At 41.2% G+C, this 72,089-nt stretch overlaps 1 protein-coding gene across 1 annotated transcript; it reads right to left on the bottom strand.

The window, feature by feature from the left end:
- Window positions 1–18,565: 18,565 nt before the first annotated feature.
- On the bottom strand, window positions 18,566–49,327 carry EEF1E1 (eukaryotic translation elongation factor 1 epsilon 1). Its single transcript, XM_048839811.2, has 4 exons — window positions 49,093–49,327; window positions 43,244–43,444; window positions 29,683–29,778; window positions 18,566–19,253 (listed from the first exon to the last, which is right to left on the bottom strand). The coding sequence occupies exons 1-4, from the start codon at window positions 49,192–49,194 to the stop codon at window positions 19,113–19,115; spliced, it is 540 nt and encodes a 179-aa protein (XP_048695768.1). The 5' UTR covers window positions 49,195–49,327; the 3' UTR covers window positions 18,566–19,112.
- Between the last annotated feature and the right edge of the window lie 22,762 nt (window positions 49,328–72,089).

Here is a 72,089-nt window from a genome sequence, read left to right as displayed (position 1 = left end):
ATTGTTCTTAAGATCCAAGGGTCTGGGTCTGTAGTCACGTAGGCAAATTGGTGAGGCTTTTTACCAAACCTTGTCCAGGAAGTGGGGTGCAAGGTTTTGGGAAGTATTTTGGGGGGAAAGACGCGTCCAAACAGCTCTTCCCCAGTAACCAGTATTAGTTTGGTGGTGGTAGAGGCCAATCCAAGGACAACGGGTGGAATATTTTGTACCTTGGGGAAGTTTTGACCTAAGCTGGTAAAGATAAGCTTAGGAGGTTTTTCATGCAGGTCCCCACATCTGTACCCTAGAGTTCAGAGTGGGGGAGGAACCTTGACAGGCTCCAGGGGAAAGAAGCAAGAAAACTTCTTGGAGTTGTAGGTCCTAGGAGATGGGTCCTTGAAGAGGCTTGGGGAATGGTGGTGGGATTTGGCACAGTGTTATACTGGATAGAATATCCCACAGTAATTGTGTCCATAACACAATGGTCTGAGGGGGGAGGACATTGGAGGACGATGTGTGCCGGAAGAAAGTCAAATGGTCCCTAAAAGGAAGGGTTGAGGTTTCTGAATCCCTGGAAATGCCTTGACATTTCAACTGTCACATCAAAATGAGTGTTTTGGTCCAGACGTAGATTGCAAAGAACGAGCAACAGAAGCAATCAGTCTTTTCCTGTGGAAATGTTGCCTGGTTTTGGGATGGGGGTTGATCAGTCTCTGGTGAAAGAAGACCGTAAATAGTACCACTGTAGTACCAAAGCTTTGGTACCATGCTGAGGTCAAACTTCAGAAGTAACCATACTAGACCATGATGTCTTACAGTGGTGTGCAGAAGCCACCCTTGTCTTCAAGGAGATCATAGTCAGGGACCTACTCTGGACTCTCCCTTGCTCTGTGTCTCTCTTGCAGAGTTTCTTGTTGACCTGACAGATTTTGAAGCAGGAGATGATCCTGAGGAGGCCTGGGAAGTTACAGACCCAATATTAGCATTTTTAGGAACATTAACCCCCCCAAACAAACAAACACGTACCTATGGTCACATGACCCAGGATCCAAAGCTGGTCTCATTGATTTGTGCATTAAGTAGATCTGGAGATGATCTTCCCTATTTTGTGGATCAGATGAGTTAGGACTTTCCAATGGAACATTTTCCAGGGACGTGCTACTGTCCCAAACAAAGCAAACATTTTAAGTGCTCATAAGGGGATTTTGAAGAAGTCATCCTAATACCAGAAACAAATAGCTATTTCTGGTAAAATTAAACCCATTTGTAATAAAAATTAACAAAATGCCAGTGGGCAACAACTAACTATACTATTCACAAATTGAAGAAAGAGCCAGCAGTTTGTTGAACAATGGATAGCAAACAGGTCCATCTTGAAGCCAGGAAGCAGTGAGAGGAACTGAATGGTAGTTAGTCCACTCTGCCCTTTTATGCCCTTGTACGGGGCACAAGTAAACTCAAGATCCATGTGTGTGACTGCCACAGACACTGCAGGCTAAAAGACTCTGAATTTATGAGTGTGGGGTGCAGTACAAATGGAATGTGCATATGGACAATCATTCAGAGATTGTTATGGTTGCAAAGTCAAGCTCTCAACAGTTAGATGCCAGAATTAAGGATGCCTGTATTACCTTAATTCAGCCCCCTTGTGTGTATGCATCATGATATACAGTCTTTAATTACATGATCACTTACCATGCCTCATTCTGTGGCCAGGGTGGCCAGTGCTCATTTAATGAGCAGCTATGCAATATTTTGTTTTCTCCTCATTGTTCCATGCAATGCTTCACGCCTTATTTACTGTACAGTGATCAAATCCTACTCTGTATACAGAATTGTAACTGCAACTTTCCAGAGACTTGGAACTTGGTCAGATTTGTGTAGTTTTTCACAGGAACAACAGAAGGCACATTCCTGACACAAAAGTCACCCTGCCAAATGTCATGTCCTTGCATCAAAGCATGGGGGTGTTAGAGCTTCCCAGTGGAATGCTTTTAAGAATTTTTTTTGTAAATGTGGGCACAATAACATTTTTTTTCTGTGTTTTGTTCTCAGAAATAGCTGAAATATTTTTGCTGAAACTTCAAAAAAAATTGACAGTTGACAATTGACAGCATGGGAAGTTTCATTCAGAATGGTTAGTTTGGCAAAGTTATAAGCATCTAAAAACAAGGTCTTATAATTGGAAAGGTCAGGCAACCTTAAGGATAGGTGGTGCTCACCTATAATATGTGCAATTTAAAAGCTCTCCTATAATGTGCAATTTAAAAATGTTGTTCTTTATTCTCTAAGTATTGCATGCTCCATAAATATTATATTCCAAAGGCTATTGCCGGATTATTCTTGCCAGAGATAAAATATTATAAGCAAAAAAATCTCTCATCACTTAAAGTCCTTGGAAGTTACAGGGGATTCACAAGTAATAATAACCACTGCTACTTTGCACTTTCATCCAAAGATCCCAAAGCACATTACAATCATTAATTGATTAAATTATTATTGTGAGTGCATTATTAACATCGACAGGATATTCTATTTGTTCTACTGATAATGGACAAAGCTGCTCAACTATTTTCTCCCTGCTCAACCCTAGCAGAAATCATCTCAAGGTTCCACATTCTTTACATCTCTACTACAAAAAAGACCCAGGGCAGCAAGTCTCAGAGTCCAGGTCAAGTGACTCGGGCTCACACTACTGGGCTAAAAATAGCAGTGTTGACATTCCTGCCCAGTCTGGAGCCCAGGCTCTGAGACCCTCTCCCCTCCCACGGTTTCAAAGCCTGGGGTCAGTGGTCAGCCCAAACAGGAATAAAAATTTTATTAAGATAATGTTGAAGTGAAAAGAAAACGGTACAGAGTTTAAGCATAGAAGTTTCTGGTTATCAGGAAATAAGGTACAGATTATCAAGGGGTGCAAAATTCGGTTTAGGAACGGGTGGCGTAAGGAATACATAATCTGCAATCTCCCCGATTGGGGGTAAAAGTTTATCGGGTCAAAGTACAGACATTGAGATATGGGGGTATGTTGTCCATATAATAGCTATGTTCAGGTGTGGAGTATAGTGAGTGGATACGATGATGAGGATGGATCTACCCTCATTTGGTGGGATTTAATGTTCAGTGAGTTTATGGTTCCAGTTCATATTGTCCAATGGAAAAAGTCTCTCAGTCCCTTTCCCATAGTTGATGCATGATGTCCTACCGGCTCACACCTCCTGGTACTGTCGGTGGCCAGTGATGTGTTCGATGTAGATGTCCCTGGACCACTGGATGGTGTCCAAGACCATGAGGTGCCGCATGAGCCATGCGTAACATCAACCGATCCCACAGGTCCGCAGCACACGCTCGTTGCAGGGGTCCCAAGTGCCCAGGGCTCCGACGATCAGGGCATCCATCTGCACCTTATAGCCCTTTGCTCTCAGGGTGTCGGCCGTTTACAAGCTCGGGCTTCGCAGAAGGCTGGGGTCCTGTTCTCGAAGGAGACTGTGATGTCGACAAGGATGATCTTTTTCTGGATGTCATCGGTAACTACCACGTCACGTCGCAACTGGCTGTCAGTACCATGGATGGCGCAGTTCACGGCGACCTCCCCCAGGCGCGGTGCGATGGCTTTCACCAGGCGGTTCTGGATGGCGTTATGGCACAGCTGCCAGGCTCTGGAGTGGGGCTTGCAGCTGCACAGGACGTGGGGCAGGGTCTCGTTGGAGTAGCCGCACTTCCTGCAATGCTTGTCTCAGTTCCTGTGGCGGACGGTTCCGTTGAGCGGGACGCAGTTGAGCCAGGCGCAGTGGATGAACCGCCAGTCTGCAAAACGGGTGAAGCCACCCCTGGCAGGGAAGTGGTTGCTGGCATCCCACTTGCTGGTCAGTTAGAAGGCTTTACCCTGGTCCGGTTTACACTTCAGGGTTTCTATGTACAGTGAGTCGATGGCTGCGTTCAGGGTCCTCTACAGCATGGCCCAGGCACTCGGGGTGACAGTGGTGTTGTCGTCGGACCTGATCTGTGGCCCCAGGACTCCCAGCTCCTGGCGCTCCTCGCACCACTCCCAGCGGCAGCCGATGCGCTTCCCCAGACGACGCGTGGCATTGCAAGCGCAGGACCACAGTGAAGCGATGTTGCGCCCGTCCCGTCCGAATTCGCCATCCAGGGAACCGCTCAGGAAGCTGGTGGTGTCTTGGTTGGAGGGGGCTCTGCCGATCCGCTTCTTTGTTGCATCATGAAGGGCGTTTGCTGCGATGTTCCTTACCATGGCGTCGGGACACGTCAGCAGGCGGAAGGCGTGGGTGATCAACGTGATGTCACACAGGTCACCCATGCGGGGGACATTGGCACCGCCATGCCTGTGGGCGATATACACCAGCTCATTGCTGGCTCTCTGGGGAAGGAACAGTCACTTCTTCACCAGCTGCCGGACGATCTTGTCTGCCTTGTTGAGGGGTACCTTCGCCACGGCAGATCTCCTTAGGACGAACGAGATGCGGGGGATCAGAAAGGTGTTCAGGGCGTTTATCTTCTGCCACGGTGCTAGCAGGGAGGCGTCGATCTTGGCGGCATCCTGCAAGATCTCCTGGATGGTGTCCTCGGGTGTCTGCCGGACACAGAAACTTGTCAGCATGCAGAGGTGCTGGTACACCTGCCCCTCTGCCAGGGGGATGACGGGCTCGCCCTGGATCTGGAACCTTGTCGTCTGCACCGAGTCCCTTTTGCTGCCGTTGATGTGGAGAGTTGCGCACATCTTTGCATTGAAGCGGAGCCCCATCCAATCGGCAGCTCGACTGGTGGCATCTAGCATACGTTGGAGGTTCTCTGGGTTGTCCACGGTCAGGACCAGGTCATCCGCATAAGCCAGGACGCTCACCCTCTCACCGTGGAGGTTGAAGCCATCTGTGCTATTGGAGATCACTCGCAGCAACGGCTCCATGGCGAGCTTAAAGATGATGGGGCTGAGGAGACAGCCCTGCTTAACTCTGCTCCGGATCGGGATCTCGGCGGTCTCCCCTTCGACCGAGCGAATGGTGGTGCTGCATCCCTCGTACACCTCTCGGATCACACGGAGGAAATTCCCTGGCATCCCAAACTCCTGGAGTGTGGCAAAGATGTGGTGGTGGGGCATGGACCCAAAGGCGTTAGCCAGGTCAAGCCATGCTACCGTGTTCTGCCTCCGCGCCCTTCTGGCCGTTTCGATGGTGATTTGGAGGATAAAGTTGTGTTTATAGCAGCCCTCGCAGGACATGAAGCCTTTCTGGATGGAGCTGATGGCTTCCCCACTCATCAACCACTCCGTGATCCTCGACGCCAGGCAGCTGGCATAGAGTTTGTACATCGTGGAGCAGAGGGAGATGGGCCTCCAGTTGCTGGGGTCATCCCGCTCACCCTTCTTGTATTTACACTGCTACTTTTAGCCCCATAGCCCAAGCCCCATGAGCTCAAGTCAGTTGACCCAGGCTCTGAGACTCGCTTTTCCAGGATTTTTTGGTTTGTTTTTTTTTTGTTTTCAGTGTACATGTACTCTGTGCGTCCCAGGCAAATTCTGCCCCTCCTTGCTTCCAAGCATTAGAATCCAGCTTTCCCCTTATTTGCTAATGGGAAAATCCTGTAGTTGAAAGACCAAGAGTTTAGAACCATTTAATTTCTAGGACAGAATTTTTGTATCATGAACAATGTCAGGTTCTGAATTATAGGATTGAACCAAGGGCAAATATGGTGACAGATAAGTGCGTAAGTCTTCAGAGCTACGATCCTGAAATTTTCCCTGTTCTTTGTTTTGCTTTTTTCTTAAAAAATGCTTTAGTTGCTGCTCCAGGTTCCTCCTCCCCCTTTCCCGGCTTGCTCAGACAGCCTTGTCTAACTTATTCGCAAAGCATATTTAAAAAAATTAAGGGAGACTGCGGAAGGTGATTACTATAAAAAGACAATATTTGTGGAGCCATTACCTGTCAGTTTATAAGAAGTAGTCATCAAGTCTTAAAAATATGGAAATATCTATGGCTCAGAGCATGAAAATCAACATATGTAGTCATCATGTATTTTTTGGAAGATTTACTATACAAACTCTGTCACTTTTGCCTTGCAATAGAACCCGCATTCTCTTTTAGGGATCATTGTGCCATTTGCTATTAGTGTTAGCAGCATTCTGGATTACAAAATCTTCAGATTAACATGCTGAATCCTGTCATTTTTCCCACAGGCTGTCTAGCAATAATAATGCACTAAAGGATTGTTTCATCCAAGTGGCGGTGTCCAAGTCAAATGCTGGCAACAGGCAGGGAAACCCAAACCTGTTGAGGCAGACTTCTCCTGAGATACAAGGAATTGAAATGACATCCCTTAAGAGAAGGGGGTGGGGGACATACTGTATATGAGCAGAATAAGTCCATGGGCTGCATCTGTGATGGAAGACTGAGACTGCAGTCATGATAGTTGGAAGTTTGTGGGCCGTGATGCTGATCCTGGTCAAAGCAGGCCCGAGGCTGTACTGTTTGGAGTAGTGCCTTGTCAGATTAGCTGTATGGCTACTGTATTTGATGCTCAACCTGGACAGACAGGCCTGCCAGGCAGAAACTGCTCAGGCAGATGATGTTAGGGAGGACAAAAATTATCCCCTGCAAGACTAAGAAGACAGATGACACCCAGCAGGAACAGCAAGCCAAATCTGTAGAATCCATAATACAGCTGGCTAGCCTTAGGCTGCCTGCCTCTTTGAAGTGGAATAGACATCACCGACGAGCTGTCAAATTAGATCACCAGGCTGGAAACGCTGAAAAAGATTAGTTCTTCCAATAGAGAAGAGAAAGTTTAATAGATCAAAATCTTCCTAAAGGGGCCAAGGTAATGTGGGAGGGGAAAGGGGAATCCTTAAGATGTAACAATAAAAAAATACTAACCTCCCTCCTCCCTGCACAGTAAAGATGAGCCTGGCTGTGTTCTGCAACAACAGGAAATATTATAGTCACTACCAGTACATGAAATAAAGGCAAAGTCTGCAGGAATGTGAGCACAGAAGCAACAAGTAATTTTCACTGCACAATCAAATTCTCTTTGTTAGCTATGATACCCCTGTTTATTACACTAGAGGTGGGACCCACAGTGTTATAAATCCAGTACACAAGACATGAAGCCCCTGTGCAGATCCAAAAACTTTGTTCAGCCAAGAAATACATGATGCAACTTTACGCCCATTGCAATAAAATTCACCCTGAGCTCAAAGAAGGGAAAGGAGTATAATTCAGTTTCAATAAATCAAGAATAAAATGAAGATTGCCTAATACATAGAAGTGTGCTCAGATGTATGGAGAATATGAAACTTAGATCTCCAGTAACAGAAGCAGTAAGATGAGCTAAACGTGGGTGCTAAGAAATATTGGTCTTTGGGGGCAAAAGACGAGTGTACTAATTTATCAAACAGGCACATCTCCACAACTTTTATATTGTCGATAAAGACCATGAAATATACCTGAGTTTAAAATAAATAAATAAATGATGAAATGGAAAAGTAGAAGGGAAAATGAATAGGTATATACATTATGTCTCATTTTAACAGTATCAATAAAATAGCACAATTTTATTTACTTATTAGTTTACGTACACACATGTATAAGAACAAATTATGGCCAGACTAGTACACATGTAGTTGTGGGAAGGGCATAGCAAGCCCTCTCCTCCCAGTAGCACATCCATGCAGCAAATAACCATAATTCAGCTGCAGGAAACTGGAAAGCACAGGGAAGAGAAAAGATGCTAATGACCCCAGAGACCTGTATAGGTAGAGACATAACTTGACCCCTTCGAACTGGGATGGCTGACCTAGGTGAAGTCTTTGATGCATCTGAAGATTTTCCTATCAATCATTATTATCTATGGGACTACTTCCAACTTTCTCTGGTAGTTCTCTCTGCTAACACTCTTGTGAGTTACTTGCCTTATTTTTTTGCAATTCGCAGCTGTGGGGAGCAGACCCTTTCGACAAAGACAAGGGGGAGTGACCCAGTTCCAGAACCCTCTTCCTTACATGCCCCTTTTGTGCATGTTGTTCCTTTCAGAGGCCAGGTCTACACGAGGAAATTAGGTTGGTATAGCTCAGGGTGGGGCAAACTTTTTAGCCCAAGGTCCACATCGGGGTGCGAAACTGTATGGAGGGCCAGGTAGGGAAGGCTGTGCACCCCAAACAGCCTGGCCACCACCCCCTATCTGCCCCCTCCCACTTCCCGCCTCCTGACTGGCCCCCTCAGAACCCCTGACCCACCCAATCCTCCCTGCTCCTTGTCCCCTGACCGCCCCCCCCCCCGGATCCCACCCCCTATCCAACCCCCCCCCATCTCTCTGTCCCCTGACTGCCTCCCGGCCCCTATCCACCCCCCCGCCCCCTGACGGCCCCCCCCCAGGACTCCCATCCAACCCCCCGTTCTCCGTCCTCAACCGCCCCAGAATCTCTGCCCCATCCAACTGCTCCCTGTCCCCTGACTGCCCCCCGGGACCCTATACCCAACCCCCTAACTGCTGTGCACGCGCCTCCGCCCCCCACTTACCATGCTGCTCAGAGTGGCAGGAGCTCACAGCCCTGCTGCCCATGCGGTGGCATAACTGCGGGGGAGGGGGGACAGCAGGGGAGTGGCCAGGGGCTAGCCTCCCCGGCCAGGAGCTCAAGCACCGGGCAGGATGGTCCCACAGGCCGGATGTGGCCCGTGGCCCGTAGTTTGCCCACCTCTGGTATAGCTTCATCGCTCAGAGATGTGAAAAATGCACACTCCTGACTGATGCAGTTAAACCCATCTAATCCCCAATGTAGACAGCGCTAGATTGATGGGAGAACTCCCCCATTGACATAGCTACTGGCTCTTGGGAGGTGGAACACGACAGAAAGAAAATGGAGAATGATGAAGGAAGGAAGGAAATCATGAAAAGTGAGCATGTTATACCACTACTGTGACTTAATGCTTGAGATTATGTGCCCCTCTAGTTGCTGCCCCAGTGACTATGACAGTTTATTATTTACACACAGCAACTGAGTTCTTCTTAGCTCATGCTTTGGTGCCAAAGAACCCATATTTTGATCCCTGTTGATGACCATTGTGTCTGTGTGAATGTGGTCATGACTGTTAGACGATGCTGTTTCCTGAACAAAAAACCTACACTGGTTTCATAATTATGTGGAGTCCTCCATCCTCTCACATCTCTCCTTCCCACTCATCTCCTCAAGTCTCTTCTTTCCTTCCCTACACACATTACACATTCACATGTTTAATTTGGTTTGGCCTATAGATTGGAATGAAGAAACTCCTCACTCAGAGGTTTCGAGACTCCCAAAAGTAGGATCTGGTCTGACTACCCCTACAAAAATTAAATTACATGTAAAGACTAAGGAAGTAAATCTTATATAATTATGTATTTCTAATATACCAATGGGGTATCTGGTTACCAATTTCAACTTTGTCGGAAAGTGGTGATCATCAGCCTGATTTTGGTCCACTGGGAATCAGAAGTACAGTAAGTCAAGTCAGCATGATAAACGGAGGTTTAAGTGCACACTAACAATGATCACATTTATTCTTCTACTGAATTATTCAATTATTGAAAGGTTTTCGTGCAGTGCTATCACATCATATGGCAGCAACCTTAAATCCCAGAGGCACATACTTAAAAGACCATAACATGTCAGGCCCTTGACTAAATTGGATCAAACAATTATGCAATAATAATAATAATAATAATAAGCAATGATGAGATGCATTAAACAAGAGCGTCATTGTTCATGAAATGCTATGAAAATAAATTCATCACATCATTATGGTCATCATCATAATCATCAGTTTGTGAAGCAACAAAACAAAGTAAAATACCATCACACTATTTATTGCACCCTTAAGTGAACAGAAGTTTAAGAAAGGGAAAGGGGAGGGGAAAAGGAAAAAACTACAGCACTTTTATTGAGGTTTAGTGAGTGTATAATGAACTATTACAAAACAGAAGCAGAAGGACAAGGAGTAACTGTCTTTAAAGAGAGGAGCATTTATCCGTCTGCATTCTTTACAGAATTATCAGAATGTCAACTTCACAGAGATCATCTACATTAATAAATAAGCATCAGTTGTACATCATGTGAAGGTTAATTTTATCTTTAAAAATGCACCCCAAACAACCTTAAAGCCAAGCTGCACTATTCATCATGTTTTCTCAACATTCTCTTATAAGCTTAATTACCTCTAACAATCTAAAATATAAAAAAATATAGAAAATAAATCAATATGATCTAATTCTATCAGCTTTTTCTTAAGGCAAAAAGTACTACTAACCCATCCTTTTTCACTCCATTCTGAAAAAAATCCTAAGTGGAGAATAAAATTAATCAAGTATTTTAACAGTGCTTGTAATGTTGAAGTTAGAATATACGCTGCTTGAGCAAATGCCTTTCCAGCCATTGGGAATAACGTTCACTTTACTAAATCCCTTCTAATTCCACATTTCTAGGCACATTTTTAAGACAGAGTGGCAATAATATGATACATAATCACCTTTATTTACTGTATTAGTTTTCTGGTAATATTTGTGATATTTTTAATCTTTTATTCAGTATGATGGTTGAACCTTCTCCATTTCTATTAGCTGAGAGGAACTAAAACTGACAACACATGTTGGAAGGCGTAGGATGGTGGGAGAGTGCTGGATCCATGCGATGCAGTCGAGATGTTCTAGGTGATGTGGAAACCTCTTTGGGGATCCAGGGAAATTTCAGAATAAGAGTGGATGGAGATGGAAAAGAGCCACAATTCTGTAGCATGTTCTCCTCCAAATATCTGAATGGGCATTAATATTGCTCCAAACAGCATTAACTCCTCTGGTTTGTTTCTGCAGCTGCTACTAGACAGTCATAGGTAGGGCCCTACCAAATTCATGGCCGTGAAAAACGCATCACAGACTGTGAAATCTGATCTTTTGTGTACTTTTACCCTATACTATATAGATTTCACGGGGGAGATCAGCCTTTCCTGACCCAAAAGGGAGTTGTGAGGGGGAGGAAGGGTGGTCACAAAGTTATTGTAGGGGATTGCGGTATTGCCATCCTTACTTCTGCGCTGCCTTCAAAGTTGGGTGGCCAGAAAGCAGCAGCTGCTGGCCAGGTGCTCAGCTCTGAAGGCAGCACCCTGCCAGCCGCAGCACAGAAGTAAGGGTGGCAATACCATACCACTCCATGTTTACTTCTGCATTGCTGCTTTCTGAGCTGGGCAGCTGGAGAGTGGCAGCTGCTGACTGAGGGCCCAGCTCTGAAGGCAGCAGCGCAGAAGTAAGGGTGGCAATAGCATACCATGCCATCCTTACGTCTGCGCTGCAGCTGGTGGCAGCTCCGCCTTCAGAGCTGGGCTCCCAGCCAGCTACCGCCGCTTTCCAGCCACCTAATTCTGAAGGCAGAGCTGCTGCCAGCAGCCGCTCAGAAACAAGGGTGGCAGTACCGCGACCCTCCCAGACCTGCCTTTTGGGTCAGGTCCCTTACAGTTACAACACTGTGAAATTTCAGATTTAAATATTTGAAATCATGAAATTTACAATTTTAAAAATCCTATGACTGTGAAAGTGACCAAAATGGCCCCTGAATTTGGCAGGGCTCTAGTCATAGGGTGAGCTGGGAGAAGGGGCTCCAGCACAAAATGCGGTGTGGTGGAGAGCAGGCTAGAGGTTCTGTAATTTGGAGGGTCAGGTTTTTGCGGAAACCTGGAATCCATGGGTTAAGGCCTACACCCACATCTCCTTTGCAGTATAAACCCCTCCCACATCTGATGGGAGCATATTAAGGAAAGTCTACATGGGGAAACTCAGACTTTCCTGGATCCTAACCCACAGTGTTGATTTTTCTAGCTTGGTTTTTAAAAAGCACCCTACTTTGGCAACACGCTCCTGTGCCCGCAAGGGCTGGGGGGGAAGATACCGGCGAAGGGAGGACACTTAGGCCAAAGAATAATAAGCTATGCTTTACTGAAGGAAGGACGAACTTACGCTTCAATTTGCACGGGGAGCCCCTAGGACGTGCGGAGAGGCTGCAGGGAACTGTGGCCGTTCGGGACAGCTGACCAGGCAGGACTTTGCCGGGGGGGAGTCCTCTGCGGCACTATATTCTCCGCGCTTATTTTGGGGTTACATGGGATTAACAGCCAGTTACATTTTTACATGTATGATTTATGTTTATTACATAAACTGACTTGTTTACAGGCAAAAATATGCTGAGCTATGCTACAATATTTTTTGGCAGGGTTTGTTGGACAAAGTTTATTGAAATTGCTTGCATTTTTCACTTACATTTAGTTACATACTCAGTCCACCACTTAGCTTTTTGCTAATCTTCTGCAACCTTGCCCCTACAGCTCCCATGACTGACCATTTTTCATTCTTATCTCACTGATATTTGCTCTTATCCCTACATGAATGATAAAGAAAGAATGCCACTTAGCCAAATGGTTTGGGTGACAAATATATTAGGATAATCGGGAATTAACAGATGTAGATTATGGAAGAGAAATGTACTAGGGAGACACTAGCAATTCAATAGAAAAAGCAATCTGGTATGTAGGCTTTCAACCAAAGGTAACTATACTATATCTGTTCTATTTTTATTTATATAAAATTAGAGTTAGGGCCCAATACTGCACTTCTGAAATAGGTAAAACTCCTTTAAAGACTTCAATGGGAATTTTGCCTGAGTAAGAAGATTCTTGTGGCAGGAATTTGTTTTAGGGTTCTAAAAATATAAATAAATACTGTGCACACTAGTGCTTTATAATAAATTACATTAAAATACCAAAGAACATCCAAATTGCAAAGTCAAGCACTGAAAAGTTTAGAAATGACAGAATTGCCCATGCAACCTTATTTCAGCCCCCTTTTGTGCATGCAATATGATACATGATCACATACTATTCTTTTTCACAGGACCCTTGCCTCATTTAGTGCTGAGGAGGGACAGTGCTCACTGAATGGATAGTTATTCAATATTGTGTTTTAGTCTCTGCATTCAATGTGGTCCTCTGCATTATTTACACCATATCATCCAAACTCTGCACTGAATACAAAGTTATTTCTTTTCCTCGTGAGCTTTTCTATAATGCTTTCATCATAGTCTCAGTTCTGAGGTGAGGTGGCATTATTATCCTCATTTTACATTTGGGAAACAGGCACCGAAATGGTGAAGAGTCAACTAATTGTGCTTCCAGTTTGAAACACAGAGGGCTTGATTCTTCAGAGTACTTAGCATTTGATGGCATTTTGTTTAGAGCAGAACTCCCACTGACCTCAGTGGCGGTTGTGCATGCTCAGCACTTCTACAATCAGACCCTAGGTGTCTCAAGCTGAGTACTACAAAATGGGGACAACAGTACATCCCTACCTCACAAAGGCGTTGTGAAGATATACACAAAGATTGTGAGGTGCTCAGATACTATGGTAATGGGGAGCATATATATAGATTGAGGAAAACTGTGTCCACCTGTGAAAATGTTGGTGTAAGTCACTCCCCCAGCGTAATGTAGGACTGTGGCAGAGGCAGAGATAAAATCCAACTCTTAAGGGTGGCATTCAACTGCTTTAACTATGAGACTCTCTCTTCTCCCCTGCCTTATTCACTATACCTCTTCCAACTTCTGCAACAAATGAAATGAGTCCTACAGACAACAGTCTTCACTACACAACTCTGATTCATTCCCCACAGCAGGTCGGTCCCATGCACTGAGCAAGGCAGGGGTCCTGTGGAAAAAAATGTGGTCATGTAATTAAAGACTGTGATAATGCATGTATACAAAGGGGCTCAGTTAAGGTCACAGGGGCATCTTTACATCTGGCATTTCCTAACTTTTGAATGCTTGACTTTTTGCAACCTTTCTTTTTTTTTTAAATAATTTTTTAAGTTTGTAAACATTTCCATCATGTGGAATCACACTGACTCCCTAAATGGGTTATTAGGAGGGTTGGGCTCTTTAGATCCACCACACAGTTGTCTACCACTTTAGCTAACAGAATAACTGGTAGCAGTAGAACACGGATTTCTTTGTGGACCACCCACTAGAAGGGTTTCTCAGCTATTTGCGAGACAGTAAAAGAATGTTGAGACTCAGGAATAATGGGTTCCAGTCCAGGTTTTACAGGAGAATGTGCTCCAGTAGTTAGACCTTTCTAATCCAGTTCCTCCCAGCCTCTCCCTGACCCTTTTGTTCATATTCTTCTCCCCATACCTCAGCTTCTACACCCATTTCCCATTTTTTGTTCTCTTCCACAGTGGCAACCCCACTCAGTCCCCCTCCCTGCTCCTACTTCTGTCCTGTTTCTCCCTATCCCCACCCCAGCTTCTGACCTCATCCCCCCACCTGTTCCTATGTTCTATGGGTCCTGCTCCTTCCTCCCCAATCCCATCTTGTTCCTGTTTCCACCCTGTAATTTTTTCCACATCACCCCCATATTGGTGCACATAAAATTAATGTGGTAAGGGTGGGGCCAAGAGCTTCGGAGTGTGGGAGGGGGCTCAGGGCTGGGGCAGAGGGTTGGGGTGCAGAGGGGCTGAGGGCTCTGGCTGGAGCTGGGGGCTCTGGGGCGGGGCCAGGGATGGGGATGAGGGGTTTGGGGTGCAGGCTGCCCTGGGGCTATGGCAGGGAGAGAGGACTCCCCCAGCTCTCTGCCCCCACAGCAGCACCTGGGCTGGCAGGGAGAGGTGCTTCTCCCCCAGCTCCGAAAGGTCAGGGCTGGCTCTTCCAGGGCTGCGGCAGGTCCGGGGCGAGAGGCATCTCTCCCCGCCACAGCCTGAGCACCTGTGCGGCACTTAATAGGCTGCTATGCCTCTGCACAGCTTAGAGGAATTTAGCTCCCATCACATCTTCTGTCTGTCCCCTCTTCCGCAGTTCTTTCAGATATAGCAAAAGACAGGCACATCCCTGACAGCAGGAAGAACACTGCCGAATTCCATGTTCCTGATCCAAACCATAGGAGTGCTAAATGTTTCCCAATTAAACTGTTGGAAGAATTATTTTTCTTAAAAGAGCAAATACAATGTATTTTTCCCTAACTCTATTCTTGGAAATGGATGAACCATTTTACCTGAAACTTTCCTAAAACAAATTAGCCAGAGGCAGACATCCAAACATGGATAATTTCAGCCCAAACAGTTTGAATTTGGCAAAGCTCTGAGCAATTGAAAACAGGGTCCTATACTGGGAAGTGCTGTGTAATCTTTGTTATCGATGTTGCAAACTATGCCACCTATAATTAATAATGAGCTTCAACATCCTGTTCTGTGATAAAATCAGCAAGAGGAGGAATTTTCGAAATCCCTGTAAGGATCTCTCAGTTCACCCCACATCATTCTGTAGGAGTCCGCTTCCTCCCACTTCGAAAAGGCCACAGGGGCCCACTGCTGATCCTAGGGGATCCACAGGATGCCAGACATTCACTTGGGACCCTGTTCCTCAGGCCTCCCCTCATCCTGCATTCTTGGTAGTTTTGCTCCACTGGGATTGCACCAGGGAGACTCTTGACTATAACTGGTCTCAAATTCCTTAGGGAGGTGAGGGTTAGAAGATGTGTAGAAAAGATAATAGTGCATGTGATTCTGACAGACAAGGTGCCAGCTCATATCAAGGCCCCTGGGTCTCAAGTGAACACTGACATACATAGGTGGAACCAGTCTGGCTCACATATGTTAGTATTGTTAAAATTGGTATCAAAGTTCTACAAATGCATTTAGACTTTATAGAATGCTTGTAAGTTGATACATACATTAATCTCACTTAAAATATTTGTATCCCATGTTACTAGGTAATATGTAAGTGTTTGCTCTGTAACAGTAAATCACCAGTCAGGAGAGAAGCATTACAAGCGTGAAATACTAATTTGACATAGGTTTTTCTCCCCTGCCCAACAAAAGGCAGCCCATCAACACCAGACAACCCACTGTGGAACAGAGGACAAAAGACTGTTCATTGTTTCTCCCCCACTCCCACCCCCTCATGAAGAAGAGAGGTGCAACTGAATTCCTCCCAACAGCTGAACTTGCATCTTGAAGCAGAAGGGAGGAAGGAATAAAAGGCCCTAACAAAGATTAACTATCTTTGTGTTTCTTGGACTCTGGGGGGCAAGGATTACTAAGCATAAGGAAGAGATCCTCAGTACTTGGCCTGAGTAAACCCTAAAGGACATATAGTGCTAGCTTATTATAGAAGCTTCTATTACCTTTTGAAACTTAAAACTGGAACTCATTTCTGTGTATGTGTTTACTTGCTTTAACCTTGTAAATAACTTATTCCCTTTTCCCCAATTAATAAATCTTTAGACAGTTTATTATAGTATTAGCTGCAAGCATTATATCTGGTGGGAGATCTAAGGTGCAACTGACCTGAGGTAAGTGACTGGCCCTTTGGGAGTGGGAGTTATTGTCAGATGTTCAGCTGCCCGTGTGTTCTCCGTGTGCTGCCCCAGCTCTGCGCAGACAGCTGGCACAACAGACCTTGAGCGAACCGCCCAATGACCATAAAATCTGTTAAGGTGCGAAGGTGATTGTTCAGGTTTATTATCAGCAAAGCATGGTCCTAGCTCCCTGGATCAATGTTTACAATTACACTAGCACATGTATGCCCGTAACAAAGGATGCAGCTCAGTCAGTGGCAGGACTTTCCACTACCCCTTCAGCTGGACAAAGACACTCCCTCTGAGATACATCTTTATACACCAATACAAACAAGTTACGTATCACCCTTGACGTATCAGGGTACTACCCTCGGACATATTAGGGTGCCACCCATTGTCTTATATCTGTAGGTAAGATCAAAACATCTCTATCCATCATACTGACATCCTGACCTTATCCTTAAGAGGGCAGCATGTTCCTGTTATCTTTGGGGAATGTGTTTATCGGGGTGTTCTGATACCCCCCTCCTGGAATGTGCTTGCGTAAGTGTTTTGTGCCTAGCATCTCATAGGAATGTGTGTTTTTGCAATATCAATCTTATGCTTGCCAAATTCTGCGAGCAGGGCCTGCCTCTTGCTCACAACTTAACTCAGCTTGATATCAACAAGGTTTTGACTACTTTAGCCCAGGCCTCAGGCCTCTGATACATGGGCTTATGTTTCAGGCCCTCTTCCTACTACAGGAGTAACCTGAATATTGCTGTGATCTTCGGTGTAAGAGACCATCTAACACAAAGGCAAGTTTAGTTGGGTAGCAAGACAGATCGGAATCAGGGCCGGATTTCCAATTAGGCACTATAGGGGCACCTAAAAGTTAAAACTGGGTTAAAAGTAATTTTTTATGGGAAACACAAACGTCAGCTATAGGCAGGGGGGGGACACTGAAGATGCTGTGCCTAGGGACGTGCAAGATGTAAATCCAGCCCTGATCAGACTTCTCCATGTTAAAGCTGTTAATAGTGCTTGAGGAGCTCACACTTGATAACAGATTGGTGAAATCTAAGTACAGAACGCTCAACCAATTTTAGGTTTGTGCCCTGCTTCTTAACAGTCTTAACAGGTTGGTACTCATGCTCCTGAGCCACTACAGGATAGCATGGGACCAGAGTATCCCTCTAGTTTTATCCTGAGCCCAGCATTGCTCCCGTATTAACCAAGCCATAATTATTTCAAAACTCAAAAACTGCACTCCATGAGGCAGTACCGAGAGGGAGAGTGAGCGAGTGTGTGTGTGTAGTTTGAAAGTATTTTTCTATCTAGCATAATTTTAAGAGATTCCATATAAAAAGCTATATTAAAAACATACGTTACAAAATGAAGGAGCACTAAAGTTAAGAAATGCTAGTATTAGTGTTTCCACATAATGCAGGATATGCATTCCACAACTTCCACATAAAGGATATGCATTCTGGTCCAGATTCAGTCAGAACTGTAGAAACTAAATTATACAAACTAAACAATTGTTTCAGTACCTATTTATAGAAAAAAAGGACAATTGCCTGAAAGTATGCAGAAGGTAATGTTAGGCAATTAAATTATGCAACTCAGTGCATTAATAGTGCTAGGTATTTCCATTTTAGATCACTAATTTCCAAAGACTTGGAAGAGCCACATATTCACTAACCCAAACTATTCAATAGCAGTTCAAATCAAAAAGATTTTAATCCTACTTAAAAAAAACAAACCACGCAGAACATTTTTTTCCCTCTCCATTTTTTTAACCCACAGAAATTAAATCAATGCGAATCAAAAAATGACTTTAGTAAAGTACCCCATTATTGCCTTAGGAAAGTTGAATACATTTTTAAAAATCATGTTTTTAGAGTTTTCAAACTTGTATTTCTTTTTGGATGGAAATGTGCAAACATTCTGAAAAAATGCACAGGGTTGCTTACGCAGATTTTACACTTCTGTAACTTTTTCAAATGAAAATTGTCAGGATTCATTTTTGGGAAATAATGTCAAACTTAACATGAAAACCAAAAATTAGCTATTGTTTCTACCTGGTCAGAGTCTAAATTCCTTTGTAGCCCAAGTCACAATAACCAATGCAAGTGATTTTTTTAAAAAGCTTATTTGAGTTCAGTTATTTTAACTTTTAATTTTCTACCAAAGAATATTTTAAGAAATAAAAATATCACAACCAAATTAAGACTAGACTTTTTAAATAAATTTATTACATAAATATTGTTTGCAACTGACACATTTATCTGTTCCCTTTTTCACATCCTTGGCACACAATATAGCTCTTACCATAATATTTACAAAACAGGTGTAAACATCCATGGAAAATAAAATGAAAATAATGAAGTGCTAAGTATGTAAAAGGTCAATAAATAGCAAAATATTGAAGGACAAGTTGTTCATTTGTCTGATATTAAAGATTCAGCTATTACATGGGTAAAAAAATAGTCCCCTTAAAAAAAAAAAAAAAAGGTTAAAACTTGATTCTTGATTCCCATTTTCCACTACTGTTGCATTTTAACAAATAAACTATACTATTCTTTTACTAAGTCCAAATCTTAAATGATAGTTACTCAACGCAATTTCATTACTTTAGGCATCAGCTGTTCTGGTTCACATAAGGAAGGTTATACATCTATGCTTACAAGTTAGTGATTTTGAAATATGCAGTTTTGAAATCCAGACATTTCCCATTTTTTCAGTTCCCAATCACCCTTCCAATATGGCACTGAAGACCCCTAATGGGCATTAGTATAGAGTCTGTTCTTCATGAAGACGACATTAGACAGATGTTGCCTGATACCTGGATAATGTTGAATGTGATTAAACCAGCGAGACACATTAAGGTATTTCTCCTTCTCTTGCACTGTAAGCTCAGCCTAAACAAGGGAAGAAATAAAAGATGTTAAATAATCATATCCCTATTAACGCAGAAACATAAATTACAGGAATAAAAAATAGTTTTATAAAGTCAGTTCTTAAATAGGATGAAAAATTATGACAGTCTAGCAGTGCTGTACATTGATTTTATATTTTTTGGTTGTGGACTTTTAAAACCATATGTTAACTTTATGGAAATCTGAAGATTTTCAACTATAATTTGCATAATTCAACATAAAACAGAACTGGAGGCTCAACTGTACGGGATTAAAGGAAAGATTACAAAGCATACAGGCCTGGTTCTTGTTCCAGTACCTCTAGGAAAGTGAAGAAAGGCTGGAATTTAGCATGTTTAGCAAGGGATTACTGTATAGTATCCTTAGGAAAAGTTCTGAAAGACATACAAGTAATCCTCACTGTTGAGCTCTTGTCTAGGAAGCTGTCTGTTGAACTGCAGTCTTGCATCTCAGGCCAATGCCTAGTTTACATTTTTAAAAAGCAGTACTGAAGAGATGGATGGACTGTTTCCAAGCATATTCAAGACAGAAAGCAATTAAAGGTATGCTTCTAATTTTTTTTTTTTTTTTTACCGTTTGATCTAAGAGTGTCAGCAATAGTTGCTGGGTGTATTTCAACAATGCTGGAAAAATGCATAAATGCAACAATAATTTATTTTCTTTAGATGTACTCAGATTACTAGTATCTAGGACAAGTGGCATCATTCAAATCACGACAACCAAAAGCTATAGATTGAGGATCTGTCCACATTAGAAATATAACCATGAATTAGCAGGGTTGTCTGCCATGGTTAGAGGTGCGAATATGTAGCAATCTGCACCCTGGCACTAGCACCTAGTGCAGCTGTGATGAAGCAGCACAGAACAATGTCCTGGGGAGAGAGTTAGCAAGTAAGAGGGAGCTCAGAATCCACGTGACGGGTAGAGCCCAGCGCAGACACAAAGTTATATCTGCGGGTAGAAACTGGTATCCACTGAATCGCAGGGCTCTCTCGGGAACCGCAGTGGTGAAAGCAGCAGAACATGGGTCTGCCACTCCCAGGACTCAGTGCCCCATGCCGGCAGCTCCTTTTGCGAGGCTGTACAACCCCCAGCCCCATCCTCTGACGCAGCTGTACAGACTCCAGACAGGAGACGCAGTTATGCAGACATCTGTGGGGAAGGGATGGGGCAGTACAGCCACACGGGAGGAACTGCCAGCGCGGGCCCCTGGGAGTGGCAGCTGCACGTTCTGCTCCTTTCACCGCTGCGTTTCCCAGAAGAGCCCTTCAGTTCAGTGATTTCCGATTTGCATCCATGGATATAAATTTGTATCCATGCACGGCTCTACTGACAGGGAACTGGGAAAAAGCTATTGGAGGAGGAGAAGAATGGAGATATGAGCTAGCGGATGAACTGAAGCCCGGGTAAGAGGGGAGGTGATAAAATAAAAGAAGAACAGGAGAATAAAAGTAAGGGATTGGGAAGTGAGAAGGAAAACTGGGAAGTTTTCATGTCAGAACCAGGGGAAAAAAGGATCTGGGTATGTGAGCAGGCAGACACTGTTAGAGAAAGGGAAGTAGAAGGAAATACTCTCTCTGGTACATCTGCAGATTTTATCAAGGGGAAAAAAAACTGAAAGGAAATATAATTGGTGGGGGAAAAAAAGATCAAAAAGCTGTGTTTGATTAAAACAGATCCTGAAAACAGTAAACAAGAAGCCCACCCACAAAAGATCTAAAGCAGGGGTCTCAAACTCCTAGCCCACGGGACATCTGCGGCTGGCGAGCCTCCCCAGTGTGGCCCACAGGACTCCAGCAGTTTTCGGGCTGGGTCTCTCCCTTGGCCCCTCCTGGGCGCTCCTCCCCCAGGGGCCCCGGCAGCGCAACAGAGCAGAGCGGCGTCTGCCTGCTCACTCCAGTGGCTGCCAGCCCCTCCCTGCAGTCCCGGGGCAAGGCTGTGCCTCCGTACTCTGCCCCCACCGCCAATGTGAGGCTGCGGGGGTGGTGCCTGGGGGCAACAGCGCACGGAGGCCCCCCGGCCCACCCCGCCATGGAACCGCAGGTAAGCACCGCACCCCCCTACCCCAGCCCAGAGCCTGCACCCCCTCCCCCTTCCCACACACCCCTCCCGCAGCCCGCACCCCAGACCTCCTCCCCCACCCAAACTCCCTCCCAGAGCCCAACCTCTCACCCCTACTCCCTCCCAGAGCCTGCACCCCAATCCCCTACCCCAGATGACCTCCTCCACCCAAACTCCCTCCTAGAGCCTTAGGCAGAGGGGGCAGAGTTTTGGGGGGCGGGTTCTGGGCAGCATGAGTGACATTATTGGCCCGCTGGGAGGATTTGAGGTCTGGCATTGGCCCTAAGGTAAACTGAGTATGAAACCTCTGATCTAAAGTAGATGAACAGAGCGAATGACTGTTTGAAAATCTATTGAAGGAATTCAGTTCAAAGGTGCCTAATGGACAAGTGAGGGTCACTAGGGCCTGCTTGTGGATAAACTCAGTGAAAACAGGTACAGCCACAGGAACATCAAATCTAAGGAACACTTCAAGTCAAAGAGAAGCAAAGAACAGGACTGCAAGAGTGGAGCTAGACTTACCACCAAGGAAAGGAGAAATTGATTCTTCTCTGAAGTGACACAGTATATTGCTCTCTTTTTCTTAACAACAATGCATTTGGTACTAACTGCACAGTGTGTACAAGCTCACAAAGGTTAATGAGTTGGTAACCTATAGTTTATTATTATAAGTAGCAAGTCATTAGTAAAGTTCTATATTATTTTTGCTCCTGGTAAAATTTTTGGGGTTTCCCTTATAAAGTTCTAAAGATTTAAGATTATCCCTTTTGTCTTGGTTTGCGCTTCTGCCATGCCTTACAATTAGGATAACCTTGCCTAGCCAGGTCACCACATATGCTCTACATTTTTAAAGAGTTTTCAAGTTTTAAAGACCTTAGGGTTATTGGAAGAATCTAGTTGTGAACGTAAATTAACTGGCCATGGGAAGATGAAACTAGAAGGAGCTTCCAGGGGGTAAACAGCCATTATGCTGACTTTATATCCTCCCTCCTTGATGCTCGTGTAGTAGTTGTGAACATGATTTATTTACGATCAGCCCATCAGTAACCATCTTAATAAACAGCTTTAAAAGCTGCCTCAATGTATGTCTGAAGACTGGAGTAGACACACAGCCAATCCAGAAGAAGGACTAGAGAGGTGAGCTTTACTCCACTTTTGCATTCGTTTACATTGCAAAATTCTTGGTTGCAGTCAAGAAATTGGCCCAAGATTCTCAATGAAATCTAATTACCACTACATTTTCTTTGAAGTCAAAGGCATGGGAGACGCACTGAAATTCTGACCGTGAAGAACCAGCAGTACAGTCTATTCTCCTTTCAGCAGGATTAGGATTTCACTACAATCATCCCACTACTATGTTGGGTTTTTTTATTTTTAATTACCCTTCCTAGATCCTCCATTGTCAGCCTAATTTCCAACATGCTTTACAAATGCTCTGTTCCCTCTCCACATCCTTCCATATTAACTGACCTAGTAGTGAGGGACTCAAAAATTGATTAAGCCCAGAAAGGTAGACAGCAATCTACTATGAAGGGACCAAAGATGATCTTCAGTTGAACCTGCCATATCAGACTACATATGCAGGTGCAGATAGAAGCTTGTTTTCTTCTTCCAATCTATGGATAAAAATTAGGTGTGCAAGAATGACATCTATTCATTCTAAAAATCTTTAAAAATATAGTGACCAGAATAATCAGTTCAATTCACTAACTACACATAATGTTTCCTTTGTTTATGGAGTTTTAAAACCACAACATATTGTGATAAACTTTTTTCAACCTGTGTCCAGCAAATTTACGGTAGTTTATTTAACACAAAAATTAAAGTGTTTTTGTGCATTTTCAATTGAATTTCCATCCAAAAAGCACTTTATACAAATCAAAAGTAACAAATTAGTCATCTCGTAAATAAAGAATGTTTCATTCACCATTTTCTAACATAATAGAAAATTGAAAATTAAGTATGTGAATAAATGTAGATTAAGCTATATAACTGCTAACAAATGTTTATTGAGCTAGTGTATCCTCCTGGTTAGCAAACAAAAAGACAATTTTAGTATGAAGGCCATACTTTAATTGCAAAACAACATGTTTTAATGGTTACCAACCAATAAAAAAAAAATAAAAAAAAATAATATCAACCTCTCTCAAGAAGATAACTAAAAAATATAATTAAAGTTGATGATTTAAATCAATCCATGCTGGTCAGAGCAAATGTGAGTATTGTGCTAGAAGAATGTTCCAGCAGGATACTACTGTATCCAAAGATATGCCCTCACAGCATCTGAAGACTGATTGTTCCAAGTTTAGTTTGGAGCTGGAAGCCACACAGAAGATATGTCAGCTCCAACTTGCTGGATAATAGGAGCAAAGAGGGGAAAAGATGGAATAATTCTAAATATTTTCAGTAGCTAGAGTCTCAAGCTGAGCTTCATCTTGTAATAGTCAACTTTTGGGACTGCAAGAGTTGGCTGTAACAGGCATAGAACTGGAGTAAGAGATGCAAAGATAAGAGGGCATGGCGATAATAAGATTGAATGGGGTGGGATAGGAGTGGGGAAGAAGAGCAGAAAAAAAGAGAACATTTCCTCTTCATAATATTGATTTAGCAGAGCTGCCTTTGCTGAATTATTGTAACTAAACTGAGCCAAGCAAATCTAAGAGCCCAATAGTCCTTTCAGCAGCTTGAAAACAAGTAGATTTTGCAGCATCACTTACAGCAGACACCACACATCCCTAGATAAAGGAACTCACGTGCCAGAATGCAAACATATTACTGACACTATATTTCTGCAAAAAATTCAGAAATTCAAACTATAATCTCCTTTTCTGGTCCATTCCACTTTTGTTGAAACTTAATAAGCAAGCTTGCCTCCTACTGGTGCAGAAAGGTGAAGTCATATTTCTACCCTCTGCATACTGCAACTGACATCACTGATAGAAGTACACAAACACTTAAATCAGAACCCATTTTTTCTGTTGCACTAGAAACACAATTAAATCAGCATTATCCAAGTAGAAAGGAACAAAATTGGTAGGAGAAAAATTTCAGCTTTTTAGAGACCTGACAAACCAAAAAGTGAAAGCTATTAAAAGCAGCACAGAATAGTCTTTTAATTAAAATACCCTGTAAAACTGCCTGAAGTTCCCATATATTGGGCACTCAATGACATGCATAGAAAAGACACCTCAGATCACGTATAAAAATGTCCTAAATATTTACTGTAGTTTGACACTGGTACCCAATATAAAGCAGCAGCGCAATTTACAAAGCAATGAAGAGTATGGCAAGAGCAATGTGTATACTCTGAGGCCTTACAAAATTCAGTATTTAAAATATAAAACATGCTAAAAATACTAGAACATTCTGGAGCAAACTATGGTATTTTAGTAGCAGCACTGCAGTTAAATAGGTCCTTTTTTGGTAAAAACCTATTTTTAATGGGGAAGACACTGGGCCATAAAATATGGAATTACACTGAAATTTAGCAGACAAAGGGCCCAAGATTCCTCTCACACTAGTAGCTCCCAGACTTCAATAGTTATTTCTGATTTACAAAAGTGAAAAAGCAGAAGGATTCGTTCTACTAGGGGCTGTTTAGCAGAGTGAAAAAACAGAGGGCAAAAATATCTATTCTGAAAACAAAACCTCTTGGGGAAAACAAAAGGGCACGATATTTTACCTTATTTACATAATGTACTCTGCTGGTGCAGTATATTAAAAAAGCACTTTGTAGCATGCTCTAGTTTTTACTCAGATCGTAACTTTTAGGTTAATTGTTTAGAGATCATCTCCATGGCATTTTTACAACATTTTGTTATAGATGGATATTTTCTGTTCTTCCTCATTAAATTAGATAATTCCCCCAAGTTAAGAAAAGCTGCTGTTCTGCTATTAAAATAATTATCTGCTATTAAAGCAATTTTAATAGCAAACAAACAGCCACTTAATTTAAAGATTTTTTTAAAGGAGGAAAATCTTTGATATTTCTATGCAGAGGTGATGAAGGCTCACCAAAGTAGTCATTATACAATGAGCCTAGAACGGAGTTTCTAAAAGGACTATACATTGCATTCTTCAAAAGGTATATAATTTCCAATGGCACAGTGGTTACAAAGTCTCACCATCTAAATTCTGTGGGCAAGAGTCTCATCAAGTTGTTTAATGTACCAAACCCATGAGAATAAGGGTATCATGAGAGCTCAAACACTTGTACAAATTGAAAAGTGCTTAGAAAAAACATGGAGGGAAGGGGAGGGCAGGAGGGGAGAAACAGTAATAGCGACTGGATAGTATCTCACGGATGACTTGATAAGACACCTGACAAATTTAGCAATACTTTGATTAAAAAAAATGTGATATCGACTTCAAGTCAGATCCTGCGGCAAAGTCAGCAAGACTGTGCTTCATAGAGAGCCACTACATGCAATAGTAAGGATTTATAGGCTCTGACCCCTAGCTTTAAATAGTATTAGTTATAAGAGACTACAGAAGTAAAGGAAAAATGGTAACTCTTTGTTATGGGTGCTTTATCTCTTTTTCTATTTTAATTAAAAAAGTCAGAGTCATCATAGGCAAAGCCATGGCGATCAGTAAAACATCCCAAGAATCATTAACATTGTTTTGTACCCACAAATAACATTTATTTCCCATTTTGTGTAAATAGATGTTAAAGAGTATTAGCAAATAATTTCAGCTCAGTATTAAGACAACATGGAAGTTTATTAATGGACATTAACCAAAATATTACTGGATTAGGAACATAATGCTGCTGGATAAGTAGTTCAAATATTAGTGAACTTGAATTGGGAACTGATTTTTCCTTTTCATACTAAGTTTTTCAGCCAGTTTTAAGTTGGGAACCTGCATGTGAGCAGAAGGCCACCTTCCCAGGTTATTAGATAGAATTCATATTAGAATAATTTATTTATTTGATCTTAACTTGTTTATTTGATATGAACTTGATAGTCTGATTGAAGCTTTTATAGTTTTATTTTTGGTTAGACAGAAAATTCTATGTTAAGTTCAGAGGTCGTTTATTGTGTGGTGTATTTTCTTATTTTTAACGTTATGGGTGATTAATACAGTGCATAAACTGGGAGAGTAATCTTAAGTCTATTTCTTTATCTCTGGCAACAACACTGAGATGTTAAATAAAACTAATCAGACTTTTTACTGATTAGTCCCCAAATGTCCTCATACAGCATAAGCACAGTTCTAACTTACAGTGTACAAATATAAACGTTGTTTCCATATCAGAGACAATTTTAGTAAAACTAAACTAATAACCCACGGAGGAATTAAAGTTCTTCCTGAAAGCTTGACTGTCCTTTTTGTCCCCTAGCAGTACTGCTAAATTTCTGTTTTCTCTGGAACCCATGATTTAACTTGTCAGCTCTACTCTATTTTTCACCATATTCATCTACCCCCACAAAATGTACTCAAGAAAATGTCTAACGACATGGAACTCATCACTCCTATGTCAAAAATGTAGTCATACATAGGTTTGGAAGAGGCTTCTTGGCTCATATAGTGAGGTGATATCAAACACTTCACATGGTATATTTATGTAGCCTATTTTATAAACTCAGATTCTGCAGAACCCAAGATTTTATTTATAGGTCAGTTTCTAAACTTCCTGGTTGCAAAGATAATTTGTAACACGTGAAATCAACGGGAAAAAGATGTTGTATAGTTTTCACTAGTTTGCTAACCGCCTGAAAATGATGCGAACACCACTTTCTTCATTCACCTCATTGTAGTGTTACCACTACAATAGTTTGAACACTAATATGAAACTGTTTAATTACTGACTGTTAGCAAATAGGGAGATGGAAGGAATTGGAAGTTATTGCCCACAGGGAATAGAAAAGTGAAGGAAAAAAAGGAAAAACAAAACAGGCACATGGAAAGGGAAGAGATACTGAGAAGGGAGAATAATGAAGCAAAAGCAAAAAGAGTTGAAGCATCAACAGTGCTAAAAACAAGCACATTTTCCCAATGAATGAGGCTGAATGCAACAAAAAGTGTTTTTAGTTTTCCTTATTTATTAAAAAGTTTGATTTCTTCACAATGGTCATACTCTGTCCTTGATCTTTGTACTAACCTACCACTGACAGTGGGAGATCAAGTGTTTACTGGTAGTATGTAATCTGAGGCAGTACTGTGTAATCTGATTCTTTTAACAAATTTCTGGGTGGAGGGAGGGAGAAGGGCAACTCCTTTGTCCTCCTCCCATCCTTATTCCTGCAGCCAAGATTAAAGGGAAAGAGCTGGGAACTGTTCTCTCTTTGGGGGGAGAGGAGGAAGGGCATGCAGATCAGCTACCTTCCCAACAGGAAGAAGGGGCTGGAAATGGGAAGAAAGAAAATCTTCAAAATTGCTCACAGGATACTAGCCAATACAGATCCCAAAAGGTGGCCCACAAGACAGGTCCCAGGAGCAGTACTGCATTAAGAAGCCCAGCACCTACCTCCCTGAAGTTTGAGTAGGGCAATGTCATTACAGGTACTCTCCCACTTCAAATAACAAACACCTCCCCCCACATAAAGTTTTAAAGTTCTTATCTGTCATTTTAAATTTAAGTACTGACATATAGCTATGTCCGTAATGCTACAATATTCAAAACAATTTGTTCTTGTTGCACCTAGATTTCCTCCCTATTTGTATCAGGTCTGGGATAACTACTCCACTATTTGCACTTTCTACCTTTTGAGACAGGAAATATTTTCCATGAAATTTAAAAACATTTTTAGACATCAATATTATTCTACATACTTTTCCCAACCAATAAATGGATGGTTGAAGTTACAGTCCAGGAGAACCAACTCATTTGTTTTTACCATATGTTCTATTTCCTTAAGCAATAACTTGTATCTTTTCCTCTTGATTAAATGGTCAACTCTGGAGCAAACTCTGAATTATATATGCTTGATTTTCTTCATCTAATTTTTAACTGTACTATCTCACTTGTATTCTTATATCTGCTATTACTTTTATAGGCAGTACATAAATTCTTAATATGATACATAAAAGGTAACCAATCGTAATGACATAATCATACAATAGAATATTCTATGAGATCACCTTTTTCACACAGTTAATTCCAAATCAACTGATTATCTACACTAATATTTTTATAAAATCATCCAATCCCTTTCATTTGCTTGCCTAATCCTTTTATTTTCATTCCTGGACATTTCTCCAGATTGCAATTAAATTTACTCTGAATCAGGACAAGATTTTTTTCTAAAAGCAGCACATTTTATAGTGGTACTGGCTAATCTAGCTTGTTGAACTATCCCTTTTCCTCATGTTTTTTGTGAAAATAATTATCTGTACTTTCTACTTTAGAACTTTGACTAATCCGATCCAGATTTTTTCCCAGGAAGCTAGAACCCATTTTCTGTACCAACATTAATTCTTTATAGCATAAGAAGTATAAAAAACCACCACCTCAGACACTGATTTACCTCCATGATACTACTCCTTCCTTCCTGTCACTACCAGAAGGATCTTGTTCTTGCCCTATTAATATCTTCATGCCTTCTGACTCTGAAGTGAGCTACAACTCTTCCTAACATTGTACTTCTAGCTACATAACATGACCTAACCAAAACAAAAAACAAAAAAAAACAAAAAAAAGGGGGGGGGGGTTCTCGCCTGCATTTCATGGACTCTGTGCAACAATTCTTGCTTCTTGTAAGCAGCAGTTCTCCATCCTAAATTCATTGTTTTGTTTATCATAATGTATTATCAAGTCTTATCAAATCCTGAAGCCTCAGCACCCTTTTCTTCAATAAATAAATAAATAAATCTTGTCACCACCACCTTTCTACATCCTTCTAGCATTTAGCTTATCTTCACCTGCACCTTCTCAGATCAGGTAACATTTCACCAACGTTATCAAGATCAAGGTTTTGTCTTAATTTTTTGTCACTAAGTTCTTCCAGTTTTATCCATTTGTTTCCTCCTCCAATTCTGTGAATGGTAATGGTACACACTTTTGCCACCAAGCTAGAATAGTCAGGGAATAAAAGTCACATATAGTGTCCTTATATCACATTATATAAAGGACAGTTTTAAATCTATTTATCCAAAAACTACAGATATGACACTCCCTTTGCCCATTCCACAGCTAAATACTACTTTAAACAGAGGGCCACATTTAAAGGTAAATTAAATCTGAAACACTTCCACAAAACTCTGCCCTTTTATGAATGTTAATTACAGAATGGAAAAAGTAGTATTTCTACTTAGCTAGCAATCTTCTAAAACAAGAAATGTTTATTACTCACATGCATTAATGATTATGATGGTTATAATAGAAAAGTAATTAAATATTACTTACTATGATGTGATGTAGCCCATAATACATTAAAATATCTGCTAAGGTAAAGTTGTTTCTGGCAAGGTAGACTTTGTCTTCAAGGTATAAGTTAAGATCCTAAAAGAAAATAAAAGAATTACAAAGTCAATACAATACCAGTTGGACAGAACATTCATGCAATTAATGATATACCCTCCTAAGAATTAGAATTCTTGAAAAATTACCTCTTAAGTCAATTTGTATCAGTAATAAATTGTTAGCTAATCACAATAGCTGAGAATAATTAAGACCATTTCAAACAGAAAAGACTTTAAGAAGAACTGAAGTTGAAAAGCAATTCAGTGAAGCCCAGCTAACCCCAAAAATAAATTAAAAAAACCTTAAAAAAACCTCTAAATGACAGTCTGTAAAAGTACAGTTAAAGGATCCAGCTAGTTCCCCCACAGAATATAATCCTTCTTATTACTAATAACTCACTCCACTTGCATCATCCATCCAATTTTAACTTTCTTTGTTCTGTAATGGAAATATGTCACTGGCTGTATATTTTAATTGATTTTATAGCTATTGTTTGTAAGATGTGCAAAGACTGTGAAAGAAATAGCTCCGAAGTACAATCAATCATGTAAGAATTCTGTAAATTCTCAAAGTCATGTATTGGTATAGAAGAATATTTTAAGATTATAATTTGGAATTCTTAATCCACCTATTTATTATTAAATGAACTGATTACTTGATGTAGGTTTATGGAACTACTGATAGATAGATATATCTATATATACAGAGAGAGAGAGAGAGACCTTGTTATGTTTTTAACTTTACAAATACATTGAGTAGGCTCTTTGCAGTGAGTAATGAATAATATGGCAATGTAGAAATGGCTGGATCCTTTAAAGTTCATTTACAGACTAACATTTGGGTTTATTTTAAAGGTGCAAAAATTTTGTAAAGACAATATAGGTTTTTTTGGATGTATGTTAGACTCCACTGAAACACACCTTCAAATTTAATTCAGTTTTTTTTTGTTTGGGAATCTCCCAGATTATTAATGATTGTTAACATTTTAAATGGAGTTGATACACAGAATCCATAACAGGAGAGCTCTGCTCCAATATTTTATGAAGCTCACAAAAGTGTTTCCCCTCTCCCACAGATTTTAGCAAGTCCATATGAGGGGTTGTGAGAATGGGTACTGAGTGGGAGAGTTATACCTGGTTGAGATTTGGGGATAGTGAATAAAGGATGGGGAAATTTATTCACAGTGAAAAAAAGTTCTATATCTAGAGAATTCTAAGTATCCAAAGCTTAATACACATAAAACACCTTGTTTTTCTTTGTCCTTTTCCATATCTCCCAGCGCCCTGCACCTCACCCCTTTCATGCCTCTCTTGTATCCCATCCTGTTCTCTGCATTCTTCCCATGTCTCACCAGTCTTCTGCTCCCCTCCAAGGCTCCTATCCTCCCCTGTATCCAATTTCCCACCCCACTAAACAAGACAAGAAAAGCAAAATAGCAAACAAGAGATGGGTCAGGAGTGGAGGAACAAACTGAACAATCTTTAAAATACTATGTGTCTCTTCTAAACACTATAGTAAAATGCTCAGTTTTGCAGTTCCTCTTGAGTCTGGTAGCTTTCTGATCTTATTCCTCTGCTAGGTTGAGGCAGGGAGAGAGTGAAGGCGTGTACACTTCTTCCTCTCCTCAATATATTTCTTTCAGTCTTCCTGTGCCACCTCCCTCTAGACCTACTCTAAAGAGAAAATTCAAGACCCCATACTCTCATTCTAAGATAGGCAGGATGTTCACCCAATCACTTACTTATTACACATTTTTTCAATATCCTGGGTACCCACCTCACCAAAAACAGGAAGGCTCTTCTCCTTTATAAAGCCAACAAAACAACAACATTTTAAAAAAGTCAAAGACTTTTTTAAAACACAACTTTACAATACCCTTTCTGATGTTTCCAAGTTTCCCTAAAAATGTATATCCTGGAATGATATCTGGAATATTCCTTTTCAAGCAGACTGGCTTCTTTTTGAGGAAATTTGGGGCAAGGGGAATAGGGCTGATAATCAGCTTTGTAATTAGAAACTAGCTTCAGCATTAACTATGGAGCAGCTCATAATCCATTTTTGGTGCACACTACAGCACAAAAACTACTACAATGGTGAGAATTTACAAGCCATTTGATATCACATTTGAAGAATTTGGCAAATTTTGACTCCTTTATGCCAGTTTACTATTTGTATCCTTTTCTTGACTGTCTTCTGCACTTTTGCAATTGCTGCATGTTCTCTGTGTTGATTTCTATTTATATAGTAAATCAGGGAAAACGTTAACCCCTACACAGTGTAATCTGTATAAGGTCACTTGCTGCTAGCTATATAGCTTTCTTTTTTAATTTAGATTTGCTGCCTTGTTCGTATTATTTAGGTCTCATATTACTTTAAATATCAAGGGGGACAACAAAGGTATTATAGAAATTGTTTAGTCACACAAAAATGCAAAGGCTAATGCAGTGTTAAAGGAAAAAGCTTGCAGACCTAATCTGTAAATCAATTTACTGAAAGGCTACATATCACCTTGCATAAAAATATATTAATAACCAGTCTCCGGACAACTTTTTTTGTTGTGTCACTTACTAAATGCAGCTTTATAGTCATAACAAAATAACTGTAAACCTACGTTGAATTCAATCAGAATATCAGAGATCCAGTCCTAGTTGTCTCCCCCCAATATTTTTCCACATCCTGCATAAAATTATAAAATCTTCATTGTGAAAATTAGAAGCTAAATATCTAATACCATCCATGATAATATCACAGCTTTTACTTGTACTTCAGTGAACAAAATTTCTTCAGAAAAGTTACTGGATACTGATTGCATTGTTTTTGGCATTGGAAATCTTTCTAAAAGGTAGATGCTATTAGTTTCTGCAAAAAACAGTTATGCACACGCAGTACTGCTTACATGTTAGGAACGGTAAGATAAGATCATAAAAAAAGTTTGCTCCTTAGTTACATTACTGAGCAAGTTTGCTTAATGTTATACATCCAAATATTCATAACATTTCAAAAATACTCCACTTCTTTTATAAAATCTAAAAATCGACACACTAAGTTCTACTTTGAAAAATTCTAGAATATGGGACACCAGATGGAATCAAAATGATGAGTTAACTTATTGGATCGGTGTGCTTTATTTTCAGAGGAATAAGGGTTAAGTTTTCTCCCCTGTGCTTTGGCTATCATTTGACAGGATTCCTACTTGGTAATATAATATTTAAGTTTATATTATGAAGCAGCAGCTTATGCTATTTCTATAATGCTGCAGTATAGGATGAGATTGTTTGTTATTTTCTGAATACTTTGGGAGTGTTTGGTTCATTTCCTGCATCATGGGCTACTAAAAGGATTCCCATGGAGGAGTTCACTTACACTCCTACCCAATAGTCTGCAGGGGCACACTAATTCTAAAGTTTCTAGATTGAAATTTCTAGAAAGTGATGCATTCTTAAACGGCAGCGATACTGAACTGGACTCTTCCTCAGGTCCTGGGGATCTTAGTCAAATCAATAACCTAAAAGATATGACAGACGATCTCCTAGAGTGGACTGGTTTACATAAAAAAAGATTTAAATCAAATTATTTAAAATCAGCAAGCAGAAAAAACAGATTTAAGCCAAGGTTAATGGATTGGTTTGCAATTAAAATATAGCCTTTACACTAAATTTGCTGCTTTTTAATAATCAGGATATACTACATTTACACACATTTAAGTATACAGCTTAACTCACATTTTTATTATGTTAGAAAATGGAGAATGATGCATTTCTTATTTACTAGATGGTTGACTATTTACTTGTGTTATTTTTCAGAGTACCAGCCGTGTTAGTCTGTATCTGCAAAAAGAACAGGAGTACTTGTAGCACCTTAGAGACTAACACATTTATTAGAGCATAAGCTTTCGTGGGCTACAGCCCACTTCATCAGATGCATAGAATGGAACATATAGTAAGAACATATATATACACATATATATATACACACACACACACACACAGATAAGTTGGAAGTTGCCATACAAACTGTGAGAGGCTAATTAGTTAAGATGAGCTATTATCAGCAGGAGAAAAAATACTTTTGTAGTGATAATCAAGATGGCCCATTTAGACAGTTGACAAGAAAGCGTGCGGATACTTAACTTAGGGAAATAGATTCAATATGTGTAATGACCCAGCCACTCCCAGTCTCTATTCAAATCCAAGTTAATGGTATCTAGTTTGGATATTAATTCAAGCTCAGCAGTTTCTCGTTGGGAGTCTAGTTTTGAAGCTTTTCTGTTGAAAAACTGCCACCCTTAAATCTTTTACTGAGTGGCCAGAGAGGCTGAAGTGTTCTCCTACCGGTTTTTGAATGTTATGATTCCTGATGTCAGATGTGTCCATTTACTGTTTTGCATAGAGACTGTCCGGTTTGGCTGATGTACACAGCAGAGGGGCATTGCTGGCACATGATGGCATATATCACATTGGTAGATGTGCAGGTGAACGAGCCCCCGACGGCATGGCTAATGTGATTAGGTCCTAGGATGGTGTCACTTGAATAAATATGTGGACAGAGTTGGCATCGGGCTTTGTTGCAAGGATAGGTTCCTGGGTTAGTGTTTTTGTTGTGTGGTTGCTGGCGAGTATTTGCTTCAGGTTGGGCGGCTGTCTGTAAGCGAGGACTGGTCTGTCTCCCAAGATCTGAGAGAGTGAAGGATCATTTTTCAGGATAGGTTGTAAATCTTTGATGATGCGCTTTAGTTGGGGGCTGAGGTTTTAGTTGGGGGCTGAAGGTGACAGCTAATGGTGTTCTGTTATTTTCTTTGTTGGGCCTGTCCTGTAGTAGGTGACTTCTGGGTTCTCTTCTGGCTCTGTCAATCTGTTTTTTCACTTCAGCAGGTGGGTATTGTAGTTTTAAGAATGCTTGACAGAGATCTTGTAGGCGTTTGTCTTTGTCTGAGGGGTTGGACCAAAAGCGGTTGTATCATAGAGTTTGGCTGTAGACAATGGATCGTGTGGTGTGTGCTGGATGGAAGCTGGAGGCATGTAGGTAAGTATAACAGTCAGTAGGTTTCTGGTATAGGGTGGTGGTTATGTGACCATCGCTTATTAGCACAGTAGTGTTCAGGAAATGGACCGCTTCTGTGGATTGGTCTAGGCTGAGGCTGATGGTGGGATGGAAATTGTTGAAATCATAGTGGAATTCCTCAAGGGCTTCTTTTCCATGGGTCCAGATGATGAAGATGTCATCAATGTAGCGCAAGTAGAGTTAGGGGACAAGAGCTAAGGAAGCGTTGTTCTAAGTCAGCCATAAAAATGTTAGCATACTGTGGGGCTATGTGGGTACCCATAGCAGTGCCGCTGAATTGAAGGTATATATTGTCCCCAAATGTGAAATAGTTGTGGGTGAGGACAAAGTCACAAAGGTCAGCCACCAGGTTTGCTGTGACATTATCGGGGATATTGTTCCTGATAGCTTATAGTCCATCTTTGTGTGGAATGTTGGTGTAGAGGGCTTCTACATCCATCAACTAGTCATTGAACTAGCTGAATATTTTCTTCATTTCAGTTTATTCTCTATATCTGCAAGAGAGGGCTACTGATGTCAAAAGCTGTGTGGAACTTCAGTAAATCCCTGTTCCCAGTGCTTAGCCAGTGATTTTCACCAGTACAGGGATCTGACTTTCTTTAAAGCTTGGTAAGAAGCACGTACTGTTTAGTATTTTATTTATTTATTTAATTGAAATGATTTGAACAGATAGTAAGGTTAGGCTGTGACAGAGGTTGTCATAATTTCAAATTTAATGTTAAATACAGGTTTAAATAAAATTTTAAAAATCCATTAAAAACAATAATTGATTTTTAGCCAACCTGTATACTTCCCCGTAACTCTTCTTTTAGGGTTATCCTTCACAGAAATGTTAGTTGCCATATGGTTCCCTTTCTCCCCATGAATGTGTTAATACTGCACATTGGTTACACATCCATCCAAGTATTTAGACTACATATCAATTGTCTTGGGATTAGTTTTTTTTATTTTAAGTAGCTGGACTCATTGCGGCAGAGTCTCTAAAATGTTACTGAGATTTTAGTAAAGAATCTTGCCACAGCATGGCTCTGGATAAGAGGATGATGTGCAATTATGGTTGGACCCATATAGAACAGAAAGTTCTGAATGTTTCAGAGCTTTTAAATAGTCCAGAATAGTGGAAACAGAAGCTTCCTAAGAAAACAGGTGATGCTATGCTATCCAAAATAGAAAGCCTTTTCCATTTTGCTGCATAAAGTTAGAAGAACTTATACTACGTACCAAGATGTTCTGGACTTTAGCTAACCGGTTCTTTTGGTGGTAGTTAATAAGCCAGAATCCAGGCTGTCAGATGTAAAGATACTGGATTTGGGCATGAGATCTGACCTCAGTTTTGTGAAACTATGTCAAGAGAACAAGTAGTGTGATAGGACATGAGATGACAGGTTCACCAGGTCTGTGTACCAGAAGAGCTGGGCCAATCACGGAGGATGAATCTTGTCTGAGTTTCCTTTGGATCCATGGTATTAAGGGGATTGGCAGAAGGCATACATCAGTCCCAGTACCCACGAGATGAGGAAGGCATCTAGAGCAGAATATAGGGCATTTCTTGTTCTGCACTGTGGCACGTAAGTTTATTTATGGACAAAGACACCCTTCCAAAATATGTTCCACAGGATTGTGTCTTTTATAGTCCACTCACGGCTGTCTCAGAGTTGTCTGCTGAACTGATCAATGAGGGCATTCTGTGCTTGCAAAAGATGCAGAGCCATTGGTGTGATATGACAAATACAGCCATCCCAGAGACTATGGCTTCTTGGCAAAGCGGAGATGACCATATACCTCTCTCCCAGTTAACAGCATGCATGGCTGGGGTGTTGTATCAGTCATCATTTGGATCATGGATCGTTGTAACATGGGTAGATATGCCATGCTAGACATGGCTCTGAGTTCCAAGACATTTATTTTGAGCGTCTTGGTAGGCAATGGTGCAGCAAAAAGTATTCTATTGCACACGTGAAGCAGATCCTTCCATTAATCTGAGGAGAGGACTTCTTCTGGGAGCTTCACTTTCAAGCCCATGTGGAGACTGCTTGGTAGATATACTGATTTCAACCACCCTTACATGGAGCACATGTGAAGTCTGGCACACTAAGTGACACAGGTGCAACAGACCACATGACACAGGAACCTGAGACATGCTCTTATGGACATCTTTAGGTTAGCATGCGGATGATCAAGGAAACTCACTATGGTCTGGTACCTCTCCTGTGATAGATTTGAGGTCAGCAAGGTCTTAATGTAGTTCCTATGAATTCTATAATCTGGATCAGTAAAAGTGTGGATTATTTTCCTGTTGATCTCGATCCTGTTACGAATTACACCTTGTAGGACACGCACACAAGTGCTACGAATTACACCTGGTAGGACACACACACCAATGCTACGAATTACACCTGGTAGGACACACACAGTTCGAATCTAGGCTGAGGCACAGAAATAAAATCCACAACTGCGGAGTTCCCAAAAGACACTAAGTTTATTACGCTCGAGTGTGGTGCCCCCCTGCTAGCCAGGAGGGGACCCTGAATGCAGATTATACAAAGGTTATATACCTTTTAGCAAAGCATGTTGCCCTCATGCATCGGAAACCTTAGCCAATAAACAAACCCTTGTCTTATCTACCACCTATCCCTGCTTGGTGCATTCCTCGTGCTATACCAGTATGTTAATTACACAGCATGGTCCTAAAGCCATGCATCAGTAACTTTTATTATCAGGATGGGAGGCCTCACATCAAGGCCAAGAGACAGGGAGTTAGAGACTGACAAAAACCAGATACTGGGAGTCAAGGCAGGCTGGAGACAAGGAGGAGGATTTTCACAGGGATTCAGTATCTAAAGATTACTCCTCCTGGTGTATGATGTGCTGGCATTTAAACAATGGTGGGCCCCAAACCAAAATGGAGTCACATGTGCTAACTTTTCCTTAACAATCCCCAGCATGGTGAAGAGCTGTATGATCCAATGAATTGATCTGTGACCTGAAAGTTGAGAATCGTGAACCAATCCTGAGGATCTAATGAAGGACAATTGAGGCCAGAGTTACCATCCTGAACCTGAAACAACAGACCTATCTTCTGAGACATCTCTAGTCTAGAATAGGACACCAGCTATCTTTCTTCTTTGGAATTATGAAGTAATGGGATAGTACCCTTTACATCTGAATCTAGGGTACCTCTTCCAGTGCTCCAAGCTTCAGAAAGAGTCCACTTCTTGTTTTAACAGTATCTTATGAGAGGGATTCCTGAAAAAGGGATGGGGAAGGAGGGTGGAGGAGGGAGTGACTGAAATTGGATAGACTACCCTTAGTTTCAAGGACCAATTTGTCTGAGTGATCTGAATCCAGGTCTTCCAAAAATAAAAGGTAGTTGCCAAGAGAGGAGGAGGAGAAAGGGGTACACATCCTGAAACTATTCTGATCAGCTCTTGAAGGGAAGGGTTCTCAAACTTGCTGACATAAGGAAAAACACAAGGCATACAGCAGGAGAAGGAAAAGGCAGCTCAAGGTCTCTTGCATTGGAACTTCAGTTTCTTCCTTGGCGGGGTTCCAACATTCTCTGCGGATTGTAGTAATAAGTTGAAGCCTCTTGTCTGGTGAAACTTTGGGTTCTGGTCTGCTTCCTTGTTGGGGCTGGTATGCATATGCTAAGGGTTGATAGTTGTGCTCAAATCCTTCAAAAAATGCAGTTCACAGTCTTCAGACAGAAGGTACTTAATTGTTGTTTAGACCTTCTTACACATTCCGTAAGATGGAGCCATGAAGCCCTGCACCCTAGGTAACAGTCATATTTTGAAAGAAGGGCCTGATAATTTGAAATATGCATCTGAAGACTTGCAGATTAGTAGATTTTTTTTTTTACCAAATTAAATTTTTAAGGCCCTTCTCTTCCTTTGTATCATCAGAAATGACCAGGCAGCAGAGAAGCACATGCAAGGGAGGAGAGAAAGGAACAGAACATACGTGAAGAGAAGATGAACTGAAGAGCAACAGGAGATTTTGAAAGAAGTAAATTGCACAAAAGACAAACATTTATATTGAAGGTAAAAGAATGTGTATTTTTTCTAACTTCTCCACATACACAAGTACTGTAGTTGCCACAAGGAAGTTATTTGCTTGTGAATGGACACAACAGTGGTCCCTGAGACTCTCTCAATAACACAGTCCATGTTATGAAAAAAAAATTAAAACCCTAGTCAAGGCAATGCAAATAATTAACAAGATTGTTTTGATGCTATGCAGGAGTTCTACTTGAAAAAGGAAGAAAGATCAGTTTGAGTATTCTATACATTTTCTTCTCAACAAGACCTTTGTTTCAAAATCTCTTAACAAGGACTACACCAGGGGTGGCCAACCTGAGTCTGAGAAAAAGCCAGAATTTACCAATGTACATGGCCAAAGAGCCACAGTAATACATCAGCAGCCCCCATCAGTGTTCCCCCCGTCAGCATCTCCTGCCTGCCGGCAGCCCTGCCAATCAGCACCTCCCCCTCCCTCCCGCCCATTGTGATCAGCTATTTCAGAGTGTACAGGAGGCTCTGGGATGGAGAGGGGAGGAGTAAGGCTCAGGGGAGGGGGCAGTATGGGGTGGGGGCCTTGGGGTAAGGGGTGGAGTGGGGGCAGTGCCTGGGGTTGAGCAGTGGAAAGCTGGCACCTGTAGCTCCAGCCCCAGAGTCAGCACCTATGCAAGGAGCTGCATATTAACTTCGAAGAGCACATGTGGCTCCGGAGCCACAGGCTGGCCACCCCTGCACTAAACAGTTTTGTTACTGAGGTTTTACAGAGTTGTAGCATCTCATTTGAGAGCCAACTAGAGGCAGCCTAGTTTACAGCAGACGTGACTGAACTGCTTTTGGAACATGCAACACAGAGCTCATTACAAATTGCAGCTTTAGACTGCAACTGTCCCAAGACTGCCACTATGCAGACACATTGTAAAACGACAATCTCAGACTTGCCTGCCTACTTTAGTTCTTTTCCCAGATTCCCTTTTGGCACAGGATACTTATCTACCTCAGTACTAGGCTGTCTCTTGTTCCAACTATTAACTCATGGTGGCAAGAGGAACAAATAGAAGCAAAGAAATAACTAATGTTCTTTAGGAACATTTCTACAGATGCAGTATTTCATGCAATACTGTGTCAGCAAGGACTCTGGCCACCCATCACCCAATATGAGTATCTACAGGAAAACTGCTATCACTAGTTAAAATTAAGTGCTGAGACTCTTCTTCCTCTCCCAACATCCACCTTATAGTACTAAGAGTGACGTATTTATTTTGTTTGAAAACAATAATTTACATACAATATTGAAATACAAAATGTGTACGACAATTCTCTTTCCCACACTACCACTACCGCTAAGATCAAAACTGTGATGTGAAAGTTGTCAGATAGACCAGAGTTATAAAAACCTGATCCTAAGACTGCTTTTGTGTCTAGAATTTAGGTCATTTAATACCCAAGTACCTGATTTGCAGACATAAAATGGTACTTTGATATCCAAATGTCAAGCAATTACGCCTGCAACATCGTGGAAACCTGGTTATGGTCAAGTTGAAAAAAGCTGCCTTTTAATCTGTATTCCAAAAGAAGAAGAAAATTAAAATAAAAAAAGTACAGATTTAAATTCATATAGTCTTAGACTAAATTGAAAGGGAAAGTTTCCAGGGAAGGGAAAGTGTGTATGGTTAGCAGACATAACATAGTACACCAGCTGAAAGGAGTTGTAAAGCCATGATTCTAGTATTCACAATGTAAGTACACAGCAAAACCCAGCAATCAGAATACTTTCTGCAAACCATAACCAAGACTGAATAAATGTAGTAATAGTGATTGAGTCTATAAATATCTACTTCTTATATTTACAGCTAAGAGAAGAGCCTATAACCTGAAATATTAACTTGTCATTTATTTTTTAAAAACACACTTAAAACAGATTCACTTTCTAAAGCAATGATAATCAAGCATGCCTTATAGTGAAATCATTTTGCTCTCCATAACCTTGGCTGTTTTATTGATGTTACTATTAAATATTTATATTTCAGTAAGGCCAAGATGTGCCAGTCACGATCATGGCCCCCTCTGTTCTGGGCACTGAGCAATCACACAAGACAACAAGATCCTCGCCCAAATGAGTTTACAATCTAAGGCAGGAATCCTACAAGCCGCTCTGTGCAGACGAGCCCATATACCAACATTCAAAAACCAGTTGGAGAACACTTCAATCTCTTTGGTCACTCAATTACAGACCTAAAAGTGGCAATTCTTCAACAAAAAAACTTCAAAAACAGACTCCAACGAGAGACTGCTGAATTGGAATTAATTTGCAAACTGGAGACAATTAACTTAGGCTTGAATAAAGACTGGGAGCGGATGTGTCATTACACACAGTAAAACTATTTCCCCACGTTTATCCTCCCCCCGCCCCCGTTCCTCTCACGTTCTTGTCAACTGCTGAAAATGGCCCACCTTGATTATCACTACAAAAGGTTCCCCGCCCCGGCCCCTCCTGCTGGTAATAGCTCACCTTACCTGATCACTCTTGTTACAGTGTGTATGGTAACACCCATTGTTTCATGTTCTCTGTGTATATAAATCTCCCCACTGTATTTTCCATGGCATGCATCCGATGAAGTGAGCTGTAGCTCACAAAAGCTTATGCTCAAATAAATTTGTTAGTCTCTAAGGTGCCACAAGTACTCCTTTTCTTTTTGTGGATACAGACTAACACGGCTACTACTCTGAAACCTATACCAACATGGGTACACACACCGGACGCAGCAGGGCTCTGCCCATATGAAGCAGTTTGCATAATCAGGACTAGAGGTGGTCAAAAAACATTAAGTGTTTTCCATGAAAAACTTCTGAACAAAAGAGATTTGTAATGTTTGAAATGAAAATTTGTGAACTTTTTTTTTTTTTTACAAATGAAAAATGTGTTTCATTTTTTTGTTCCTGACCGAGGAACAAGTCCCTGCTCCAAAGAAAGGATTCAAACCTGAGTCTCCCTGCACATCCCAGGTGAGAGTCCTAACCACTGGGCAAAAGGTTAAAGGGAAGGGGGATGGAGAAGTAAGGCACCACCTACAGTAGCTTTATTTCCTTTGCTTTTACTAAAAATACCCCAAACAAAATGTTTTATTTTATTTATTTTTGTGTATGTGAGTGTGGAACTGCCAACAAACTGGGGGAAGTGGGGGGGGAACAGTGTTATTCACCCAGGTCTACCCACAAGTTTTTTGATTCATTAAGTTAAAGAAAAAAAAATTCATGAAAATGTGTTTCCTTCAAAAAGCCATTTTTCATTCAGAAAGTTTGATGAAAAAGTTTTAACCAGCCATGGCCCAGAAGTGTACACTGTAATGAAATAGCCCTGCAACCTGATCCCCACAAGTCCGAGTCAGCTGGCATTGGCCACTCATGAGTTTTTAATTGCAGTGTAGACATTTCTGTAGAAACATCAGGCATTTTGTACTTTCCATATAGAATTATGGAAACTTTTTAAATTTGAAGACAGAGAACTTCATAGAAATTATATAAGATTTCAATGCCATGTTGTACACTTTTAATAATCAAATTAGGCCTCTTTAACCTCCTACCCTGATATGATAGTTAAAATTAAACTACTTTTGGCATTTTTGATGACAGGGCTCAAGAAGTCTGAAGAAGCAAAATGGAAAAAAGGATTTTAGTTTAATTTTAACTGGGTAAAACTTAATGGTACCTTCTCCCCTCCCAACCACAGCTTCTGAAGATAAGGGAGAGCAATTTTTGAAGTCTAAGGCTGAGGAACACTCAGTAAAAATTCCGTACATTTGTAGTTTATAAATATGAAAACATGAATTTATGGAAATTTCCCTCTATGCTTTCGCTTATCACCATCTCACATATCAAATTGCATATTAACTCATCTTGGCATCCATCCATCCATCATAATATCAAGGCTTGGAGTAGATCCCACCTTGTTTTTGAAGCAGAGTCGTTCTCAATAACAACAAAACAAATGTTATCTTGGATCAGAGTGCAGGCCAATTTATATATATTGGGACTTCAATAGTAGCTTACAGATGAGAGGAAACTGTAGTCTTTCAAGATGTAGAAGAGACTAAATAATTAAACATTCTCTGAACTTTATAGGCACAATTACATTCCCTCTCCATTACATTCTTACATATTAAGTTTTTACAGTAGAGCAGGAGGCTTGCTTTATGTATTCTACAGTTAAAGCCATTTCCTTCAATTTCAGGTTGTTTTTTCAATAAAGTGAAAAGAAAGCAACTAATTTAATGGCAAATGATTTGAGATCATCAATATCTACTCATTTTATTACTAAAGTAAATACATATATGTACATGAATATATTGTCCCCAACACAACAGCTTTAGTGTCCAGTCACCCCAAAATTCAATATTCTGATGGTAAAGCAATTAAGTTACCCTTACCTTCAGAATTATTCTTATATCTTCTTTATTAGAATGTCCAGCTATTTGAGTTACTCTGTATTCTAACCACTGCTGAACTATTGCTTTCTCTTCTGCAGTACTTCCAAGTAGCTGTTCTTTCTTAGCTTGTTTGACCAGATGGGTGGCTATAGTAGTCAATCCTGTTAGACTGGAACCATTATTTGTTTGAAGAACTGGAATCTAGAAGAAAACAAATACCATGTAAGTTTGTCATGTTCAAAGGTTAGCCTTTGTTAAACAACCTCAGTATATGCTATCCCAGTATGTTCACTTTATTCTGAAACCTTTCGTTTTAATTAGGCAATTAAAAGTATGAATGCTAAGAATACTACTTCACATGGAAAACAGGGCTTTGGAGCTGTGCTCCGGCTCCGCTCCAGCTCCAGGCAAAAACCTGCAGCTCCACTGCTCCGGAGCTGCTCCATGCTCCAGCTCCAGGCTCCGCTCCAAAGTCCTGATGGAAAATATTTATGTTTATTCTTAATCCTTGGGCTGATTTTTTTTCAGTTTCCACGGCAGGACAACAAATAAGATATACATGCAAGACAGAACATATACATATTTCTAGTTCAATATAACCAACCCATGCCAAATTTTCTAGTTCAATATAACCAACCCATGCCAAAATTAGTGAGAGCATCAAAATAAGAAGTATTGTCGACCAGAAATCTTCATGGGTAGCCTTTGATACACAGTTCGAAGTGTAAAAAAAACTTCAGATTATAGAATCAGCAAATATCCAGCTTTTCTGGACAGCCACAAATAAATCATACCTGTCAGACTTTTTCAATGCTTATTCTAAATAACTGCTTAACTGTTGTGAAAGTTGTGACTTTACACAGTTAGGGGTAAGGACATAACTCAGCAAGATAGATGACTAGAGTTATACAAGTCTCGTGATTAAGTTACTATGAGGAAGCCGTTTCAGGAGCAACTGCAAATGTGTTGTTTCACCTTAAAAAAAAAATTTCTATATTACACTTCTCCAAGCTTAGGGTTAAGCTATAGTTTAGTATTAAATTTTAAAAACCTTAATTTATAGCAGTGAAATTACTTGGGTTTTTTTGTGATACCCTTTAAATATAGCACATGTTCTCTGTTCCTGTGAACTCCTATATAAATAATTGTCAAGTTGTTCAACCACCTCCTGAAGACACATTGCCAAGTAACTGCAAATGCTGCTCCAAGAGGAGAAAATGAGATACAAATGCTGTATGAATCTTTACCCCATGCTAAGTCAGTCTGAGGACAGTTCAACTAGTAACAGTGGAAACTAGGAGACTCACACTTCATGAGCACCCTGTGTTTCCAATAGCGTGCCAGTGAATTAAGCTAATTTGGAATAAGGCACACTTATTCCGAAAAAAACAACAAGGAGTATTTGTGGCACCTTAGAGACTAACAAATATATTTGGGCATAAGCTTTGGTGGGCTAAAACCCACTTCATCAGACGCATGGAGTGGAAAATACAATAGGCAGGTATATATACACAGTACATGAACAGATGGGAGTTGCCTTACCAAGCGGGGGTCAGTGCTAACAAGACAATTCAATTAAAGTGGAAATGGGCTAATCTCAACAGTAGAATACCAACGGAGGAAAAATCACTTTTGTAGTGGTAATGAGGCCAATGTAATCAAGGTGATCCATTTCAAACAGTTGACAACAAGGTGTGAGTAACAGTATGGGGAAATTCGTTTTTGGCAACAACTACTTGTTTACAGCAGTACTGAGCCAGAAGTCTGCTCTTTCCAGGCAGTAAAAACTGATAAAGGTTGCCATGTAGAAAAGATGGAATTAAACAAGAAGTGGAAGATTGGACAAATGACCAGGGATGAGTATAAAAATATTGCTCAGGCTTGCAGGAGTGAAATCAGGAAGGCCAAATCACACCTGGAGTTGCAGCTAGCAAGAGATGTTAAGAGTAACAAGAAGGGTTTCTTCAGGTATGTTAGCAAGAAGAAGAAAGTCAAGGAAAGTGTGGGCCCCTTACTGAATGAGGGAGGCAACCTAGTGACAGAGGATGTGGAAAGAGCTAATGTACTCAATGCTTTTTTTGCCTCTGTCTTCACAAACAAGGTCAGCTCCCAGACTACTGCACTGTGCAGCACAGGGAGGAGCACAGGGAGGAGGTGACCAGCCCTCTGTGGAGAAAGAAGTGGTTCGGGACTATTTAGAAAAGCTGGACGAGCACAAGTCCATGGGGCCGGATGCGTTGCATCCGAGAGTGCTAAAGGAGTTGGCGGATATGATTGCAGAGCCATTGGCCATTATCTTTGAAAACTCATGGTGATCACGGGAGGTCCCAGATGACTGGAAAAAGGCTAATGTAGTGCCAATCTTTAAAAAAGGGAAGAAGGAGGATCCTGGGAACTACAGGCCAGTCAGTCTCACCTCAGTCCCTGGAAAAATCATGGAGCAGGTCCTCAAGGAATCAATTCTGAAGCACTTAAGAGGAGAGGAAAGTGATCAGGAACAGTCAGCATGGATTCACCAAGGGAAAGTCATGCCTGACTAATCTAATTGCCTTCTATGACGAGATAAGTGGCTCTGTGGATGAAGGGAAAGCAGTGGACATGTTGTTCCTTGACTTTAGCAAAGCTTTTGACACGGTCTCCCACAGTATTCTTGCCAGCAAGTTAAAGAAGCATGGGCTGGATGAATGGACTATAAGGTGGATAGAAAGCTGGCTAGATTGTCGGGCTCAACGGGTAGCGATCAATGGCTCCATGTCTAGTTGGCAGCCGGTATCAAGTGGAGTGCCCCAGGGATCGGTCCTGGGGCCGGTTTTGTTCAATATCTTCATAAATGATCTGGAGGATGGTGTGGATTGCACCCTCTGCAAGTTTGCAGATGACACTAAACTGGGAAGAGTGGTAGATATGCTGGAGGGTAGGGATAGGATACAGAGGGACCTAGACAAATTGGAGGATTGGGCCAAAAGAAATCTGATGAGGTTCAACAAGGACAAGTGCAGAGTCCTGCACTTAGGACGGAAGAATCCCATGCACCACTACAGACTAGGGACCGAATGGCTCGGCAGCAGTTCTGCGGAAAAGGACATAGTGGTGACAGTGGACGAGAAGTTGGATATGAGTCAGCAGTGTGCCCTTGTTGCCAAGAAGGCCAATGGCATTTTGGGATGTATAAGTAAGGGCATTGCCAGCAGATCGAGGGACATGATCGTTCCCCTCTATTTGACAATGGTGAGGCCTCATCTGGAGTACTGTGACCAGTTTTGGGCCCCACACTACAAGAAGAATGTGGAAAAATTGGAAAGAGTCCAGCGGAGGGCAACAAAAATGATTAGGGGACTGGAACACATGACTTATGAGGAGAGGCTGAGGGAACTGGGGATGTTTAGTCTTCAGAAGAGAAGAATGAGGGGGGATTTGATAGCTGCTTTCAACTACCTGAAAGGGGGTTCCAAAGAGGATGGATCTAGACTGTTCTCAGTGGTAGCAGATGACAGAACAAGGACTAATGGTCTCACGTTGCAGTGGGGGAGATTTAGGTTGGATATTAGGAAAAACTTTTTCACTAGGAGGGTTGTGAAACACTGGAATGCGTTACCTAGGGAGGTGGTGGAATCTCCTTCCCTAGAAGTTTTTAAGGTCAGGCTTGACAAAGCCCTGGCTGGGATGATTTAGTCGGGGATCGGTCCTGCTTTGAGCAGGGGGTTGGACTGGATGACCTCCTGAGGTCCCTTCCAACCCTGATATTCTATGATTCTATGATAATCAAATTATGCCAACCCTAAATACAAAATATTTTGTATTGCATACCTGATAAAAAACTATGCCAAAAATTTCAGAGGTAAAATGGAAAAATATATATACATTAATAAGAAAATATGATAAAGAATACATTTTGTGCATCTGCTTGATCTAGTTTGAATAGTGATTTCAAAGCCACCAGAAGCAAACTTGAACATAAAACAGTCTTAAAACATAATGCTGAAAAACCAAGCTACCCGTTCCCTATGTTACTATTATAAATAAAATGCTACCGTCTCCATTGATGGATCAACAAATCTAGAGAACATGGTATGTTTGCAAGAACAGGTAATGAATACCACTTCACAATAACTCAAAGGCCTGGGCATAAAGGGCAGGCAAAGTTGGAAAGAATGAAAATTAATATGCAAGTGTTTGGGGCCAGATTTCATAATATTATTTTGATTTTATATTGGCAAGCCCATTTGTTATTGTGAGGGCTTCGTGTCTGTCACGGAGGTCATGTAAGTCACGGATTCTGTGACTTTTCGCAACGTCCGTGACTTCTGCAGCAGCTAGCGTGACTAACCTCAGGCCCACCCAAGCAGCTGGCTCTGGCGCCTGATGCTCAGGTGGCCCCAGGGACAACCACACCTGCTGCTGCTGTAGTGGCTTTGCAGCCAGCCACACCAGCTGCCGCTGCAGTCCCCGGGTGGCCAGTGGTACAGGCCCCGGGGCACCTCTCCAGCAGCAGCCACCCCCCAGCTCCCACCCCAGCAGCGGCCCCCCGGCATGTACCCTCCCTAGTAGCTCCTGCCCCGATTTAGTCAGGAGTATTTATAGTAAAAGTCAGGGACAAGTCATGGGCTATGAATTTTTGTTTACTGCCCATGACTTTTACTAAAAATACCCGTGACTAAATCATAGCCTTAATTATTGTACCTTTCAGGTAGCCCCATGTAATGTTCTCCTTCCAAATGTGCTTCCCACAATTATGCACTATTTTTATACTTCAATATTAAGGGGGAAGTGTCTGTTGCATTTTAGGCATCATCTGCAAATGGGTCTTTGCATAGATTTAATTATTTTACAGTATTATGTTTTGCAAAGATACTTAAATCTGTACAATCACTAGAGTGAGTAAAGTTATACCAGTAAAAATGGTATATTTATATGAACAAGCTATGCCAACACCAGCATACTGCATACATGGTAGGGGGTCACACTGCTTGACCTACCTACATCGGTTTTAATGTAGTTAACATGTTGCAAAGACAGCCTGTGGACAAACTTTTGTTAACCTTTGCTGCAATGCCACTTGAGCCAGCTATGAGGGCCAGAGAGGACTCTGGAGGGGGAGTGGTTTCTGACATATGTAACTTTTGGGGTTAAAGAGAGTGCACTAAGGGACAGCCCACATTTAGATTTGACACTGCTTTTCATTGACTAAGCCCAGGCAGCAGCGTTGTTGTAGCTGGGTTGGTCCCAGGATATGAACGAGAAAAAGGTAGGTGAGGTCATGTTATTGGACCAACTTCTGCTAGTGAAAGAGAGAAGCTTTGGAGCTCCACAGAGCTCTTCGTCAGGTGTGTAAATCGAACCAATAAATAAATGCATCCTGCACTGCGGCAGGGGCTGCTCCCTTTGGTGCTCACAGCTGGGGGGGGGGGGGGGGGGGCTGTCTCTGCACGTCACCCGACCCACAGGCAGCGTGGCCCTCACGCAAAGCCTAGCCCGGGGGCCCTTTGGCGAGAGCCGGCCTGAGGGGGCCCAGCTGGCTCCGTCGGCTCCAACTCGGCTAGAATCGAATCGCGGCCCTACAGCGGGAGGGTCCTGTCTGCGCGCTCAGCCCTAGACGTGCTGCCAGGAGAAGGGGAAGCCGCCTGCTCCTCCCCCCCCCCAGGCGCCCCTTTAGCGGGGAGGCCGCAGAAACTCACCGCCTCTAACTAGGGACTCAAACTGCCAGTGACAGGTCGGGGGGGAGGGGATAACGCCGGGGCCGCACCGCGCCGAGCTCGCCAAAGGGAGAGAGGGACGGGCGCGAGGAGAGTCCGTTTGCTGCGCGCGCACATGCCCGAGTCGGTCCCCAGTTCTCCCCTCGCATCCTTCACCTTCCGCTCCTCCCGGACACCGTACTTGTTCCCTTTCTTCAGGCCCAGGAGCGTCTCTAACAAAATCAGCTCCTCCAGCCCGGGCCCCGCCGCAGCTGACATCTTTGGAGGCAACCCGCCGGGAAAGGAAGAGGCTGAGGAAGAATGACGAGTCTCTCAAAACTAACAAACTCCAGCACGATTGGACAGAGGGCTCCCACCTCCTCCACTCCCTAAGTAACGTCTCCATCCATTGGAGGAGAAGGGGGTGAAGGACAGGAACATACCAATCTACGCCTGCGCAGAGAGGAATGTGGCTGAATAATGATATGCGCAGTAGAAAGGGGCGGGGTCACGTCTCAGGCTGAAGGAGGTGCCTGGAGCGCATGTGCAGAGGGGAGCCATAGGATGAGTACATAGCTTCAGAGCAGCAGCCGTGTTAGTCTGTATCCGCAAAAAGAACCGGAGGACTTGTGGCACCTTAGAGACTAACAAATTTATTTGAGCATAAGCTTTCCTGGGCTACGGCTCACTTCATCCGATGCATGCAGTGGGACAGTCTCTACATAAAAGAATAAATGGACACAAATCAGACATCAAGAATTATAACATTCACAAACCAGTCGGAGAACACTTCAATCTCTCTGGTCACTCGATTACAGACCTAAAAGTTGCAATTCTTCAACAAAAAAACTTTGAAAACAGACTCCAACGAGAGACTGCTGAATTGGAATTAATGTGTAAACTGGACACCATTAATTTAGGCTTGAATAAAGAGCGGGAGTGGATGTGTTATTACACAAAGTAAAACTGTTTCCCCATGTTTATTGCCCCCCCAACTGTTCCTCACATGTTCTTGTCAACTGCTGGAAATGGCCCATCTTGATTATCAGACAAAAGGTGTTTGGTTTTTTGTTTTATTTCTTCTCTCTCCTGCTGACAATAGCTCACCTTACCTGATCACTCTCGTTACAGTGTGTATGGTAACACCCATTGTTTCATGTTCTCTCCACTGTATTTTCCACTGCATGCATCGGGTGAAGTGAGCTGTATTTCACGAAAGCTTATGCTCAAATAAATTTGTTAGTGTCTAAGGTGCCACAAGTACTCCGTATTCCATGAAGCTTGATTTACGTGTGCGCAAAGTGAAGTGGGTGGAGAAGAGTCTAGTATGTTAATAAGATCTGTGATGTAGCCAATGCCTGGGGGGCTAATTCTGCTGGCCTCCCTCAAGGGATTGACAGCATGACAGATGCAGACTGTCCCTAGGCTGAGCCTCTCCCTGCCAGGTGCCCCTGTCATAGCCCCGCTGCTCCCAGCGCAGCGGCTGGGGAGGAAGCACGGTGAGGTGCGGGCACGCAATCTTCTAGTGTGCTTGAGTGCAAAGCTCACCTCAAGCATAACTAGGGAGCCGTGACTGCAGTCTCCAGCCTGTTTTTACCTTATCAGATCATACCTAATTAGAGCATTTGTGTAAAAGAGGGGTTCATTGAGGCTGAAATTCCTATGATGGTTTTGCACTTTGTCAATTTTGCTTAAAGTGTTAGTCTAATTTATTGCCTATTTCATGGGTTTTAAAATTAGGGGGTGACACATAGTTTATTGGCATTTGTAAGGGGACTTCCTATAGTGCTGACCACAGAAGAGGAGTCAGTACAAATGCTAGGCTCTCTGAGGCCATTGACAGATACATCGTAGAACCAGCCAGTTTTTGAATTCCAAAATTTAGACTCAGGGACTAGTGAGTTATCATCATGGTATTATTCATAACAAGATTAGGGGAGTAACAGGAGTTATACATGCCTATGGAATTATAGTACCCAGACGTGCCTCTGGAGAATCAAGTACACGCCTCTTGACTAAATTGTAATTTTACAGTCTACCCTGGGTAAGGGGGTAGCATATAGCTGCACAGCCACAGAAATGAAAGTCACTGTTCTTCCCTTGTTCTGCAGGAAGGAGTAAATTGCTTCACCTCTTTTCACAGAGCATCTTACTTTGCCAGTGCACCTGGCCAGTTTCTGTGCCTGGTGAGTATGGAAGCTAAAGGGCAGAACTAGGGATTCTCCTACTCCCTGCCCAATCTGTCCATTTGTTCACAAGGAGAATATTGGACAAGCGAGCCTTCCATTTGCTCTTCCATTCACTGCTTGAGTCGTGTTCTAAGTAGGGCTGAGGAGCATAGCCCAGTAAAGGCTGTGACTGTTTGACCCTATGTGTGCAAAACAAGAGATACAATATATTGGTTTGAATTATTGATTTGTAATGATTTAGGTAAAAAGGCAAAGAGAAAAAAGTAGATAACTGAACTATACTGTTCTGCATAGGGGTCATAGTTCCATAATTTTGGGGGGCCAGATTTTGCCTCCTTACATATACAGTAAACTACTATTCAATGAAATTTTATTTTGTTTGCTCTCAGAATAAGATAACACTGTTTGAACTCCTGGCCTTCCTGAAGTCACTGAAAACACTTCTATTGATTTCAGTAGGACTAGGATTTCATCCATTGTGAGTAAGGATGCAGAATCTGACCTTCTATTTTTAAAGCAGGTGGAATAATAGAAAAGGAATGTAACTGGGATGAGAACTCAGGAGTCATCATTCTCAGGGCTGTATTTGTTCCACTAGGCCACATTGCTCTCTGTGTCAATTAAGCATTCATCTTGCTCATAAAAGGTCCATTGGCCTACGGCTGCACCATCTTGCTTTCTTGGTTGTATTTTTTATCATTGAGAAATACCACAAGTTTTAACTAGAAAACACATTACTAAATCCATATATAGTATTCCTCTGCTCTCATACTTTAAAAAAATAAATCAGAGGAATAAAAAGGAGAGAAACTTTGTAAATAGTTTAACATGTACAGTTTGTCTTCAATATTATTATGAGCACTAGAAACCTGATAACTTCAGAGTAACTCAGCCCAAGAATACATACTGTATAGTGTATTTTAATTACGTGCTGCCCTTCTATAAGTTAAAATGATATAATGTCTTGAATTTTTCTCATGCATCATAAATATAATATTTCTCCGTTTTGATGTTATACTTGTAAAGTATAGTCCTCAGGCTACGTGAAAAGAATGATCAAACTTTTCCACTGTCACTGAATTGCTTTTTAAATTTGTTAAAAATAATGTTTTATTTAATCCACTATCAGCTATCTACACTGAAATCTGCAATGGATGAGAGCTCAGCGTATACAATCATAAATGTTAGAGATTGGTAATCTAAAGGGTGTTTTCTATCTAGCTACCTGCCAGGCCAGTGTATAGGCCTAGACACAGAATGAATCATGTATCAACCGTACTATACTTTTAGTCAAAAGATGTAGCAATCTTATAGGACCCTGTTTATAGGAATTGAGAAGTTCTGCCATACTGATACATAACTTCCATTCACTTCTCCTGAGAAAGGTGTGCCTGGCAAGCACCCTTATAGTTCAAAGGCATATTTTGACAAAAGGCAATGTTCAGATTATTTTTATAAAATTGCACTTTAGTTTGAAAAATTGTTCTACCTTGGCAGTGGTTTTAACTGTAAAGCTTTAAACTCTTCAGTTTTGGTTTCTGCTGTGGTTTTGGTGTGCCAGTGTTCTACTGGCATTTCAATGCAGTCAGTAAATTACATGCGGTATTTGTGAAGAGTTTGTTAAGTTGCAGCACAGCTGTTAAATATTCCATCCCTGTATATTTTAAAAGTCATTTGTTTCAGATGCTTGAAATACATCGGAAAAAAGTGATATTTGTGACTCTCCATGAGCTGAAAAACAAACAATATAGTAATAGAGATGTACCTATGTGTTACATACAGTTGTATTGTAAGTATATAGTTTAAATGTTTTGGATCTTTTAGGATGAAAGCCATATAAACATGCAATATTATTAAATATTTCACACTACATCTGTCTGTGACAGTTATAAAAAATGGGCTTTCTATTTCACCCAGATTAAAAGATTTGTAATAGTTGTTTCTAGTCTTTGTTTTTATTTTCATTTCTTCCCTGCCCCCCATTTAAATCCTTTCAAGTGTTTGGAAGAGGAGACTTTACAGATTATTTACATATACATAATTGGTTATAGTTTTTATAATGATTTTCTCTTGACCGAAAGGCTGCTTGGCAATATTTGTAATCCTGTCTTTTCTCATGCACAGTTCTCCATCATTCCAGTAGGTGGAGCTTTGTGATTAAATCTGCAAAAAAAACTTGACCCAAAGTAAAATAATTCACCACAGGGGGGGTGAGGGAGGAGGGATATGATGAAGTACACTTTGCTTAGAGGTATCAATGTCCTGTATGCATGCTTGATACACAACAACAATCTGTATCAAGACTCAATGAAAATAACTTGAAAAAAAATCAATTCTGTCAAATGGAACACTGCTCTAATCTGCTGTTATCATAGTCAAGTTTTAAATCTAAAATACCTGAGGTTATAAATTAAATGTCAAATATAATTAATTTAGCACTTGAAACATGAAGTGGATGACTGTCCTTTGGAGAAAGCCTGACAGCTTTATGTATGTCACATTGGTATCTGTTAAAATGAGCTTTCCATGCCAGAAAATCCTAGTGTGTCATATTGCTGTTAGCTGTACCATAATTTTGTCAATGCAACTTTAAGTCTCAAAATAGTTCTTGCATTAATTGTTTGAAGCTTCTGAAAAATAATATAAATAGGTATTGTGTATCTCATCTATTGATCTATGCTAAATGCTGGTTTTATTATCAATAGCATGTGCAATGTTCTACTTAGTGTATTACATTTTATCCTGCAAATACCTTCTCTGGTATGTGTCTGTATTTTATATCTGTTATACAGATGGGGCAAAACATCTGCCCTGTGCGGAACCTGGGCCCAAACCTATTGTAGTTACAGTTGGGAAACAATCCTTCTACTTGTGGCACCTTGGAGACTAACCAATTTATTTGAGCATAAGCTTTCGTGAGCTACAGCTCACTTCATTGGATGTAACTCACGAAAGCTTATGCTCAAATAAATTGGTTAGTCTCTAAGGTGCCACAAGTACTCCTTTTCTTTTTGCGAATACAGACTTACACGGCTGTTACTCTGAAACCAATCCTTCTACTATCTTCTGAACTCTGCAGTAACATTCACATCCATGTACTCTGTCTGCAGGGAGGTTTTTATGGTAGATATATGCAATCTAAGATTGATTGACTCTACTCCTTCTCCAGCCCACCTTCCCTCTGTGTCCCTCAAACAGAATGGCCACAACAGACCCTTTGTGCATCCCATGCTTCCACCTTGCACAATGGAATTGCACTGTTACACTACTTATTTATTCATATATATCCATAGGGAAATGGAGGGGGTAGGATTTGCCCTGTAGACATTTACGTTATTAGTAATGTATAGTTGTTGAAATATGGTTTTTTGATTTTATTTCCAACTCCTGCAATGGAACTTTCCTAATCTAATCTTAATAATTAGCACAAAGAATGGCAGTTTCTCTTCACTTCTGAGCAAATATTTATCAAGGAATCCTGTGGAAAAAATGTGATCATGTAATTAAAGAGTATATCACACATTAAAGACTATCATAAACAAGGAGGCTGAAGTAAGGTTGCTTACTTCTGGCATTTCCTATTTTTTGTAGTGCTTGACAATGTTCTTTTAACTTTTGTGTTTTTAATATACATACAGTATGTATATATAAAAATAAAAAAGTGCATACACCCTATATATAGTTGGTTTCTATTTCTTTTGCTAGCTGCAACAGGTTTTGATTTCTTCACTTCCATGCAGTGGGTTTTGGATTAGCAATTCCCCACATTTGAAAGGGTTTCATTGACAGCCAGGAGATAAAAAGCCCAAAGTGTTCTCTTCAGTGAAAATCTTGTAAGCTAAATAAATGCATTTATGTAGATATTTTATTGCTGCCCATTGCTAAAGGAAGTAGAAGGTTCCTTTTGTAATTAAAAATGAAGATTTATACACTATAAACCTTTAAAATTGAAAGAAAAATAAGAGCTTTGCATACTAACTGCATGGCAACCATTCAGTAGCAAGTATGGGACCCATTCTACATGAGCAACCAAAACTTTGATTAAAGTAACTCAGAGTTTCGGGTGCAAACGAAATGCATGTATCTGCAGGTGATTTCCAGGCCTGTCCCTTTCAACACTGGCAGTACAGTTGGCTCCCTAGCTAACCAGTAAAAAGAAAAGGAGTACTTGTAGCTCACGAAAGCTTATACTCAAATAAATTTGTTAGTCTCTAAGATGCCATAAGTCCTCCTTTTCTTTTTGCGGATACAGACTAACACAGCTGCTACTCTGAAACCTAGCTAACCAGTAGTCATCTTCCTCTGCTTGTACATCCCTATTCCTTCCATGGGGTGGTGTAACTGGGAATAGAAAGCAAGATGCAGAAGTTAGCATTGCTCTGAGCAGCACTTACTTTCATGGACTCTTCTGCTGGAAAATGTGGGTTCTCCAGAAGAGCATGCTGCCTAAACAGCTGTTCCCCAGCACCATCCCCTTCCTGTCAGATGTGGCCCTGGCTTTTCTCTGACACTCTAATATAGAGGGTCTTATGTGGGCTGGTGTGTACATATCATGTAACAGACATCTCTCTTCTCCGTCCCTGTGAATTCCATCTCTCCCCCATGCCACCAACTTTTCCTCTCAATTGCCCCGCTCTGTACTGCATAGCAAAAAATATGCTTCTAGCCCCAAATCTATGTTAAGATTTAATGCTAAGTACTGTCAAAGCTATATGTTTCCAGGCAGTTATCAGGTGAATTAAAAAAAATAACACTAAAGTTAAGATCAATAGCCTTTGTCTTTTTGCACTGCATAACAACAAGACTTAATTTGAAGGTAGGGTGTTTTTTTTTCAGGCTGTTTGAACAGCCAGGAGTTGATTTTAGCCTAAGAACATTTAAAATGGCAATCCTCCTTCTCTACTGACAACACCCTTACTCCCAAAGTGTAGTCCCAGAAGTAGAACAAGTGAGATTTGTTACATTCCAGAGAAGGCTGATGTCATTTACACATATAGGTTCCAATTCAGCAATGCACTGAAGCATGCGCTTAATTCTGTTGGTGCTAGGGTGGCAGTAGGATTCTTTTGTCCCATCATCAAATCCACTAACAAAACCTCACTCCTTATTTTCTCTCTCCCTTCTTCTGATATGGTTTCCATTGGAATGCATGGTGTTACATTTGGGCCCCAATTAGGTTGTGGCTCTGGTTTGAAGTTCAGCTGCAGAGCCAAACCTAGAAAAGGGCTTGATAACTCCAAAAACTTGTCTGCTATTTTCAGGAGATTTAGGGCCAAAACAGAGTTGGTTTTGGATGGGAGGGTCTGATTTTGGATCATGGCCAGTTTACAACTTAAAAAAATATTTTTTTGTTTTATATTCAAAAAAATCTGACATCCTAACAAAGATAATTAATTTGGTTGTTATAGAGAGGAAAATTCCAAGTGTCAGGCAATGATTGCCTCCCTCACGAGGGAAAAGATAGACTTGTGTTTAATGGACATTATCTGGATTTAGAAGAGCTGTATTCTATCATCTTTTCAGCTCATACCCCCTAGATCAAATTCACCATCCCTTATCTTTGATTCTGGAAGACAAAGTGGTTTCATTAAAGGAAAAAAAAAAACCCTAAAGTTGATTTGTTCAATGGGGTTCAGCAGTAAGGAAATGAGGAGAAGAGCTTAATGTTAGCCACAGAATGGACCAAATCATAGCTAGAGTAACTCCAGTGCTGATTGACCCAACAAGTACTTTGAGGCAAAAACAGTCTTTTTGTTTTGGTTGAACAGTGCCTAGCACAATTGGAGATTCTGGTCCAGATTTGGGGTTCCTAAGCACTGCCAAATACAAATAAATGATAATTTCCTAGAATAATTCCACTAATTTTAGTGGAAGTACACCAAGACTGAATATGGTCTTGGCGTAGTTTATTGGTTGTGAATGTGATACTATAATTATAGAAAATATAAGTTGTTTGTCCCTTTAGTTAGAGGGAAATAAGTGCTAGGTTTTTTCATCTAAGTTTTTGAAAGCAAACACAGTTATAACTGAATCACTGCCTGCAGGCTGTTCTTTGGGGTATGCAGTATTTGCATACTACAGACTCCTGTGATGAAAACATGAGGTTATTTTCAGCATACATGCTCAGTAACGTGCTACATTACCTGGGATTAATGCTATTCTTTGTTCTATGACTTGTGACAAAGTTCCTCCTCTACCTTGGTGGGTCTTGCGCTTATTGGCGGATTTGCTCGCCTGGAGCTTCACGGTAGCCCTCAGTTTGGCCGTTTTCGTGAACCCACAGTCCAGATCAACTCCTTCTGTGTCTGACCAGGAGTTGGGAGGTTTGTGGGGAACCCGGGCCCACCCTTTACTCCAGGTTCCAGCCCAGGGCCCTGTGGAAGGCAGCTGTCTAGAGTGCCTCCTGGAACAGCTGTGTGACAGCTACAACTCCCTGGGCTACTTCCCCATGGCCTCCTCCCAACACCTTCTTTATCCTCACCATAGGACCTTCCTCCTGGTGTCTGATGATGCTTGTACTCCTCAGTCCTCCAACAGTACGCGTTCTCACTCTCAGCTCCTAGCACCTCTTGCTCCCAGCTCCTCACATGTGCACCACAAACTGAAGTGAGCTCCTTTTTAAACCCAGGTTCCCTGATTAGCCTGCCTTAATTGATTCTCGCAGCTTCTTGATTGGCTGCAGGTGTTCTAATCCGTCTGTCTGTCTTAATTGTCTCCAGAAGGTTCCTGATTGTTCTGGAACCTTCCCTGTTCCTTACCCAGGGAAAAGGGACCTACTTAACCTGGGGCTAATATATCTGCCTTCTATTACTCTCCTGTAGCCATCTGGCCCGACCCTGTCACAGACTGTATAGCCCATGTTGTGCTGGAGATGCATTCTGAATATACACTAGATGGCAGGAAGCTAAAATGTATAAAACAAACCTGGCTGGATCATACTATAGCTTTCTCTTTTGATTCTAGAAAAGATCAACTGGTCTTCTTTAAGACTTACACAGAAGCACTCTTTGATCACTATTAGATGTGTATGTAGTCACTAAGCAAGCAGATGAGCTATCCCTCTCCCCATAAGACACCAGGCCATGTTTTCAACAGGATTGCTTTTGCCTTGCAGCCAACAAAGAGAAGATGCCCTCTCAGTAGCATCTCGATCAGTAGCAGCTGTTGGGAATGAGGCTTGTGTTAGAGAAGCAAATGTGTTAAAGAAGTGCTGTCAGCACCTAAGGCAGACTCTGATGGCTCGTCTTCAACACAAGACTCCTGTATTTGCCCTGCAGGAGATGATGGCAGCTTGTCGCAAAATTTTTGTAATATAACATCTTTCCAATGCTCTGTGTTTGCCCCAGGATGAAAGATGCCCTCAGTGTTCCCCTTAAAGTGAGGATCTGGTTATGTTGCCAGCACACACAGTGGTGCTCATTCTGAAACATAGATGTTTATCCTTGGATCACTTAGAAACTGTAGCGACAAAGCCAAATTCGGTGCTTGTAGAAGATGGTGCAACTCCCATTTGGTCCCAAACACTGTCGGTATAACAGAAGTAGTTTCAGGGTTTGCATCAAATTCTATTTTGGCATCCTCAAGGAAAACGTGTATTTGAGGTACGATTTGACATCAGTCTTAGTCTACACTTAAGACACAGTTGAGTCTCAAAGGACTCTAACACGTGACCAATTTAAAAAAAACAAAAACTAGTTTCCTTCCATTATTTGTCTTATTTGACATTGTTTGAAGTATCCATATATTGCTTTTATCTACTCAAGAAGCCTACTCAGCGTAAATTTTTAGCCTGCCACATTTGGGCTTCCTTCTAGAGCATATGTAATGAATTGTTACATCTCTTCCAACTTCTGTTTATAACTGTTGTAGCCTTTTAGTCTATTTCTACAATACAGTAAGAACCACATCTTAGTATCATTCCTGGTTAGGAAGTGTCTATCCTAAGGATTTTAGGGAATCTCCCAGAATTACAATTTGTTTTTTTTTTTTTAACCACTGGATCATCTAACTCTGCTTAGAACTGGTCTATGCAACGTGGTGATGAGATTACTTAAGAACTGTCTATGCCGCAGCTTCCACCCCTGCTACCAGCTGTGGAGCTGCACCAGTGGAGAATTATATCTGCGTGTCAACTTTGACTGTCTTATTCATTGGATCATCTGATGTGATGGTTGGGACTTCTGAGGGTTACTGTGGGAAAAATCTCACTTTGAATGAAATGACGAGAAATTAGAGAGTTTAATCTCAATTTACAAATCATAGGTACCTCTGAACACAGCAGCTGTGAGTACCTGATTGACTTACATTGGCACTGCTGAGCACCATGTCTCTGTGCTGTACCACTATGATGCTGCACACCTTTGTGTACGACTAACTGCCAGCCCTGATACACAAAGGTAGTACTTCTGGTGATAACCTGCGGAGAGCCTTACAATGTCAGCCTATGCTAGTTGGCCAATTATGTGAAGTTGCTCTCAGAAGTTCCTCTGTTCAGAGGTCCATTTCATAAAATGGCATTAGTTCGAAATTCATCAAGGCAGGCATTGCTTATACCGCTTTGGATGAGATTCTGTATCATCACTATCTGTAGCTGTAAATTGGCTCTGCTGCTCTCTTTATAGTCTCTTGGCTACTTACTTTCAGATATCAAAGGCCTCATGACATAACACTATTGCAGCTGCCTAGCTTTTGGAGAACCCAGTGACTTAACCAGTAGCAAAGGAAAGATAGCATCCATCAATCTTTATGAGAAATCTTTTTCTACTGACATCACTGACACAATCCCAGTTTACTAGGTCAAGCCTATCACAGGCTGCTCTCTACTCACCCCCTTTGGGAAATTCTGGGGATTAGTTCTGCCCCGTTCAGCACCCGCTTTCTTCTCTTCCACCAGTGCAGCTGTCCTCCAGCTCATGGATTTGCAGTACTGCTGCTCCATGACTCAGCAGGCCAGCCAGGTCACATTGATTTCCCCTTTTGTGGGAGTCTTTCAAAGTCCCTCTGCACAAGCGGCATCAGGCAGTCCTCACATACACTGCCCTGACTATGTCACTTCTGCAGTGGCTCTACTGTCTTCCCATTCACTGCTCCAAGCAACACCACACTGCAGTGGATGGTAGGGGAACCCAGGCCCACAGTCTGGGTTCCAGTCCACAGCCCTGTGGCAAGCAGTTAAGGTCTGGGACTTCATCAGCCCTATTGCTCTCTTCCCTAGACTATTTCCTACAGTGCTGCTTTAAGCTTTTCCTTTATCAGCCTTCCTAGTTAGGCTCCTTTCTCTTAGGTCTCATCAGTAAACCCTTTCTCATGGGTTCCTATCTCACTTTACCTCAGGGAGAAAGAATCACTCGCTGTTGCCGGTCCCCTGGCTTTATAGAAGCCACTGCCTATTCCCTCACAGGTGAGCTTCCTTCTAACTAGCAACCTCCACTCAGCCTTACATCTCCCCTGTTTGCTGCTTAATTGGCTGAATGGGCTCACCTGGCCTAATTCAACATCTTTCAGTCATCACACAGCCATTTTTGAAGTTTCTGTAAATACTTCCTGATATGACATAAAGTGGCCACAAGACAACACTGGAACAAATTTAGTTTTTGCACCTAGACATTAATAAAACTAGAAGACATCCTTCACTCTACCCACCCAAAATAGGAAAGTTAAGAGAAAAATAATCAATAAAGCTATGGCACTATAACTAAATGTGTGTATATATATATATAAAGTTGAAACCTCAGACATGAAGAAAGATTAATTCAGGATGCCTCCTCTCTATCGAGCTACCATCCTTATATGATAGATTTCAAAACTTCTGCTGTTTTGAGATGTTTCATGTGCTGCATAAGGACAATTGCAGCAGATAGCAGGAGACAAAACAAGGCTGAATGAAACATGGAGCATATGACTAAAGGAAAAAAGATACAATCTGTATTTATGTATATGGTAATTTTACAAGGTTATACCATAGTGAAGCCCCTTGAAACAAATGCTTATAGGAAAAATAAAAATGTTATGTCTCTGCATTTTGCTCTTTATATTTTATTTAGTCACTAGAGCAGTAGCATTTAACTTTCAAAAAGCACGCGAGCAAAAGAAGCACTCGATCATGAAGTCACAAAGTAATCAAACATATTTAGAATACAAAACTATGAATAAAGATGTTCGATGATGTGGTAATTATTACATATTTTCCCATTAGAGCAACTTCTGAACTCTAAAATATGATTACAATGGGCATCATCATGTACTTCAGTTAGCTTCCAATGTAAATACACATTCATTCATCTGCTTGTGTGTCTGTCTCCATGAGAATATGTAGATATGAGCACAAGTCTGTGTGTTTGAAATTGCCAGTTCCCCCACACAAGAAAATGGCTGCACTGACATCAGGATATCACATGATGCATGTTACAGGGCATCACTTGATACATTACTCAGAACTGAAAGAGAACCACATGCAAATCTAACAGGAGCCATAATGCTGAGAACCTCACATTGAGCAACATTGCACAAAAGCTTCATGCTTTTGGGCACCGGTTTAGCAGTATCAAAACAAAGCCACAAACAGGAAATTATCCTCTCCTGCAGTTCATCTTCCAAAAACATGCAGCTTTTCTGGTTTTTTTTGTTTTGTTTTGTTTTGTTTAGTTTTTGATCACTAACTCTTTTGAATGATTTCCCTGTCTCCAAACAGTCCATGATGCTATCATTACCAGCTCTTTATTTTCTGTGCGTGGATGGGGTAAGATGATGGAAGGTGTTTGCGTTGCATAAAGGAAGAAAATATTATGCATAAGAAGGAGGTTTTAGTTATAAGGAACAGTGTGGTGTTCAACATATCAGTGACATTTTGAAAAATTTGCTTTTAAAATTACTTGAGCGCACAATCTGAGGTACTGTAATTGGTTTTTACTCCACAGGGGCTCACAGGGGACCAGGTAATAGTTTATAAAATATACACAGAGATCAAAGTGGTTTGAAATTCAGACTGATTTTCTATCTTTTTTTAGGGTGGGGGAGAAATGAACTGATCTTCAAAACACTTTCATTTAAGGCCAGTTCCTGCCAGCAAGGGAAATTTAATCCACTCAAACCACCAAATCACTGAGTACATTTATTCATTAAAGTAATCAATCAGTAGAAATAGGTTTTTCTTTTTATACATTAAATGGCAAAAATGATGAGTTCATAAAAATGTCAAGAAATTTTCATCTCTGCTATCTTTTTTATTTGGTCAGCTGTCTTCAAATGTATTATCCCATTTGTGGGAGTCCTACTTATTCTGTTTCTCTCATAGAAAGCAAGTACTGAGTACTATACAGAGATTAAAATTAAGTAGAAAATATAGAGAATGTCAAACATAGCAGAAATCATGATACTTGCTCTTTTGACTTGACACAAAAGCATCAACAGTTATAAATTTCTGAATATAGTACACTCGCAGCATTACATTAATACATCAGTCACTGCAACTTTTTGTTTACATTTTCTAGTGCCTACAGATTTGTCAGGATCTATGTGCCTTTCCCTTATGCAGTTGGCTTCCTTCATTTTGAAAAATGAGTGCTTCAGAAGAAGTTATGCGCGTCCCCTGCTCATCATCATTTGATAACCATAGACAATGTTGCAATCATCATATTACTATACTATTTATAATGCAAGTTTTTTCTTGGAGATCTTTCAATATAGAAGAATAGTGAGTAAAAATGTCAACTGTACATTTACAGGATGAAATCAAATAACATGTATTTTGTGGATATACCGTAAAGACAACTTATCCTTATTTCAGTTTGGGGAAAGTGGAATAAATTTCAGATTCTTCTTCAAGCGCTTGTTCATAGATATATTCCACTCTATGTGCGAATGCACTCAAGACAGGATTCTTTTTGCCAGTAGTGTCCATTGTTAGCCGATGGCCAAGGATGTTTGGTGAGGTGCCAGCTATGCCCGTTTTATACCATCCGTGACTTTAACCGCTAGGACGCACTGTCCCTTCGCGGCGGGCAGCCCGGGCTAGGCTGACGGATGCCCCAAGGTCCTAAACACCTGTGACTTTAACTGCTAGAGCTCAGAGCTCCTTCGCAGTGGGCAGTCAACACTGACTGACAGGTGCCCCAATGACAGCACTAAGAGCCTCTCCACACCCGTGACTTTAACTGCTAGAGCTCAGAGCTCTTTCGCAGTGGGCAGTCAGGATTGACTGACAGGCGCCCCAAGAGTTTGCCCCGTGGAGGCGGCACAACTCAACGCTAGGCTCTTAGTACTCTCACCTAATGGCCAGGCTTTATAGCCAAAACGGCTGAGGTTCTTTAATTGTGTTGGCTGCTTTACAGTAAACCAGAGAAACAAGTCAGGCTTATGCACAAATGGTTACCAAAATTTATTAAACTAGATTCTAATCATGTGGTTACAAAATTGCTAGTGCCTACTTATTTAAATGTAGAGATGTTACACACACAAACAAGTTACAAAACTGAAGCCACAATCCCAAAGAAAGAAAACAAAGTATAGAGCTCTATTTCAAAATATGTGTACACTAAAGGTAGGAGATCAGGTGTGGGTGCTTCTTACCCTCCTTGCATCTCTCGATTCCAGCGGTGCCAAGCCAGGATCGGTCACTCAATTCCGCGGAAAGACGAATAAGGGACAAGGCTTAGGGACCCTCTTAGCTGCAGAAGCCTTGGGAGGCTGTCACTTATCTGACCAGCAGATAGATAGTGAAAAGCACTCAAAAATCATGGTGCTGTAGGTCCCATACTTATACCTCTGTACTCCTTTATTCTCTTTCTCCTTTCTTATGCCAAATTCGGGCTGGTCTGTCTGGGCGACGCCAGCTCTCGCAAGAGTAGTTTACACTTGCAAGGGAGAGAAACAATAAGTTTCAACTACTGGACATTCCTTTTATTAGGGTAAATATTTTCCCACCTAGGATGTTGGGGTGTGTGCATCACGATATTTAGTAGGGGCTAAGAGCCATGTCTGTCACAGCTTCTCTGTCTGCTGGGAGCCTAATCGTTGTATATGTTCCCAGAGGCACATTGTAGCAGCACACCTGTGCTTCTCACAGCTTCAAAGGCTGTGCTGGAATTGATGTTAAGTGCCCTGTTGTTTTGGCTCCCTTGTGTTCCTAGCAATGCTGGTCTGAGAGGTGGGGCTGGCTGTCTGGCTACATCCATTGGGGCTATGCCTATGCTATGAGGGCCCTCAGGTGCCCCCACCCTTCGAGGGCACAAAGTGAGACCAACTGACCCTTACCACCTGTGGTGGCAAGACAGAACTGAGGAAACAGTGTCCCTGATTTTTGCACACTTATTATTACAACTGAAATTTTTGAAGACTAGTAGTTAGCTGGTTAGCTTAGGATAGTTTTTTACTAGGTTTCCATTCCAGGTAGTTTTTTCACTGTCTTTTAGTTACCAGGTACTGGGCTTCAGCACTGATGGCTGAGCAATAATCACCTGGGTTCAAATACTGCCTCTCAATCAAGGCTGCTATACCCCTCAATGATGAGTATACTAGATGTCTGGTTTGTTTCACTGACAATGCTCTATTTCTTGGTTCTTTTCTAAAAGAATGAAAAAGCAATGGAGGCTGGAAGTAAGATGCAAGTTTTTAACAGTGACAATAATTAATGGCTGGAACAATTTACCAAGGGTCATGGTGGATGTTCCATCGCTGACAATTTTTAAATGAAGATTGGATGTTTTTTCTAAAAGACCTGATCTAAGAATTATTTTGGGGAAGTTCTACAGCTTGTAATACATAGGAGATCAGACTGGATGATCACAGTTGTCCCTTCTGGTCTTGGAGTCTATGAATCTTAAAGCTTTTATTGCTGGACAAGTTGATGAGGCCAGCCTTGGATCTGGGTAAACCAGATCCACTCAGATCTGAACAGTCTTTCACCAGAAATTTTCTGGTCATGTGAGTGCTATAACTTTCTCTGGAGCCCCAGCACCTCAGAAATTCTCCTCTGCTTCTTCCATTTCTAAAGTCTCTTCATCAGCAAAATAGGGTTGAACGCAACACAGCTCTTCTAAAACACAGGACAGGTCTCCATCTAAGAAACCTGTTAAAAAAAAGAGACATAGATTGCCACATGTCTCTTCTCACTAGAGTAGCACAAGGCCTGACCTAGGTCCCTGTGGCATGTGAAAATATCCATAGAATAACAGAAATGTGGGGCTGAAAGAGACCCTGAGAAGTCATCAAGGCCAGCCCCCTGTGCTAAGGCAGAACCAAGTAAACCTAGACCATTCCTGACAGGTGTTTGTCCAAACTTTTTCTTAAAAATTTCCAATGACGGGAACCTCCCATGGAAGCCTACTCCAGAGCTTAAATACTCTTCTAGTCAGAAGGTTTTTCTTAATATCAAACCTAAATTTCCCTTGTTGCAGATTAAGCCCAGTACTTCTTGTCCTACCATCAATAGACATGGAGAACAATTGATCACCATGGTTTTTTATAATAGTCCTTAACATCTCTGAAAACTGTTTTCAGGTCCCTCCTCAGTCTTCTTTTCTCAAAATGACCCATGCCCAGTTTTTTTAACCTCTCTCATACACCAGGTTTTCTAAACCTTTTATCATGTTTGTTGATCTCCTCTGGATTCTCTTCAATTTGTCCACATCTTTCCTAAAATGTGGCACCTGGAATTGAACACAGTACTCCAGCTGAGGACTTAGCAGAGCCAAGTTGAGCCGGACAGTTACCTTCTGTGTCATACATACAACACTCCTGTTAATACACCCCAGAATGATATTAGCCTGTTTTGCAGCTGCATTACATTGTTGACTCATATTTAATTTGTGATCCACTATAACTTCCAGATCCTTTTCAGCAGTACTGTTTCTGAGCCAGTTATTCTCCATTTGATATTTCCTTCTATGTGACATACTTTGCACTTATCTTCATTAAATTTCATCTTGTTGAATTCATAGCAGTTCTCTAATTTGTCAAGGTTGTTTTGAATTTAATCCTGTCCTCCAAAGTGCTTGCAACCCCTCCTACCTTGGTGTCATCTGCAATATTTAGAAGCATACTTGGCCTCCTACTATTCATCATATCTTTTCTTCACATCAGGATAGTTTGCAGTTGTGCCTTTACTATTGTCTCCTTGAGAAACTGCCAGGTTCCCTGAACTCCTTTTTCCCTTAGATTTTCTTCCCATAGGACCTTAACTATTAGTTCCCTAAGTTTGTTTAAAATTTGCTTTTTTAAAAATCCATAGTCCTTATTCTGCTGATCTCACTCCTTCCTTTCCTTAGAATAATAAAATCAATCATTTCATGATCATTTTTACCCAAAATGCATTCCAACTTCTGATTCACCTCCAATGTCTCAAAGTTGGTCAGACTCAAGTCGAAAATGGCTGTCCCCCAGTTACTTTCTCCATTTTCTGAAACAAAAAGTTGTCACTGATACATTACAAGAACTTAATTGAAGTTTTGTATTTTGTCTTATTACTTTTCCAACAGATGTCTGGACAGTTAAAATCCCTCATTACTACCAGGTCGTATGTTCTGGATACTTTTGTTATTTGTTCTACAAATGACTCATGCACCTCCTCTTCCTGATTTGGTGGCCTATAGTAGACTTCTACCACAACTTCACTCCTATTTTTTACCCCTTTTATCTTTACTCAGAGATTTTCAATGGTCTGCCTCTCACTTCCTTCTGGACCTCAGAACAAGTGAATTCTTGATGTTTAATGCAGCACCTCCTCCCTCTTTATCCTGCCTGTCCTTCCTGAACAAGTTACACACCTCTATACCAAGATTCCAATCAAGAGATTTTTCTCACTAAGCCTCTGTGATGCCAATTAAGTAATAATTTATCTTATGGACTAATACTTCCAGTTCTTCCTGTTTATTCCCCATACTCCTTGCATTTGTGTATAGACATCTAAGATGTTGAGCAGATTCCCCCATTTATTTCCCTCTTGTTGCTCCCATGACCATATTGTAATTCTAACATCTAGCCTCTGTTAAGGTGACTTTTTATGTGTACCTTATGGGCTTTTGTCATCTGTCTCCTTTGAACCTAGTTTAAAGCCCTCCTCATTAGGTTGGCGACTCACTATGCGAAGATACACTTCCCATTCTGGGTCATGTGGACCCCTTACTTTCCCAGCAGTCCTCCTTCCCAAAACAGCATCCCCTAATGAGCACCCTTAGGTGGTCTCTACTACTGTGGCACCTCCTGTGGGTACTTGGTACCAGTGTTGACAACTCTTGCTTTGGTACTGACGACCTTGGTACCAACATTGTCAGCACAGTCTATTCCACTACTGAAAGCCTCAAAATTGCTGTACCAACATTGTCGGCACAGTCTATTCCACTACTGAAAGCCTCAAAAAGTTGTACCAACTTCTTCTGAAGCCCCATTTGAAGCATACAGAAGCATACAGTACTGGCTTGAATCAGCGTGGGGCTTCCCCAGCCCATGTGAGTGCCATCACTGCTCGGATTTAGAGTCGCACTCCCTCTGGTCCAATAAATATTTAATTATGTATATTAGGTGGAACAGCTTCAACAGGAGAGAGTGACAGAGACTAACCCCTGAATAACCAGGGAACTTATCTGTCATGGAAGAGCTAGGTTCAATTCTCTGTTTGAATCCAAGAGAGTAGGGACTTGAACCTGGCTGTCCCACATTTCAGGACTGAATGCCCTAACCACTAGGCTATTGGCTAGCTTGGGAGAGGTCTCTCTGACTAGAAATTCCATCCTGGACTTGAAAAACCTTCCTGACAAAGATTTATTCAAAATGGATACATTTCCACAAAAAGTTTCAGGTTTGGTGGATCAGCATTTTCCAATGAAAAATCACTTAATCAAAAAATTCCCAACCAGCGCTACCTCCAGTATATGAGAGCATAAGAAGAGCCATACTGTGTCAAACCAATGGTTCATCTAGCCCAGTATCCTGTCTTCTGACAGTGGCCAATAACAGATGCTTCAAAGGAAATGAACAGAACAGGGCAATAATCAAGTAATCTATCATCCAGTCCCAGCATCTGGCAGTCAGAGACTTAGGGACACGCAGAGCAGGGGTTGCATCCTTGACCATCTTGGCTAATAGCCATTGATGGAGCTAACATCCATGAACTTACTTAGTTCTTTTTTGAACCCTGTTATAACTTTGGCCTTCACAATATTCCCTGTCCATGAGTTCCACAGGTTTCCTGTACACTGGGTGAAAAAGTACTTCCTTTTGTTTGTTTTAAACCTGCTGCCTATTAATTTCATTGGGTGACTGCTGGTTCTTGTTTTACATGAAGGGGTGAATAACACTTCCTTATTCACTTTTTCTACACCCCTCATGATTTTATAGACCTCTATCATATCCCCCTTTAGTTGTCTCTTTTCTAAGGTGAACAGTCCCAATCTTTTAAATCTCTCTTCATATGGAAGCTATTCCATATACCCTTAATTTCTGTTGCCCATCTCTGTAACTTTTCCATGTCTAATATATCTTTTTTGATATTGGGCAACCAGACTGCATGCAGTGTTCAAGGGCATATCATTTACATAGTGGCATTATGATATTTATTGTCTTATCTATCCCTTTCCTAATGGGTCCTAATTTTCTGTTAGCTTTTTTGACTGCCACTGCACACTGAGTGGATGTTTTCAGAGGACTATCCACATTGACTCCAAGATCTCTTTCTTGAGTGGTAACAGCTAATTTAGACCCCATCATTTTGTATGTATAGTTGGGATTATGTTTTCCAATATGCATTACTTTGCATTTAGCAGCACTGAATTTCATTAGCCCCATTTGGTACCTGCTTGAATGTCACTAAGAGTGGAATTTGTATGGAGAAGCATTAGAAGAAAGAATGGTGAAAGATGTTTTGTCCATACATATTTTATGACCCACATTCCATGCCGCCATGGAGTCTTTTAACACCTGGATTCTGTACTGGCAAAGGAACTGAAGGTTGGTTGGCCACACTCTGCCCTTTATGCCCTCAGCTGGTGGGGGAGTGAGGACATTCAGGGCGCAGGCCTGGCCCCAACAAACACTGCTGACCAAAAGATTCTGATCTCTAGATCCTGGGGTGCACCTAGAATGGCATATACATGGAAAATACATCTTGAAGAACCACATTTACTATAAGGTAAGTAATTGTTGTTTTCCTATTTTAATATGTGGGTTAGGAATTTTTCTATCAACGTTACTTTAGTAACTGAGATATTAAATGAATCTGCATAATCACGGAGAACCAGATAGCTTAAGAAAATGAATCATTAAGGGACCAATTCTGCTTCCATTCTAGTCAATGGAAGGGGGAAAGCCTACTGAAATCTATGATGTTTTTTTCTACTTAAAATAATTATACAATACTAAAACAGAATAGTGTGAGAACTTTTAAGCTGTTTGATGCTCATTGCTGCACCATGTAGACAAGCCTATAGTGAGACACAGTGACTGCCCCAAAGAGCTTATAAAATAAACAGATGAAAGAGACAGGGAGTATTACAGGTAGGAACTGAACCACAGAGAGACTATAGGACAAGTTTTTAAAGACTTAGGCACCTAACTACCTTTGAAATTAATGGGAGTTAGGTGCTTCTGAAAATCCCATTAGGTATCTATCTGCATCTTCCAGTACCTAAATATCTTTAAAAACCTGGTCCTAAATACCTTGCCCAAAGTCACACAGGAAGCATATAGCAGAACCTACAACTGAACCTGTCTCCTGAATTCCAGCTCCAATACCATCATTGTCCCTCTGACCCGTGACACTGGGTGTCATGATGCAGTTGTGTAATATGTAGTGGAAAAAGGGAAAGGACCTGCTGGAGAAACAGAGGCCCAGAATGCTGACTTGAGACCAGAAATAATCCTTAAGTGCTACTATTATAGAAGGAAGTAACATCCCACTTGACTAGGGTTTAGGATGTGGCAAAGAATATAGTCTCCAATGTCAGAATCAGAAAATATAATATTACATTTTTTTACTCTATGAAAAATTTGCCATAGGTTTCTGCTTTTCTTTTTTCTTTTGCAATATATCCCCTTTTCTTATATCCATTTTGATACAGACTTCCCGCATAGCATGATCTCCATTTTGATACAGACTTCTCGCATAGCATGATCTTCTTGTGTGAGCTCACTGAAGAGAATGGAATGTAGGATCTATTTTCCCTGGATAGACAGCCTGAACACATCTATGAAAGAATAGAACTCAGATGCTGGACCTGAGGCAGACTGGCAGTTACTCCTTCATCTTCCTCATAAACCTCATTGCTGTCTGCAAAAGCTTTAACGATAGCTATATATATTACTTACATATGGTATATGGAGTCAGAATAATTACATATTTAAAAAAATTCAAAAGAAATGCAAAAGTGAAATAGGGATATAGGTAAAATTCAGTATCCAAAGCATAATGACAATTGTCTGATGCCTCAGAAAGAAGTGAAACAATCCATAATGCACCAAGCCAAATATACCACTGCTTTGATGTGGGGCGAGATGGTGGTGGCAGTGGTGGGAAATCTTATTGCTAACTCTTACTTGAAACCAATTTACACCCTTAAGCTTGAGGTCTGGTTATCCCTATAACTGTTTTAGCTTGAATAGCTGTGAAATAATAAATAGCAATAATAATAATAATAATAATAATAATAATTTATCAGGATAAAATTCTTCTTAGGCAAGTCTGACATCAATTTAAACTCTGATCCATATCTCCTGATGATGCAGAACTGCAAACTGACAGGTTCAGTTATTAGAAACTTGAAAGGCAAATGCTGAATCATTAATGCCTCCAGGGAATAAGGGGATAGGATATTATAGGGTATCTACATTTTCATTAAAAACATTACTATTAAATATAAAAAGCAGTAAATAATATTAAAGCAATCAATAAGAAGTGGTGTTTACATAATGCCTTTCACTCATCACCCATGTGAAGTACGGAGATAGTCTCAGATTTTACTCTGAATTTTCTGGATTTTGTAAGCTTAAATTTACTATTGTTTTAATGCCTTCTGTAGGTCCTCAGTAAAGGATGTTCAGCACCTTGCAGGACTAGGCCCAAAGGATGGAAGCAGTCTAATGTGACCACTCTAGAAACATGCTGCAATAATATCAGGGAAGGATCAGGAAGAAAATCCTTAGCCCTGAGCACTATATACAAATGAAATAGGGGTTATTGGGGGGGCAGCATAATTCATTAAATGTTCCTTCTAAATGTAAAACACCAAATTCCCTTGACACAGTAAGCTTTTGGATCTGCAGTCTGGTTATGACATAAAAATGATATTAAAATAAGTGTAAACTTAAATTCATAACAGCTAGGAAGTTCAGAGTGAAAGCTCTGATATGCTGAGGCAGAGTATTGTAATTGACATGGCCCTTTAAGTGGCCTCTAAGAACAGTGGCTGATCTTACAATATTGGACTAGGTTTCAGAGTAGCAGCCGTGTTAGTCTGTATCCGCAAAAAGAAAAGGAGTACTTGTGGCACCTTAGAGACTAACCAATTTATTTGAGCATAAGCGTTCGTGAGCTACAGCTCACTTCATCAGATGCACGCAGTGGAAAATACAGTGAGGAGATTCTATATACACAGAGAACGTGAAACAATGGGTGTTACCGTACACCCTGTAACAAGAGTGATCAGGTAAGGTGAGCTATTACCAGCAGGAGCGCGGGGTGGGGAGGTGGGGTGGGTTGGAGTATGTTTTTGAAGTTTTTCTGGTGAAGAATTGCCACTTTTAGGTCTGTAATTGAGTGACCAAAGAGATTGAAGTGTTCTCCGACTGGTTTGTGAATGTTATAATTCTTGACGTCTGATTTGTGTCCATTTATTCTTTTACGTCCAGTTTGGCCAATGTACAGACTCCAACGAGAGACTGCTGAATTGGAATTAATTTGCAAACTGGACATCATTACATTAGGCTTGAATAAAGACTGGGAGTGGATGTGTCATTACACAAAGTAAAACCATTTCCCCATGTTTATTCCCCTCCCCT

Source organism: Caretta caretta, chromosome 2 (genome assembly GCF_965140235.1).
Source record: "Caretta caretta isolate rCarCar2 chromosome 2, rCarCar1.hap1, whole genome shotgun sequence".
In the NCBI taxonomy this organism is placed as follows: Eukaryota; Metazoa; Chordata; order Testudines; family Cheloniidae; genus Caretta; species Caretta caretta.
This window is presented reverse-complemented; position numbering and strand designations above follow the sequence as displayed.

Bases quoted from the DNA above. Each gene is read 5' to 3' on its own strand.
- EEF1E1 (XM_048839811.2), bottom strand. From the start codon at position 49,194: ATGTCAGCTGCGGCGGGGCCCGGGCTGGAGGAGCTGATTTTGTTAGAG. The intron at 43,445-49,092 runs GTGAAGGATGCG...GTTTTCTTCTAG, and splicing joins GTGTCCGGGAGGAGCGGAAG to ATTCCAGTTCTTCAAACAAA. The intron at 29,779-43,243 runs GTAAGGGTAACT...ATTTTCTTTTAG, and splicing joins ATATAAGAATAATTCTGAAG to GATCTTAACTTATACCTTGA.